Here is a 72,089-nt window from a genome sequence, read left to right as displayed (position 1 = left end):
GAGTATGTTAAGTGACTCAGAGAATCAGCAAACTTTTTTTACAGTAAGATCTTGAAGGCTAACAACATAATATTCTATTTTCCAATGATTTCATAGATTCAGAAATGTAATAAAAATGACAACTGTGTCTACAAATACAGGATGAAAACAGAGTATTAGTTGGCCAATGATGCTTCATGAAAGGAATAAATAAATAAGTATGAGAAAGAATTACTGTGAAATTATAGATAAGAGATAAACAGTCTGCTATGATTGTGTCATATGAGGTTGTGCAAGTTATTAGTTCTTGGTCTCAGATTTTGTCAAATAAATTTCCCGTCAAAATGCGACTTATAGTCCAGTGCGACTGATCTGTGTTTTTTTCTACTTTTTAATGCATTTTTGGGCTGGTGCGACTTATACTCCGGAGCGACTTATAGTCCGGAAAATACGGGTAAGTGGAGGAGAAAAAAGTAACCAGGATTCCTTCAGACGAGTGAAGGGGGAAGCGCCCAGCACCGAATCCCCGTCCGGCGGACGGATTTTGCACGTTTCAGGTTTTACTGGGACTAATTTGTTTGGTTAAAGAGGGATTTTAGTATCAACAACAAATAACTTTTTAAAAAAGGACATAAAAAACTTTAAGCAATGGTGCCACGAGCAAGTTTGTCAAAAGCTTTTGGATGATTCTTCAAGAGAAGAACCTGCAACATGTGTTCAAGAGCCTAAAAGTATTCGTGAAAAACAGGAGGAGCCAATGGGGTGGTTTTCAAACTGCTGTAATGTGAGATCACTCTCTGGTCCTCATTGGCACATTAGAGGTGGTTCAAAATTTGTAATGTGTGGTAAGACTCTGAGTCTTACAGGGTAACTTTGGAATGCTACTTTGGTGCCATAAAGTCAGAATAGCCCAACAAAAAGAGGCTCTAATGCCAGTTAATGGGCGATTGTGGGTTGGTCTGTTCCTCTGAGGGGTGGCTCCTGAGGGCTGCTGACTTATGGCCATTTGTGGTGAAAGAGCATTACCACGTTGAGGGGAAGCATTAGTGGGAACACTGCTGCGTATGCACCCCTCTTCCATTAACATGGCTGAATGCACTGAGATAAGTTATGAGGTTGATTTTGGAACAAGCTTTGGGCTGCTGGACATTAGAAGACGAGGCTAAAACCTAATGGGTGTGTGTGTGTCTTTGGTGTGGTTCTGTGGGGATAGCAGCATCCATTTAACAACACAGCAAAATGTTTTGTTCTAAACAAATAGCCCTTAATAGGAGTAAAATACCACATATTTATTGATGACCTGAAAGATAAAGTGACCGCAGATGATCAGGGTGTCCAGGATCAGTTTACTCCTCCATCTGCACTTTCTGCTGTTTATCCTGAAATAATCCAAGAAAAAGGAAGAATATCAATTTTAATTAGGTGAAACTGCTAACCTGCACATCTGTAAATCCACAAACGGATTCAGATTTAGAGAATTTAAAGCACAGCAGAAGTTCCTTGCCTTTTATGTATTAAAAGGCAGACAGCAGAACAGTTTCTGTTTCTTCCAAACTCAGATGTGATGATGAAAGAACACAAAGAGAAGAAGACGAAAAGAGCAGGAAATCTGTATGAAATCATTCACACAGATTATTTTGTGCAGTTGGGGTCTGCAAGCATTTTCTCTTCTTTGGTATTTTACCACTCATACACATATTTAAATTAAAACAAAACTAAAATATCTATAGAGTAAATATTTGCTTTGTGATGCTCATGAAATTCTAATCAATTCAGTTTAATTTTATTTGTAAAGCCCAAATTCACAACAACAGTCATCTCAATGGGCTTCGTACCGTTAATTGTAAAGTGAACATACAACCAAATGGGATCATAAATGCAAAAAAAAAAAAAAAAGTAAAAGGCATAGAATTCAATAGGATAATAATAAACTTTACCTAAACAGATTAAACTAAACTGGACATCCCTGCCCTTAGACCCCCCTTCACTTTAAGTGAAAAATTCTAAAAAAAAAAAAAAACAGATTCCGGAAAAAAACGAGAAAGCTCAGGGGTGTCCACATGAAGGAGGGATCCTCCCCCAGGACGGACAGGCCATGTACCAGAACTCATAGAGTACAGCAGAGGGGAGAGGGAAAGAGGGAGAGTACATAAATCACATGCACCAAACAGAGGCGTGGAGAACTAAATGATAAATAATAATCAAGAACAGAGAGAAGGAGGGTAGAAGTAGATGAGAAAAGAGGACAGAACCCCAGTGCACCATAGTTACCCCAGCTTCAACTTCTTCAAACTGTGTCTGTAAATGTAATATGTAAATTAATAATTCTAGTTCTTAGTAAGGTTTGAATACTGACTCCTTACTGATACACAAATGCTCCACGCACACGGAGTGCACGAGACACGTAAGTTCCTGTAGGACACCAGGATGTCCACACAAACTAAACTCCAATTGTCTAATTTCCCTATTTCTAAAAGTCAGACAGTATGCAAGGAGCACACATAGATGCAGCAGTGGCTCAGACAGTTGAGCAGGTCGACCAATGATCAAAGCGTTAGCGGTTCGATCCCCGCTCCCCCCAGCCAACTGTCGCTGTGTCCTTGGGCAAGACTCTTCACCCTCCCTGTCTCCAGTGTGTGTATGAATGTGTATGAAAGTCCCGGTGATGGACAGAGGCTGGCAGCCACGCTTCCTGCATAATGCACAGGGGATTTAAAAAATGAAAAATCTGTACAAGCCTGCAGCCAGAAAAGCCAAGAGGGCCCCAGATGGATTTGTTCGGCAGTTTCCATGGTGGCCCCACCTGTGTTTGCCCACATTGGCTTAACAGGGCACTTGGTGTAGTCCTCCAGACGGCTGGCTAGTGCTGCAGGGATGCTAGGCCCCCTGGCAGACAGCTCAGTTATCCACCGGGTGGGTGGCTAGCGTAGTGAGCCAGCCCACAGAGTTTCCACTCAGGCTGCCCTTGTGCATCAAGAACATTTTTGTCTACGGGCTCACCAGGTTGTCTAAGATCTTAACATTTTCTGGGAGCCACCTTCCCGCCTCATGCAAGTTTGCTCATGTTTCACCTGCAGACAGCCCGTGTCCACCCGTGAGGGTATTTGTGACGAAGGCTTCAGGAGTACTTTACTTAGTGCAAGAGTGGAAGTTTTTGCAGTGGAAAAACTATCCCATTTAATTCAGATCTTTATGAAATAAAAAATGAAAAAAGGTGGGATTCATTTCTTCTTCCTTTTGGGTTGATGGTTAGTTGAAGTGACCTCTCAGAGGTTTCTCAGTCACATTCACAGCTGCTCAGTGTCATGTCTCGTCAAGCTTCCTGTTGTCTCATGTGGGGTTTCCTGTTTTATTTTGAAAGTCTAACCTACCTCTCGTTCCAGACCTTCCCCTTCCTACCTTGTCTGTTCCTCACACCTGAGTCTGCCTCATCATCCCTGATCATTCCCACCTGTGCTTCCCCTCCTCATGTATTTATAGCCTGTGTTTCCCTTTGTCCTGTGCCTGTTTGTCATGTGCTTTCACCTGCCAAAGCAAGCTCATCTCTTGAATCTGAATCAAGCAATTAAATCCTTAAGCTCTGCATCTGAGTCCGGTCCTGTGTTCTGCCTTGTCACTCAGTTCCACCAGAGTTCCAGGAATGGCTGAAGTCCACGCTCTTCAGCGGCTCCAACTCTGCTGCGTGAAAAGTCTTTTAACTGGTGAAACTTTAAAATCATAACAACATTCTCATCAGATCATTAACAACCATTGCTCTCTTTACCGTCAGGATCAACATGTATGTTTTGATTTGATTTGAAATGGTTTATTTCAAGCAAATAGTAATAATACACAAAAAAATACAATCATCAGTTATACATTCATACAATAACTAATCAAACTTAGGATAATTAGACATATTAATAAATATTGCTTGAAAGGGAGTGGAAGGAAGCGAACTTATATAATCCCACCCCGTATGTGAGCCTGTGCAGGTTTTTGTGCTCAGGGATCCTTGCATATGGACACAAACATCCCATAATATGACGTAGTACTTAATACTATTTCAAATGCTATAAGTAGATTTAGTGTTTCTTGTTTGTTTTTAACGTTCTAAGCCCACAAAGAGGCGACTGTGGTGTTGCTCTGCCCTCTCACGAGTAAAAGCCTGTCTGGATGTGAGGGCCGGAGAGGGCCTGAGGCAGCGGAGCAGCATGAGGAAGAGAAGCAGGAAGAGGATAAAGAGGGAGATAAGTTGATCATCTGAGGCTGAGGGGAACGCAGATGAGGCAGAAAAAAGAAACGTGGATCTGGTGTGGATTCTGAGAGTGGGATGAGTGCTCTGTGAGTAGCAGATGAGATACACGCCCGGAGTTCTGGAAAATAAAGATCATGATAAGAAGAAGATGGACGGGGAGGAGCTGGGGGGAGGGGAGGGGGTTACAGAGACCAAATGACGGAGAAAGTCAGATCAGTACATTTCCCGGATTCAGCATCAGATTCAGACCATGTGACTGCACAGATGAAACAGAAATGCAGAAACAGGTAAAGTTTGAGGAAAAAAAGTGTCCAGGAGAGGTCTAAAGGTGCTGGGTTGGGAGGGTCCTCCATTTAAAAAAAAATGTTGGTTTCAATCCGGTCCATAAAAAGCCAACAGAGGCACTGAAGAGTTCACCACATTTGTTTGAGGCAAACCTATGGAAGGATTGGAGAAGCTGTACCAATGCATGTGCAAGGTCTGTAAGATAAAATGGACTCTCTGTTGTCACAAAAGGCTTGTGTAACATGTGTAGGGAAGTCCTCTCCTCATCCAATACTACAGTATGTTTAACCCTTGTGCTATCTTAAATGACCCACCCCCTTCCATTGACGTGTTCTCCCTACCATGACAAAGGTGGATAAAGGTGGAAAGATTTCATGTAATCCATGGACACCAGTGAAGATCACAAATCATTGAAGAAAAAAGGTTCTGAGCACTGTCTAGTGGGTCTAGATGACCCAACTCCCAATGTTAAAGTCCCTAGGATAGCACAAGGGTTAAAGGTTTTTGGGTGTCCCACCTCCTCTTGCTCTGATGGGGGTGCAAGGGAAAAAGAATGAGCAGAAAGCAGTCATGATCTCTGAAGCATGAAAACACACACAGAGGGTGCTGCTAAGAACCCTCAGGTGAACTCTGCTGAGGGGAGGAGAGCAGATGCAGGAGAATTGGAGAGATGTCATCTTCAAAAATTTATTTAGAAAACACATAAGTTTTAATACGTTTTTTACCCACAAAATCATCTTGTAGCCTGATGTTATAACGTTTGCAGTTCAACCTTTATTAAATGGAAACGAAATGCAAAACAAGAAAGGATGCTTCTTTTAATCATAAAGTGGATGCAGAAGTCCCACTTTTTCCTCCAATGACTAGAACCTTTACTGCATCGGCCTGCAGAAGATTCCTTATTTCTAAGCTTTTACTGCAAAAGCTTTATGGCAAACAAACAGTTTGAAATTTAAACAGAATATAAGTTATTAATATTTGGCAGCTGCTGCAGTTTCATGGTGGTGTGTGAGTTCACGCTGAAAGCGTCTCGTGGCACAGCGGCTTTCAGTACTGCCTGACCTACTTCTGAGATTTCGGGGTAACCACACAGAGAATCAGCATCTCATCACATTCTCAGAGAGGGCTGCATTGTGGGACGTTTGTCCAGAACAACCTCCGCAGCCTACACTCTGAATCTTTAACCGTGTGAGTAAGGAATTATTTCAGGATGATTTTTAATTCATTTATGAACACCACTATAATCACTGACATTAAAAAATAATTTCCCAGGTGTCTCTGGGTTGAAGTTTCTGTGTCTTCTGTGTGGGAGTCAGGGATGGATGTAATACGACAAAGAGGGATGAGTTGGTGTCTGCACTCACATCAACCACATCCACTTTTTCCCTCTCAGTCAAACAACAAGGCTCTAATGTCTACAAATCATAAAGAGAAGTCAATCAATTTAGACTTCATGCCCTGCAGGCCGGTCTAATACAACACCTAAAAAAGCTCATTCAGAACTCTGCTGCCAGAGTTTGGACCAGTTCCACATCCCGCCTGCTCTCAGGTCCTCACACAGAGTACCAGTTACATCCAGAATAGATGTTAAAGACTGCTGGTGGTTTATAAATCCCTTAGACACAAGTCTTGATGTTTTTGGCCTTAGACACAGTACGGGTGCAGCAGGTTTTTGGGTTGTCCGGGTCTGTGGAGGGTCATGGAGAGGAGCAGCTGCATCTGAAGGGGAGCACAGGTGTGCCTTACAGTTCCCTTGAGGCTCATGCTGCCATTTTAAGGGATATCATGAAAATTGAACGTACCATTGCTGTGCGTGTGGTAAGTGTATTGTGAAATTTTGTAAGGACAATATAAGTTACATGCACTTGTGTCATATGGGTGATGATGTCGTACTCCAGTCCATCACAGGGTAACAGAGACTGACAGCCATAAACATTCACACATTCATAATGGACATTTTACTGTCCTTAATAAACCCATGAAGCAAGTCTGGTCTGTTGGAGAACCCACAAATGCACGAGGAGAACTCCTTACAGACAGAACCCGGCTGGGATTTGAACCAGAGCCTTCTGATGTGAGGTGAAAGACAACCTTTATCAATCATTTCTTAATCTATAATAATGGTAATTACACCATAATTTTATTTTTTAATAATTTACTATGTTTCAACAATTTTATTCTGAGTCTATCTTCAGTATGTTGAACTTTGGCCTTTCTCTGAGGCTCTTTGGGTTATGGTGTGCTCATTTGAAAAGAGCAGACACTGATCTGTCAGACGTCAGTTCTGATAAAACGACAATAAGAACAGTTTCTCCTCTCCCTTTTTCCACTGCTCAGGACAATCTTTCAACAGATTTTGTAAACTTGTGAACAGCTTTGGTTGTTTGCATGTAGCAAAACAAAACTTCTCATGAAGCAGATCTGCCTCATGACTGTTTGTGGTTTTGGGATTGACATCCTAATGTGTTTGGTTGTTTAGCAGACCAGAGTGCATTAGCAGGGGGCCACAAAGGGCCCAGAGGGCACATGAAACCCCCTGCACTGTCAGGAAGCTAATCTCTATCTGAAGGAAAATAGACTTCCAACTGACGGCTGCATTTGTTTGTTTATGCTTCTGTTTTAGAGTTGATGGCTAAAGATAGATTTGAAGGAACCATCTCGTTTGAAAAAACCCTCCAATGATATTGAAGATATGACTTCTGCAGTAAATCTGCTGATTTCCTGCAGCAAATGAACAATTTGAAAACAAATATGGAGGAGAAAGGAAACGTTCTGCTCAGCATCTAATTAAAAAAAACAATGATTTGATCATCTGTCAGAACAGTTTTTAGAATTCTGTATGTCCCAAATGCATCACTCAGCTGAAGGTACAATGAAGGTGCAACCTTCCTCAGGAATATTCTTATTTCAAATATGCGCAGTGAGTCTGTTTAAACTAAGAACTAGCTGTCCAATTTGTAAAATAAACAAAAAGCCTCTTTGAAAAAGCACCAAAGAAAGAAATCAGACAGAAAAAGTAAATATGCCGGGCAGAAGGCAACAAATTGAGCCTCTACTAGTGAGCATGCATGATGTGATGGCAGGGAGAAGTGTCTCTCTCTCTCTACAACTATGAAAACTTCCAACAGAACCGGACTCAGGAAGTGTGTCAATGTACTTCAACCGAAGGTCTGCGTGGTTATAATAAAAACACACGGAGTCCAACAAACACAAGGGAAGAGCAGGGTTTGTGGTACCACTGTGGTGCAGAGGCTGTACAGTCGACCACTGGTTCTCTCTTTGCCTGGCCACGTGTGTCCAAGTCCAAGAGCGTACGTGAAAGTCCTGGTTGCTGCTGGTGGTCTGGCGGGCGCTGGTGCATCCTTTCTGCCTCCGTCAGTGGAGGACTGTGTGTGTGACTAGATAGATGACTGGGAATGATGATGGTCTATGGGGCTTGAAGAAAGGCCTCTACAAGTACAAATGTGTTATTACAAGCTGGGACAGGTTAGAATCACTTTGTACATTGTAAGAGTCATTAAGAGCTTGGCAAAAATCCAAATGTAGGAAAAAAAGTGTTATGGTGAAAACTAAAAAACTTTACTCAAATAACTCAAATATGTCTAACAAGAGTTTGTTTTAGTTGCCATTGTTTCAATATTTCTGATTGATCATCATATGGAGCAGCTGCTGTCTGTCTCCTATGTTCAGTGTTGAGGAAGGGTGTGTGTTCAGTGTGTCCTCTCCCTCTGTGATGCAGCCCACATTAAACTATGTGCCCCCCCCCCCCCCCCCCCCCCAAAAGAGCTTATTAACCCACATGTCCCTCTGAATGTGCACCTTTTCTTGTATTCAGTTCCTTTATAACTAAATATTCATTGTGCTCGGATTTTTAAGAGTGTTACTCTTGGTCAATAAAAAATTCACAGGTCTTGAAAGTTCTTTGGCCGTTAATATTTCCATGTCTTTTCTTTAGAGAGACGGTTATCTGAAGGAGGTCTGCCTGGGCCTGGCTGTTTGTTTTAGTGGGTGACATAAAGGAGGCGCATGAATCTTTGTGTCCCATCAGACCCGTCTTTGGACCACAAACAGCTTTGCTTTCCTCCTTCCATCAGGAAACCACAGCTTGACTGACAAGCAGTGCATTAACTGTCCATTACAAATCAATGTTCTTCCCTAATGCATTCTGGTCATAGGTACATTAAGAACTCGTGACATAACATCTGATAATGTCAGCCCAGTGACTGTGTGCCAAGCCTTTTAGCCAAAATGTGGAGCGGAGTCCAGCTGCAGGAGCCTGGCACCAAACTCAGGAAAAACACAAATACAGATTTGGAAACGAACAGCATCTGTGCCAATTTTTCTTGACATGTTTTATTGAAAGTGTTCTTGGAAACACATTTTCTTCTTCTTTGTGGATTCAATCAGGTGTCAGGTTGGGTGCAGTGAACATCCACAACCAGCTCACTGGAGTATCCACTCTGAGCCCAGTGCCTCCCTGCTTGATACTCAGCATCAGTCATTAAAGGGGTTGGACTGGGGGGGTCAAACCACCAAATGGTTACTGGAGGCCAGTGTGTCTGCAGCTCACTGCTCCCCCAGGGGATGATGGGTCAAATGCAGAGAACATTTTTACACACCTAGATGTGGGACAGCTAATGGAACTTCAGTAATCAGTAAATTTAAGACGATTGTGCTTTTATTAGCTGATCCTGATCAAAGGCTCCTGTGAAGGCACTACTGTAAAGAGGCTACTGACAAACCATACCATAGACTCACCCAAAGATACAGGTTTTACTTGTAAAGGAAGTCAATACATCTCTCCTTTTGGACTAAACTCTCTGTGACTTTAGTGTAAAAGTCCTCCTAATCTTCTTTTAGTTGTTTTGTAAGAGCTGTAAAAGTTTTGAATGGGGTTGTTGGTGCCAGACGGGCTGGTCTGGGTACTTCAGACACTGCTGATCTACTGCGATTTTCACCCACAACCATCTCTAGGGTTTACAGAGAATGGTTCTAAAAATAGTATATCTCCAGTGAGCAGCGGTTCTGTGGGCAGAAATGTCTTGTTGATGCCAGAGGTCAGACTGGTTCCAGCTGATAGAAAGACAACAGGAACTCAAAGAACCACTAGTTCCAACCGAGGTCTGCAGAAGAGCATCTCTGAATGCACAACACACAACATGTCCAACCTGGAGGCAGATGGACTACAGCAGCAGAAGACCACACCGGGTACCACTGCCATGTATCAACAGTTCAGGCTGGTGGTGTATGGAGAGAAATTAAACTCAGTCGGATTTTTGCGTGCGTAATTCTTGATACTTAATATCATATTAAGCTGGCTGCAAAGCATGCTGGGAAACGTGACGTACTGCTATTGTTGTTATGCTACGAGCTAAAGGTAAGTGCTTTAGGCGAATCAGCCAGCTTAATATGATATTTTTCAGATTTTCATCGAGACAATAACAGATCGACCATTCCTTTTTTTATTTTTACCCCTATTGAATGCTCACACAGACACGGAAGTAGCGGCAAGAAGCGGCTTTTGCAGCAAGATGACTGAGGGCGTTACAGATCATCATGTGAATGAACGTGAATACGATGGATGCTTTTGTGCTTTTTGAAATAAATAAATCTGTTCTCTAAACATCCTGCGTGTCTTCAATGCAATGTAATGAGACACACACAGACAGAAATGTGAAGGTATCTGCTGTAAATCTATGGCGTAAATTAATAACATGATATGATCGGCTAGTCAGTATTATGTAGCCTGATAGCCTTCGAATGTAAAGTAACTGACTGCTAAAGTTAATTAAAGACAAGTCCTGAATATTATTATTCCTATTCGACCCTAAACTACAATATCAGCTGTCTGTCAACCGACCAGCCAGTTGCCCAAATGCCGGCATACATCAAAGAGCTCTGCGGCGGAGCTAGTAGTAGCCTAGCAGGAGCTATCGTATGACAAAGCAGCCTAGTTATCATAAATCTTTTGATATTTTTCTTATATTCATTGAGACGGTAATAAAGTGATCATTTTTGTTTTTCATGTTCCTTTTTTGAACGAATATGGGTCACAGAGACACGGAAGTTACCGCTGAAAGCGGCTTAGTTTTGCCGGCGTACAGAGAGCATATCCGCGTGTATGACTTATGACGTCAATAATTATTGCGTTCGAACGGATTAATTATTGCGTTCAAACGACATAATTATTGCGTTCGCACGAGTTAATCATTTCGAGGGAACGGAATAGTATTATGAGGGAACGCAATAGTATCTTGTGGGAACGGAATAGTATCTTGTGGGAACGGAATAGTATCTTGTGGGAACGGAATAGTATCTTGTGGGAACGGAATAGTATTTCGTGCGAACGACATAATAACCTGTGGGAACAAGATATTAATCTGTGGGAAAAAGATATATTTTTATATCTTAATGTCACGACACGGGCTCAGTACAGTACAGAAGTTATTTGTTGAAAAAAAATTTCTATAGTACTTTTATTTGTGAAACAAATGTTTGAGCCTGTAAAATGGTTTGTTCTTTCTTTTCAATGTATAACAGAGTTTTTAATTGTATAATAATTGTAAAAAAAATACAGCTTTCTACTTCACGGATTTTGCCTATCGCGGGTTCTTTTTGGAACGTAACCCCCGCGAAAAACAAGGGCTTACTGTATATGAGTTAGGGTGAGTACACAAATAGTTTCTTAGATTGCTTTGAGCGAAGAAATATCCACCATTAACTTCTTCTTCTTCATGGCGAATCAGCTTTCTCCATCTAACCCTGTCTTCTGCATTATCTCCTTGAACACCAGCTACCTTCATGTCTTCTGTCTAATAATCAGAGAATATTTTATTTATTTACTATTAACAATGCCCCAACTGACATTGTGCTCAGTGAATGTCTCAGGCAATGGAGAGCAGAGGATGCAGTGCTGGAGGACAGATCCTCATGGGAGGACAAACCCCTGCATGGGATGTACCACCGGACCATAACTGAAGTGGCTGATATCAAGAAGTCCTACCAATGGCTAGAAAGGGCTGGCCTACAGGACAGCACTGAAGCTCTCATTCTGGTAGCTCAGGAACAAGCCCTGAGCACCAGAGCGATAGAGGCTCAGATCTACCACACCAGACAAGACCCAAGGTGTAGATCTACCACACCAGACAAGACCCAAGGTGTAGATCTACCACACCAGACAAGACCCAAGGTGTAGATCTACCACACCAGACAAGACCCAAGGTGTAGATCTACCACACCAGACAAGACCCAAGGTGTAGATCTACCACACCAGACAAGACCCAAGGTGTAGATCTACCACACCAGACAAGACCCACGGTGTAGATCTACCACACCAGACAAGACCCAAGGTGTAGGCTGTGCAAAAGGCACCTCAAACAATCCAGCACATAACTGCAGGGTGTAAGATGCTGGCAGGTAAAGCATACATGGAGCGCCACAATCAAGTGGCTGGAATAATATACAGGAACATGTGTGCAGAATATGAACTGGAAACCCCTAGGTCAAAATGGGAAACACCTCCGAAAAAGGTAAAGAATGAGAGAAGACCCATGGAGGGTGAGAGGGGTGTTTTTTTTTTGCAGTATATACATAAATTCTTGTATTTATGTGCTTAAAGACACATACTTAATATGAAAAGAAGATTTTTTAATTAATCAGATTATTTTTAATTAAAAGGATAAATTTAGATGAGTCTGTAAGGGCATTCCAAATTATTAGGCAAATTTTATTTAAGTGTGAAAAAGATAAAATTATTTTTTTTTTCGATTAAATCCATTGTCATGACAGCAGCTACGTTGCTGCTGCTAATCATATCAGATTTTATTCACCTGTACCTGCTCCTATAAATCTCTGCCTCTTCCCTTCACTCTCTGCCGGATCATTGCACTGCAAGCATTCAGTCAATTTACCTGTTATGTTCATGCTTTCAGCTCATCCACCTGTTCTGCTCGCCACTCAGCCCTTCTGCCAGCCTGCACTCTTTCTTGATACTACCAGCTGCTGCCATTGTCGGCTCCTGTTTTCCTGACATGTACTATTGTCACCCCAAAACTTGTAAATCCCGGCACCTCTTAAATTTTGAAATTCTTCCCAGAGACCCCTCTGGAGAGAATTATTTGGAATTATTAATTATTATTAATGGAATCAAATGTTTGTGACTGAGCCACATGATCCTGAGCTTCAGCACGCTCCAACAAGTGTCTTTTTCTTACTGACTTCCATGTCTGGATCCACACCTCCCTTCGCGGTACCAAGGACTTCACTCTGCCGCTCTCCCCTCCCTATAGACCACTCTCCTCATACCAGTAAGCCTTCCTCCTGTTTTATCCTCTCGCTGCTCCAAGTCGTTTCACCATCATTGACCCTCTCCTATCTTCATACCACGTGTGCATTGAGTGTATGCCTCCAGTGCCTGGGGTCCTCAAAGTTCAGGAATAAATAAATCTGGTTTCTTGCACTCCTGAGTTTGTCCTATTCTTGGGTCCCAGAAACAAAAGCTGATACCCATGGATGATATTGTGCCTCTGGGCTCTTTGGATAGCTGACATCCATCTCAGACACCTGTGGTCATTAGTTTTCCAGGTGAGTTCAATTAAAGGAAAAACTACTAAAGAAGGACGTTCCACATTATTAAGCAGACCAACATTTTCAAGCAGCATGGCAAGAAAAAGCATCTCTGCTGCTGAAAAGCATGAAATAGTTAAATACTTTGGACAATGTATGAAAACCTCAGATATTTCAGGAAAACTTGAGGTGATCATCGTAGCATGAAGAGAGCTGTGGCTGATTCAGAGACACGGGTTGGTGCAGATAAAGGCAGAATGAGGAAGGTTTCTGCCAGACAAATGCTTCAGATTAAGAGAGCAGCTGCTGAAAGAGCATTACAGAGCAGCAAGCACATGTTTGAAGCTGCTGGTGTCTCTGGAGTCCCACCAACATCAAGGTGTAGGATCCTCCTGAGCAGAGGGGCTCATTACGGTGATTGTGATCAACACATTGATTGCAAAGGATGTATGGGTAGATTGTTGGCCATTGAACTGAAAAACTAAAAATACATTAAAAAAAATTGTTATCGGTAAATTATCATCCTCGCCGTGAAGTCACTTGATTGACATACAGAACGGCCAATTTAACATCCCTGATCTATACATTTCTGCAAATGAGTGTTTAACTACACTGAGTGCAGTTTGCCTTCCATCTGAGAGCTTTTCCGAGTCGCGTTCCTGGCGGAGTACCAGTCTGGCCCGCAGGAGCGTTTATTGAAGACCAAGGCCCACGTACTTCCTCAATTGAAAGTGAGATTGAGGGTGTATTCAGACTGGAAAAATCGGGACTCAGTCCACTTAATTTGGTCTAGATCACGTCCTGACCCTTGCGTTTGGTCTGTGTTCAGACTGACATCAATGGGACTTCCCTCTTCCAGACTAAAGCTTGTAAACAAAACTATCTGACTAAAGATCTCTTGAATTACGAGGGCGGGGCAAAGAAAAAAGAGGCAGAAATTACGGAAGTCATGCACATTTAGTTCATTCAAACTTTATATTTTGCTCACAAATTTTGAACGTCAGTCTCAATAGTTTTTACTGGCTTTTTTTGGTCCAGTGGAGGCATGCTGTAGGGCAGTTACTGGCAAGAAGACAACTAAGACGGTACACTTATAAGAGTTTATGACATTCACGTTGTCGGGAGAATGGTGAATAGCAATTTTATCACGTCAAAAATTGTTTTGATGAGTCTGAATTTATCCAATCACACTCAAATGACTCACCGTGTCTCATCGTTGTGGTGTTATGGAATTGTTAAAAAAGAATTATATAGAGGAACGACAAGGTAGATTTTTGGATGACATCACAGCAGCGCCGGTCAGGCGCATGCCGTGTAACAAGACACAGAAAAGCATGTATGAGGCATTTTCAGCAGTGTTAAAATAAAGGTTATAAACAGTTGGACCCCTTTTTTTGTGTAATAACACAACAATCGCTGCTTTACATTTGTCCATGACTCATCTGTTCCTTCATTCCTACTCTGTTTACATCGGCTATGGTGGCCGTTTTGGTTCAGTTGCTCTGCTCCAGGAATGGATTGTATTCTGACTGAGGAATCTCAAAGTAAAGCAAAGCTCAGTCCAATTGGAAACAAATGGATACCACTTCCAAAGATGGGTCTGAAGGTCCTGGTCCCAGACCAGGGTCTGCTTGGGTGTATTCAGACTGAAAATTTGTGTCAGAGTAACGGCAAAAACTAAATCTGGTTCACCAGGCGAGCTAAATATGTCCAGTCTGAATACACCCGGAAACACACCAGCCGCTCATCACAGCACCTGCTGCTGGGTCTGCAGTCCCACCCACGAGTTTAAAGTGGAGGAAAAAGTATTTAGTCAGGCACCAATTGTGCAAGTTCTCCCACTTAAAAATATAAGACAGGCCTGTAATTTTCATCATAGGTAAACCTCAACGATGAAAAACAAAATGAGTAAAATACAGCTAGAAAATCAGGTTGTCAGATTTTACAAGAATTTACTGGTAAATTCTTTCAGATTTCATTCATCTTCTAATCTGTTTGTCCCTTTCGAGGTCACAGGCTGCTGGAGCCTATCCCAGGCACTTGTGGGCGAAGGCAGGGGACACCCTGGACAGGTCACCAGTTGTCACAGGGCCACAATCAAACCCTGGATTCACACCTTAGGACAATTTAGAGTCACCGCAGGGAACCTAAGAAGCATGTTTTTGGACGGTGGGAGGAAGCCGGAGAAAACTTACACATCCACAGGGAGAACATGCAAACTCCACACAGAAAGGTCCCCCATTGATGTAGTTCTTCACGTCCCCCAGCCGGGACTTGAACCAGGGGCCTACTTGCTGTGAGGCAAGAGCGCTGACCACTGCTTCACCGTGTAGCCCCCTGATTTGTAGCGGAAAATAAGTATTTGGTCACTAACAAAAGTTCAACTCAATAGGGGCGGGAGTGGCTCAGGTCGTCCAATGATTGAAGGGTCAGCGGTTCGCTCCCCGCTCCCCCAGCCAACCGTTGTTGTGTCCTTGTTGTGGCAACACAGTTCCCCCTCCCTGCCTCCAGTGTGGCTCCACTGGTGTGTGATTGTGTATGAATGTCCCAGTGATGGTCAGAGGGGCCCCAGGCGCGAACTGGCAGCCACGCCTCTGTCAGTCTGCCCCAGGGCAGCTGAGGCTACATCCGTAGTTACACCGCCTTCTGTGTCTAGGGGTACCTAGGGGGGGGGATAACATAAAAGTAAATTGTTTTGGCCACCAAATTTAAATGAACAAAAACACCAAAGAATTGACTCCGTAAATAAATAAATAAATATAACAAATGTATTTAAAAAGTAATTAATTACAAACACCAATAACTAAAAGTGAAGCAAAAAGACTTCAGGGTGAACCAAGTCCAAATTAACAAACAAAACCCCACCCAACTGCAATCTGTTTTCTTAGCTGAAACGTGTTATGGCAGGTGGGTGGAAGATGGAATCCAAATGCAGACACTACGTTCCAGGTAACAAGTTTTATTTTGACCAGAGTGAGGATGGCAGGCTGGCAGTTTTGCAGACAGGCAGACAGACAGGAAGGCAGGCAGGAGGGCAGGCAGATAGACAGATCAGCTGGCAGGCAGGATCTTGGGAGGGAGAAACAGGCGGATTAGGACACGTAAAAATCACTTAGCTCTGATTGTACTTGCCAACATTGTTACCAGAGGTGAACAATAGTCTGGCGTCTGCTGGAGGTCCATGAGAGGTTTAAGTAAAGTGGATGACGAGGAGCAGATGAGGAGCAGGTGCAGGTGTGGCTCAGGCACTGGATGAGAGCATGCCCACAGGATCACAACAAACCAAAAGAAAAGGGAAAACAAAGACAAACTCTAACCTCGCAGGGGGGGTATTCCAGAAAGCAGGTTATGCCAGTTACCACGGTAAGTTTGAGGCTAAAGGAGTGTACACCCACCGCTCTCGGTTCCAAAAATGGAGATATGTTTGAGGGTATGTCAAGTTGCCATAGCAACTCACGCTCTGAGCATAACCTGGTCTGGAGCAGGTTTAGTTGAAGGTTAGTTTGTTTTCAGAGAGGTGAAGCAGCATGGCGTGTCCATTTGAAGATGATTTGATGAAGAAGCTCAGATAATACTTTTTCCACCATGAGAGGGTGATAAGACCACATATGGATGTTGGAAAGATAAACTTTTTACTTTGATATAACTTAATTATTTGCTTTAGTTAAGATACATAAATTCTTTTTAGTTAAGTCAGCTTAAAAATAACACTTAGTTATCAGACATTTATTTTACTTTCATTCAAATTAATTAAATTAAGTTGGTGCAACTTTGGTGCTGCTGGATCGGCACCGCAAGGAATTGTGGGATACCATTCGCTTTGCCTGTCTGGACGGATTTGGATTTAAGTGTGGGTTTTTGTCTAAATGTGTTTAGTTGTTTAGCTGTTTTACTGTGTTTTACCGAGTTATGTTTAATTCTTTCTGCACCATGAGTGAGAGGGAAGGAGAGGTTGATGACGTTATTTAACACCACTACTGATTAGTAATGTAATGTTAAAGTCAGAGATGTGAAGTATGATGTTATATTTCATTTTGTGAATCCATTTTGTTTAATTCTTTTTATTGTTCTTGTTATAAAAACGAGTATATCTGCAGCCTCTAACTTAGACATAGAAGAGTTCAAGAAGAACAATCAATGAAGATGGAAAACATTTAATTGAATTGGAGTAAAATGACATTTAGTTAGATAAATATGGAAATTTTAGTTGTAAATTTTTTTTGAGTTGGATAGACGTTGGAAATTGAGTTAAATAAATTTACCGTAAATTCCGGACTACAAAGCGCACCCGATTACAAGCCGCACCCACCCATTTTCACGTGTTCAATTAGTTTTATACATACACAAGCCGCGTCAGACTACAAGCCGCGCATGTGTTAGGCCATATTGTCATCCTGACCGATCACGGCCAGCATCCCAGAGTGAGTGCAATTCATTAGCACATTGTGAGTGGTGCCAGCTTTGTCTCTGGCTCATGTATTTGAGTGTATCGACATCTGTCAAACAGACCTCTATTCTGTTCACAAGTTCCTCAGTTATGGTGTTTTTATTTCATTTTTTTTTACTTATTGACAATCTAGGTATCATACATAAAATTACAAACAGTAACCATATAATCAACATTACATCCCTCAGTTATGATGAGGAAATTTACATCCGCGATTCCACATTTCCCATGAGTCTTAGGGGCTAAAGGCGGGGCCAATGCCCGGCTCGCCATTCTGTTGTACGTGTTTAAGAATGAGCAAGTATCAGCAGTGCATGGAGGGGTGAACGGGTACAGCTCTCCTTCCGCTTGTGTCGCGGCAGCGTTGTGGGAGTAACAGGGCTGGTTAAAAAAACACACCGGTAAAATACAGCAGCGGCGACTGAAAAGCGCGCGCCTCAGTGCGGCGCGTGCGTCAGAATTCAGAAGCCTCTGCACTCCGCAGACGCCTCCGCGCTCCGCTCCCGCCCCGCGCGCTCCTTGTCTCCCCTTCCTATCTACTCCGACACCTCTGGCCAGGGCGGCTTCAGGGAGGAGCGCTTCGTCCCCGTTGCGCCGGTGGACGGAGCAAATCGTTTCTGTGCAAAGCAATCGGACTTAATACTGTACGTTTTGTGTATGAGGGGCGGGTGCGTTGTTACGTGTGGGAGCCATCAGACTGCCATCGGCCCCGCAGCTCAATCAGCAGGAGAAGATGTCTCCAGCTCACACGGAGGCTGTGAGTTTTTCAAAGCAAAATTCCGCTTTTACGGTTTCCTTAGAAACCGTAAATGGAGTGTAAATTCACTCCATGCGCTGTTCTCTCCGTCACGCAGCAAACCGGCTTTTCCAAACCCGTTGGTGACGGTGGACTTTTTTACGCTGCTTTTAACGATTGCTTTTAACTTGAAAGCTTCATCATATTGTAGCGGCGATCTGGTGCACGTTGGGTCTAATGGCACCAAAGGATTCTGGGATGCGGCCGGGCATGCGTGTTTCATTTTGTTGAACCATGACTGAAGTGTCTAAGACCTGAAGTCTCCATGCTGTTTGGCTGCTTAGAGGTGTGTTGAATATAAATGCCTTGTGCTTGGTGTTAGATAAAGAATTCAAACTTTTCACTGAGTTCGAAAGTACGTAAATGGCTGCCGCTAATTAAATCCATAAATTAGCCGCGTCACTGAATAAGCCGCACGGCTGTAAGCGCAGGAAAAAAGTAGCGGCTTATAGTCCGGAAATTACGGTAACTTAATTACTTGTTACCAATTGAAGTAATTAATTTGAGTTGGATAATATATATATATATATATATATATATATATATATATATATATATATATATATATATATATATATATATATATATATATATATATATATATATATATATATATATATATATATATATATATATATATATATGCGTCACAATGAAAATAGAAGTGAGATTTGACATGACAATGACATTTAACTCCATTACTCATTTAATTCATTTAAGTTGGCAAAGTTGGATAATTTATATATATATATATATATGCAGCATCACAATGAAAATAGAAATGAGATTGAAACTCGTGCGTTTACTTTGTCTGTTCTTTTTCTCCAAGCAGAAACTCTTTCTTTTGCTGATGATGCAGCCGTATTACTTTTTTGATGGACGTATAATCTTCATACGCCGTCATTAAAACCTCCGACTCCGTGTCACTGAAGTATAGCGCTCTCTTTTTTTCACCACGCGTTTCTATGGTGACTCTGGAAATCGGCGATCTGTTGAGAATGTCTTCATGTACCTTCTGTGCACGTGCATTAACCCAGGCTTACCAAGTCGAGCGTAATTACGCCAACTCATATCAAGGTCTTTTGGAACCGACATACCCAGAGTAAGCTAGTTCAGGCGGATTTTAGCCAGAGTTCAGGGTTAAAGTCAGGGTAGTTTAAACATGCTTCCTGGAATACCCCCTTGGACTGGCATAAACAGGAGAAAACACATACTAAAGAGAATGGCAGACAGTTTTGCTTAAACAAAATTAGACCAAAAAAAAACAAAGACTGTGGGCCTGAACACAAAACCACAAAATTACAGCGTGCAACACAAACTAAAACAAATGGAGAAGAGCAAAACAAAATGGAGAAGAGAGCCAAGCTGCAGTGGAGACTGGTTGCAGCCAATCTCCCTTTCTCGCAGGCTGGAGGTCCAAACGGTGCTTTTAAAGGCTGCCTCCATCAATTTGGGTCCAATGGGAACCACGCCTTCATGCACCACACCTGCAAATAATCAGACACAGACATAAACACACAAAGATCCACAAAAACACAGAAGGCCCACTCTGTAACAAATCCAAAAACACTAAACACAGAACAAACAGAACAAAACAAAACCAAATACGGCCACAGCCGTATTAATACATGAATCGCACTGCACCAAACAGAGGCATGGAGAACTAAATGATGAATAATGATCAAGAATGGAGAAGAGAAGGAGGGTAGAAGTAGATGAGAAAAGAGGACAGAACCCCGGAGCACCATAGTTACCCCAGCTTCAACTTCTAGCAGCCTTTTAAAACAAAAAGTTATTGTCATTAAGTTTAATTTAAACACATTAACATTAAGTTAAATAATCTCTGAATACTAACTAGTCTGACAATAAGCCTGTCCAAAGAGGAACGTTTTCAGTCTAACTTTGAATGTAGAAACTGAGTCGGCCTCTCTTACATGAGCTGGGAGTTTATTCCATAAGACAGGGGCTTGGTGCCTAAACGCTCTACCTCCAACCGTACTTTTACTAATTCTAGGAACCACAAGCAGTCCTGCATTTTGCGAGCGAAGTGTTATTATTGGATGGTAAGGGACAATGAGGTCCTTAATATAGGACGGGGCCATTCCATGTAAGGCCTTATAGGTTAACAGGAGGATCTTGAACTTGATTCTAGAATCAACTGGGATCCAGTGAAGTGAAACTAACACAGGAGTGATGTGATCTCTTCTGCTGGTTCCAGCTAACAATCTAGCTGCTGCGTTCTGAACAAGCTGGAGACTTCTTAAGGAACTCCTAGGACACGCTGCCAACAAAGAGTTACAGTAATCCAGCCTCGACGTAACAAATGCATGGATGAGTTTTTCAGCATCACTCTTAGAAAGTATATTTCTGATCTTAGCAATATTCCGCAGGTGAAAAAAGGCAGTTCTACACGTCTGAGATATGTGAGCATTAAATGATAAATCCTGGTCAAATAAAACCCCAAGGTTTCTAACTGTGGAATTGGGGGCTATACTTACACCATCCAGGGAGACTATCTGAGCAGACAGAGCATCTCTGAGGTTTTTAGGACCTAGTATAATGACCTCAGTTTTTTCTGGGTTCAATAGGAGGTAATTAATTGTCATCCAGGTCTTGATGTCACTGATGCAGGCGTTCAGTTTCTCTATCTGGTCATTCTGGTCAGGCTTCATGGATAAATACAACTGCGTATCGTCGGCATAACAATGAAAATTAATGCTGTGTTTCCTGATTATGTTTCCTAGGGGTAGCATATAAAGCGTAAACAGGATCGGTCCCAAGACTGAGCCTTGTGGGACTCCATAGTTGACTCGAGTGCACTGAGAGGAATGGCCATTTACATTAACGAACTGATACCTATCAGACAGATAGGATTTAAACCACTGGAGAGCAGATCCTCTGATCCCTATGTCCTGCTCTAATCTATGGAGTAAAATACTGTGGTCGATAGTGTCAAAGGCTGCACTGAGGTCCAACAGGACCAGAATAGAAAGTAGTCCCTTTTCTGAGGCCAATAACAAGTCATTAGAGACTCTAACTAGTGCAGTTTCCGTACTGTGGTGAGGTCTAAACCCCGACTGAAAGTCTTAAAAGTGGCTGTTGTCCTGTAGGTGGCAGTAAAGTTGCTTAACTACAACTCTTTCTAAGATTTTAGAAATAAAGGGCAGGTTTGATATCGGTCTATAGTTGGCCAAGATGCTAGGATCCAAACTGGGCTTTTTCAGAAGAGGTTTAACAACTGCATATTTAAAAGACTGTGGCACGTAACCCGTTTCCAGAGAGGCATTTATCATTGTTAATATGGAATCATTAATTAGGGGAAAAGTTTCTTTAAAAAGTCTAGTGGGAATTGGGTCTAACAGACACGTTGAGGATTTGGAGGACGTAATAATTGATGTTATTTCCGCTTGATCCACAATAGTCAAGCAGTCTAATGTTACAGAGGTTTCTATGGATGCCTCCATTTCTACCACTTCAGCCTGTTCTGGGCTGATAGTAGGAATAACTTGATTTAACTTATGTCTAATATTTGAGATTTTACTATCAAAAACTGTAAGAAAATCATCAGAGCTGAGAGAAACAGGAACATGTGGTTCTACTGATCTCTGACTGCAAGTTAATTTAGCAATAGTGCTAAAAAGAAATCTTGGATTGTTTCCATTCTCTGATATTAAGGTTGAATAGTACTGGCTTCTAGCTCTACGCAGAGCTTTTTTATAATTTAATAGGCTATGTTTCCAGGTATTCAGAAACTGCTCTGACCCGGAGCGGCGCCATTCTCTTTCCAACTTACGGGTTTCTTGTTTAAGAGAACGAGTTTCAGCGTTAAACCACGGTGCTACTCGGTTTTGTCTAACGAACTTAGGTTTCAAGGGGGCAACAACATCGAGTGTACTCCTGAGGGCTTGTAACGCATCATCAGATTTACCAGAAATCTCAGAGAAGAATTAACTTATCTAACACTACAACTTATCTAACTCTACAAAATGGACACACAATCTGGAAAAGCGCAGATAAATCTCATCCATTATTATTATAATACTGTCTTATATACCCTTTGTCAATAATAAAATAATAATGAATTAGATTTAAATGCGCTTTTCCAGACGCTTAAAGCTCTTGCAATGTGTCCATTATTCTTTCATACTTAGTGATGACAGAGGCGTGGCTGCCAGTTCGCCCCTTTGACCATCACCGGGACATTCATACACAATCACACACCAGTGGAGCCACACTGGAGGCAGGGAGGGGGGAAGTGTTTTGCCCAGGGACACAGCGACTGCTGACTGGGGGGAGCGAGGAATCGAACCGCTGACCTTTCAACCATCGGACGACCTGCTCAACCGCCTGAGCGACTGCACGCTCGGACAATCAAACGTTTTCTGTAAGTCTTCACAAGGTTTTCACAAACTGTTGCTGCTAATTTTGGCCCATTCTTCCATGCAGATCTCCACTACAGCAGTGATGTTTTGGCCCATTCCTCCATGCAGATCTCCACTACAGCAATGATGTTTTGGTCCATTCCTCCATGCAGATCTCCTCTACAGCAGTGATGTTTTGGTCCATTCCTCCATGCAGATCTCCTCTACAGCAGTGATGTTTTGGTCCATTCTTCCATGCAGATCTCCTCTGCAGCAGTGATGTTTTGGCCCCTTCCTCCATGCAGATCTCCTCTACAGCAGTGATGTTTTGGCCCATTTCTCCATGCATATCTCCTCTACAGCAGTGATGTTTGGTCCATTCCTCCATGCAGATCTCCTCTAGGGCAGTGATGTTTTGGTCCATTCCCTACATGCAGATCTCCTCTACAGCAGTGATGTTTGGTCCATTCTTCCATGCAGATCTCCTCTGCAGCAGTGATGTTTTGGCCCCTTCCTCCATGCATATCTCCTCTACAGCAGTGATGTTTGGTCCATTCCTCCAGGCAGATCTCCTCTAGGGCAGTGATGTTTTGGTCCATTCCCTACATGCAGATCTCCTATAGAGCAGTGATGTTTTGGTCCATTCCTCCATGCAGATCTCCTCTACAGCAGTGATGTTTTGGCCCATTCCTCCATGCAGATCTCCACTACAGCAATGATGTTTTGGTCCATTCCTCCATGCAGATCCCCTCTACAGTAGTGATGTTTGGGCCCATTTCTCCATGCATATCTCCTCTACAGCAGTGATGTTTTGGTCCATTCCTCCAGTCAGATCTCCTGTAGAGCAGTGATGTTTTGGCCCATTTCTCCATGCAGATCTCCTCTAGAGCAGCAATGTTTTGGACCATTTCTCCATGCAGATCTCCTCTACAGCAGTGATGTTTTGGGGCTGTTTCTGGGCAGCACAGACTTTCAACTCCCTCCAAAGATTTTCTATTGGGTTGAGATCTGTAGACTGGCTAGGCCTCTCCAGGACCTTGAAATGCTTCTTATGAAGCCACTCCTTTGTTACCCTGGCAACGTGTTTGGGATGGTTGTCATGCTGAAAGACCCAGCCATGTTTCATCTTCAGTGCTGATTGAAGGAGCTTTTCACTCGAAATTTGACCATACATGGCTCCATTCATTCTTTCTTTTACCCAGTCAGTCGCCCTGGTCCCTTTGCTGAAAAACAGCCCCAAAGCATGGTGCTTCCACCCCCATGCTTTACAGTAGCTATGGTGTTCTTTGGATGCAGCTCAGCATTCTTTCTCCCCTCCAAACATGACGAGTAGATTTCTTTCCAAAAAGTTCTATTTTGGTTTCATCTGACCATGGGACATTCTCCCAATCCTCTTCTGGATCCTCCAAATGCTCTCTAGCAGACTGTAGACGGGCCTGCACATGCACTGGCTTTAGCAGGGGGACACGTCTGGCCCTGCAGGGTTTGGGTCCCTGGTGGTGTAGTGTGTTACTCATGTTATGTATGTATGTATTTGGTCCCAGCTCTCTGGAGGTCATTCATTTCCTAATAATTGATTTCTTCACACCAAGCTGCTTACTTGTTGCAGATTAAGTCTTCCAGCCTTTCTGCAGGTCAATAATTTGGTTTCTGGTGTCCTTAGACAGCTCTTTGGTCTCCATAGTGGAGTTTGGACTGTGACTGTTTGAGGTTGTGGACAGGTGTCTTTCTATAGATAACCAGTTCAGACAGGAGCCATTAATACAGGTAACCAGTGGAGGACAGAGCATCCTCTACAGAAGAAGTTACAGGTCTGGGAGAGACAAAAATCCTGCTTGTTTGTAGATGACCTAATACTTATTTCCCACCATAATTTATAAACAAAGTCTTTAAAAATCAGACAATCTGATTTTCTGGATTTTTTTTCTCATTCTGTTTATCTTAGTTGAGATATACCTATGAGGAAAATTACAGGCCTCAAAAGTGTAAAAACACCCCTGCTCCAGAGGCTTCCGTTGGGTCCCTCTAATCAACACTCACAAGCAGAAATGGCTACAATGGGTATAGACATACCTAAAGACTATTTTTTTAAACAGTCTTGTTCAGTGCCGTGCAACCCTGGATGGTCCAGATTGATAGGGTAGTGGGTGGTTGGTGGATGGCCACCATGTCCCAACAAGGCTTTCCCGTCAATCAAAGTTGTGGCGGAGTCCTGTTTTGGGCCATAACAATGGGGACAGAGCTGATGGTGTAAAAATCACCTCTGAGAAGTAGGTGGAGTTTATGACAGAGCACGGTTCTTCCATGGTTCATAAAGAAGAACCGTGCTTTCCATAATAAAATCTTTTTCAAGCATGACAATGCACTATGTGATGCTGCAAGGAATACCTCTGCATCATTGGCTGATATGGACATAAAAGGAGATGAACTGATGCTGTGGCCCCCATCCTCCCCTGACCTCAACTCTATTGAGAACCCTTGGAGCATCTTCAAGCAAAATGAGGGTGGGGTCAGTTCCCATCCAAACAGCAGCTCTGGGAGAATATTCTGACATCCTAAAAGAAATTCAAGCAGAAACTCTCCAAAAACTCCCAAGTTCAATGGATGCAAGAAGCTGCTCCAAGATAAAGGCTCCTATGTTCAAATGGAACTTGACCCATTGAGATGTTTTTGATTGAAATAGCTTTAGATTTCTGTCAATATGACCTCCTAATGCAGCACATTCAACAAAGACCATTTTCACTGTTCTAGAATCTGTCAAATGTTGTGGAACTCTGTTGTAATAATGTGGAACAGTGACTTTGAAGGTTTTTATTGAAAGAAACTGTTGTATTTAGGAGGTTTGTTCAATGACATTTAATATTTATTCTAATGGTTAGAAACTTTAAAATGATGCTGACTGTCATTTGCATTGAGAATTCAAAAAAATCACAGAAAAATATTGTTTAAAACGTGCTATAAGTATACACCTTTTATCATAAACAGAAAAACACAAAAAATATCCAAAAGAAAGTGAAAGGAAGTAAAAGCTTCATAAATCCTCACCCCCATGATGTAGACCAATTGTATTACCATACCGATTGCACCCAATATCTGTTATAGTCCTGTTCCCTCTCTAATGAGTCCACATTCAGACATATATACACAATGGAAACATCCAACACAGAATTGTCATGTATAAACACTCGTTTGGTTTTTACTCCCCAACACTGAACATACCCAAGTGCATCCTCACGCCATTCATATTTATATTCATAAATAATCACAGATATAATACTGTTTATTTATGTGTTGTATATTTACATACCTCTCAACAATCATATTGCTTTATTTTTTCTTAAACTCCTTAAATGTTTGAACACTGTTTTAAGTTTAAACTGGTTCTGTTCCACAGCTTTGCTCCAAATATCGATACAAAAAAACATTATTTCTTTGTGCATACCTTGTGTTTAATAGATTCAGCTTTTTCCTTGAAATAATATTTTTTCCCTTTTGATTTATAGCATTTGCATAATTGTTGGTAAAATTTCTTTCTGCTTTTAATGTAATTTCAAGTCCCACTCTTATTATATGTGTATCCATTGTAAAATTGTTCCCAGACCCTCACAACCCCAAGCCAACATTAGAGTAGCAAAAATAATGAAAGTGAATACTTTGATTTATTTATTTTTTTAGGAATTAATAATGAATGTTGGGTTAATTTATAATTATTCAATAATCAGTAAATGCATGCAGCACTCTTGAATGTTTAAGATATTAGACCAAAGAACTATCAAATGTAAGAAAGGCTGAAACCCGACCACCTATGAACACAATCTACTTAGAAATGTCAAGAATGGGCCGAAAAAAATATCTGCAGACAGTTTTTTGTACTTTATTTATTAGGGACCATTGATGATCATCCAGTCAGAGTCATAGATGTAAATGTATCAGATTAAAGTAACAATGCTAATTTCCATCTGTAGTAATATTTTTATTCATAAATATTTACAGATATATTACTATTTATTTATGTGTTGTATATTTACATACCTATCAACAATCATATTATCCCTTGGCAGGTACACAGAAAAATAAAGACATTAAATCTCGCAAATACACAGTTCCATCCTGTGAATATTCTGGATTTATCATGTGAAAATGTTATGCAAAAATACAAACTTGTTTAATAATTGTACAAATGTGTATAAGTAGAAATAAGAAAAAGAAAAGTCAGTTTTTCTGAAGCCTTACAAACCAAGGATCATGACAGAAGCTCAAGGATCTACAGAGAAAAAGCTTTAACATCTGAGTGATACAACCCACCCTCCAAAAAAGAAAAAAAAAAGAAAAGGAGGGATGGATGGAAGAATGGACGGATGGATTGAAGAATGGATGGATGGATAGATGGACGGATGAATGGATGGAAGAAAGGATGGAGGGAGAGGTGGAGAGATGGATGGATGGATAAGAAATATATAGATTATATGTACATATGTATATATAAATGTATATACATAGAGAGAGAGAGAGAGATTTTATATAGATTTTATATATACATATATATTGGTAGATCTTCAAGACATTGTCGTTCTCGTGCCAAAAACTTGTAAGCACTCCTGCTCTAAAGTGTGTATGGCGTCTTCAAACCTGTGATCTCTCTATCAGGCGCGCGCAGACACAGACGGAGCGCTCGCGCGCTACTGAGCGTTTGGGCTGCAGACTCAGAAATGAGGAGAGGGCAGCAGTGATGCTCTGAGCAAACTTTCGCGGCTTGTTGTTTTTCTGTCCGTGTTTTAACGTTAAGAGTATAAAGGGACCCACGTCTTTTTTATGCGGGATGGACGTTCTGGGATCTATGTTTCCACTCTGGAAGGCTCTGATTCTGTTCCCGGTTCTCCTCCAGAGCGGCCGGGGCGACCTTCCGGACTGTCCGCCCTCCTGTTCCTGCTCCTCCACGGACATCATCTGCAACAGGCCGGACAGCAGCACGCTGTTCCCGATGCCGTCCTTCCACGGCCCCAGCGGCGCGGGGAACCTGAGCGGCGGCGTGGAGGACCTGCTGGAGAACATCACCACCATGTGAGTCCAGCGCCAAGACCCGGGCTTTGGGCTTTCTCTGTCATGCGATGCAACACATTTCACAAATAACCACCAAAAGTCAGGAGAACGAGGCAGTTGCACATACTTTATGAAAGAACACGTCTCCCGGCACCGCACGGACTTATTGAACCCAATCTGATTCTAGACTTTTGGAGAGGAAGAGTGCAGTATGTAAGACATTAAAGGAGAATCTAATTATCAATCAATAATCATTTGTCTCTGTTGCCGAAAAGTGTACAAGACAGCAGGTTCACTGTGATCCATTAACTCTTCAACATGCAACACTTCCATCACACTTACTGGATCAGAGTCTTCTTCATCTTCTCCAACCTTCATGCTCTCTCAGGATCCACCTGCATTTTCTGAAAGTTTAAAGTGTTTTAGCAGCTAAGGGGATATTCTCAAACCTGCACTTTTAATCTTTAATAGATTGTTTTCTACAAATAAACTCTAATTTTAAAGTGAAGCAGTGCTCAAGGCTGAACGATGAAGAACACCAGCTCCTTCCAAACCAACGGTTCCATCACAGATCCTAGCCCGACCCCACCGAGGCGGCCAACCATCAACCTATTTAAAGTCTACACGGACTGAAATGGAACATGATCTTAGAACAATAAAAACATAAAATAAAACACCCCCCCCCCCCACACACACACACTCACACAATAATGATAATAATAAAATAAAAAAGTAGAGTGATAATAAATCGGGACAAAACAAGGTCAATATGATTCACTAAACCTACATTTAAATGCATTTATAAACAAGAGAGTTTAACAAGTGCATTACAAAGACAAAAATGTAACTTTTATTCATAATTTATGCATAATATCTCAAAAGAGAAGCTGGTATGTGTGGGACACTATTCATAGATTGGTGAGGATCGGGCTTTTCCTTTTCCTGGTCAGTAAGGTTTTGAGTTTTTGCCTCAGTCACAGCAGCTTCCATTTGAAAGGGTGAACTCCTGCTGGGTTGCTTGTTTGTCCATCTTTTTCAGGTCTTCTCTTTTATGATGTACAGTATACCACATTCCACATTCCAGATGGAACCTGGGCATGTTGGTGTGTTCGGTTGCAAAAGGATGGAATAATCCATCAACACTAGAGAAAAGAAAAAGAAATGAAAATCATCTGACAGAGTTCATGAATCCAACCTTTTGCTTTATTTTGTAGTTTTGAGCTTCTTGAATTTTTTATCCTAACCCTTTTGGACATGAGCGTGTCCACTTTATGTTTTTACATATTGGGGGCAAATATGTTTAATTTATAAAGAAACTGCAAATAAAAACATCTTATATGAAGATTCTTGGTTGGGAAGAAAATGCTCACCTTTTTATTTAGATCCCGTTTTGTTTCAAATGGAAAAATAAAGTCAGGAAAAACACTTTTTAAAAAAGGCTTTTGGTTTGATGTTGTTCTCCGGAGCTGAATCGTACATACTAGATGTTACAAAAAACAACCTGAGTCTTATTCGGATTTTTTTCTTTTTCCAAAAAGACGCAACGACACATTCATCTGTGTTTTGTAAAATGTTTTTACATTCTTTTTACCCCCCCAAAAAAATCTAATTTTTAAACTGACGTGTATAAAAAGATTTCAAACTTTGATGAATCAAAGTGCTTTGTTTTTCCTCACCAGGGTCAGAATATACCCTGATGCCCAAATATGGGCACAAACAAGTGAAACCCTGCACAGGAGGGTAAAAACACCTCAGTAGTTTCAGAAGGATAGAAGAATAAGAGCAGGAGATAAACTGAATGCTCCACTGTTGGCAGCCCTGGCCCATGTTTTATTTTGTGAACTTAGTTTGTGTTTGTGTTTGCGCTTGATGAAGGAAGACGCCTGGACAGCAGCAGGGCGCCACCCACCATCTGACAATGGGCACGCTTTCCAGAGGCGCAATGGGATGGTGGCATACTAAGCTGCTGCTTTGTCATTAAACCAAAGAGATTCTGGATTTGTTTAATTTTTGTGGAGGGGGAGGGTTCTAAATGTTGTGTTTGAGGTTGTGTTTTCCTTGCATTTTAAAGGTCGCCAGAGTGTAGCAGGATACACAACCACTGCATCACATCCCCACACATGCACACTTGGCGTATCATTTATAGTCTTTTTTGTTGGAAAACCTTTTTTTGTTTTAAAATAATGGTTTGGTAAAATATAATTGGACTATGTCTGATGCACCAGTGAATGGTACACTTTCTCTTTCACTGGGAGATCCACAAGGGTCAATCTTAGGGCTGCCATTCTTCTGTTTATACGTAAACAACTTACCTTTTGTCTGTGAAGATGCTTATATTATAATGTATGCTGACGATACTGTTCTATACACTCATGGGAAAAGTGCAATAGAGGTTTCTAGAAAAAATCCAAAAGTCATGAACAAGGTTAGTGACTGGTCATATAAGTCACGTTGTACTGTAAATCTTGAGAAAACTTTAACCGCATTCTTCAATAATAGGTGTAAACATATACGGAGATTGTTAACAGTCAGAAAAATAAAATTAGAATTTAATAGAATAGAATTTAAATACTTTGAGGTCACTCTAGATCTGACACTTGGTTTCACAGCAGAGCGATTTGAGCGGCGTGCCACCGCGGGCAAGAATTAAAAAATCTAAACTCTGGGGCGTTTACCGCGAGGCATCAACCGATGAGGGATTCAAGTTTGGGCACGTGACGTATTCAGTGGTTAAAACACATCCAATACAGTGAACCGATACATAGTTTTCCTGAACTTCCATCCATTTTTTAACTCACCGTATCATTTTCGGAGCAACAGTGTTGCTGGAGCCCGTCCCGGCTACCGTTAAGTGAGGGCGGGTACACCAAAGACAGTTTGCAGGGTCCATGGGGCTGAAGCGATCACGATCACTATAGCAACTCCCAGGAGGCGAGCTGACGGCCTGACAGAGACTCGCTGTGGGATGGGGAGGCAGCCTGCTTTGGCCTCCTCAACTTTATAATATTTTCTTATTTTCATCCAGACAATAAAAAAAGTCCCCTGATTTTATTCTGGTTGTTATTTTCACCCTCTTGGGTTAACGTGGGACGGCAAGCCTTCAAACTCGGTCAGAGAGACACAGAGAAGATCACTGTACCGGGAGAATCTATGAATGATCTCATGACCCCAGACATGGAGGTGCGATCATTACTAATGATTTTTTAGAACTCTTCAAAATAAGTAAACCTGATCTTTCAACATCATCTGTGTCTTCCATGCATTGTAAATGAGATAAACACAGAGACCACTCCATGTAGCGATCAGGCTAAAAGCATAAGCTGATAGCTCCTCCCACACACTTCAAGCTTAAGGAACACATTGTTGGACAGGCGGTGAGCAGAAAATTCGCCGAGTGATGAAAGAGGGGCAGCCGACGCGAATCTGCAGCGCCAATCACATTCAGGGTGAATGCAGCTTTAGAAACTCTCAAGTACAAACCTAAATGCAATGATCATCTCCCATTTTTTCTACTGTATCACATCCAGGTCTCAAGCATGTAAAACAGTGACAGAACCACTCGACTCATTTGATAATAATTGCCTTTAGATCCAGGCCAAAAACCCACAGCACCATCATCACTGTCATTTACTCACTAATTATGGTATTCTAAATTTGAAAAACTTGACCGTATAATAAAACGTGTGTTTACTTCATAAAATTATTTATAACGCTTCTGCTCCCCCTCTGAAAAAGGTTTTTAAGACTCTGCTCTGAAAGCACTGTACATCAGGGTGAGTGTAGCATCTCTCAAACGTAAAACTTTGGAAGTTTTCCTTCTCATGTGTGGCCATGAGTTCGTAGAACACAGAACTGATCCTATGTTCAAACTCCCATACGTTCTCATGCTTATCAAAGCATGGTTGTTGAGTAAGCACGTTTGCACTAGGGTTGTGCCGATCGTCCATCGTGATGGGTGACTGACATCCCGATGGAGAGACTACCATCGTGATGCCACGCCCCCGCCACGTTGCGCGTCGACACCATAAGCCGCAGTTACATGTACAAAATATCTTGATGGGATCAATGGTCGGATTAGAATCCAACTGTGTAGATGGGCCCAGAAAAATGTTTTCAGAATATAAAAACGTTCACTAAAGTCACACTTTCCGTCGGAATAAATCATTCGCACATGCGCAGTAGGGTTTGAAAACCGGAAGAATATAAATTACGCCAGCGGCTTTTTTTCCCCAAACTTTATTGAATGTAACAATTCAATACAAAACAATGTTAAACAGCGCCGAGCGGCTATATACATTGACATGTCAGCTCGGTAAAATACGAGATGATCTTCTAAACGTGCTTTTAATAATGTTACGGTTATTATGAAACACCTGTTCGCTCATCATTTGAATTTTAATCCGTGTGGTCAGTGCTTTTTCTGAACGAAGCCAGGATTAGCAGTATGCTAACACGGGCTAACAACATTAGCTTTGGGTGGTGCTGCTTGCTGGCTGCACGTAAACATGTAAGAATAACATCAGCCTTTATTTAGTCGGGACACGACTGGAAACACAAATCTGCGTGATTGTTTGAATGTTTTCTAAGGACTGAGCGACATTTCTGCTTTGAAGCTCAAACCGCTGTGTGTGCTGACGATCCGAGCTGTGCTCAGACACACACTTTAGACCCGGTTCTGAGTTCGGTTGCTTGTTCCCCTAGAGCTGCGGGACGGATCGCAGTCTTAAATCTCCCACACATAGCGCTCATGTAACAAAGCACCCCCCCCCCCTTCCCCTCAAACACAAAGCTGTAAGTCCGCGCTCCGCCGGTCCACTTGACTAGTGAAGTGCGGGAGCGGACTACTTCTTTTCTATTTTGTTTGTTACTTTTTTGTTAAAGTCACTTCCCTCAGTTTATACTGGATCATCGCGGATTAGTTGGGAAATAAAATGAAGAAAGCAAAAAAACGAATAGCAGGAAAAATGTAAAAATACCCCCCCCCCCCCCCCCCCCCGACGATGTCATCGTCCATCCCGATGGTTGACAGCACATCATCCCACTCTGTTGAATTCTAGTGATTTTATTCTTCTTTTCCTGTTCTTACTTTCGTAGGGACTACAGGCGGAAATGAGCATTTTTCTATAACCTGGCACAACACATCTTTTCACACTTCTTATGATCAATGTTCTTCTGTGTTGTCCCCTGTTTTAAATAAAGACATTTTTAACTTTTAGTCTCACATGTGCCTTTGAAACTATATCATACAGCCGGTTTTTGAGCTTTTGACTGAGCAGGAATGTTGCTGAAATGTTTTGACTTTTTTCTGTGGTTGTGTACGATGTCTTTAAAAGCTTTTTATGTTGCTTTCCTAAAATTCCTAGCAAAAAAAAATTTCTTACCATAATAATGTTTGAAAACAAAACAAAAAAAAGACAGAAGAAAAACAGATGATTGGATGAAAGCCACAGATAAACTTGAGACAATCAGAGGAGCCATCAGAATGACAGAGAGGGAATTTTCCATCCGTCCGCCAAACTCTTGTTTTTGTCCTGGAGTGAGGAAGGGAAAATGGATGTGAAGAGTTTGGAGGAGGCAGAAACACAAAATGACCGACCTTCATGGAAACTACATAACACATGTCCTCCTTTTCATGTTTGCGTGAAACAGACTCTTTCATAAATGCATTATGACAAAAAGTTCCAGATCGATACGGTTCAGGCATCAATATCAGCATGCTGCCTAACATAAAAATGGTAAAGAAGTCAATATTTTCATCATTAATGCACCAATGTTGCCCCAAAAATCAATTAAATCTGCAGTCATTGTCACAGAAGGCTAATTTGTCTTGGCTTAATGTCATGTTTGTGATTAAAAAAAACCACAATCCTCATCTGTTATCTTTCCCACAGCCGATGTTTTATCTTCACAAACAGACTTTTTCTTCCGTTGCGAGTTTTTAAAAGGACAGATGTTTGAGTGGGTCACACTGAATGTTTGTCTGATTGTCTTTGATGCTGATAATATATTTACTGGTTTTGTTGATGCATGTGTATTTCTCTGCAGTCACATAGAGAACTGGACTGGTCTAGAGATGCTGAGAGACGTTGATATGGAGCTTTATCCAGGCTTACAGCGACTGTGAGTACCTGCTGCCTCTGTGAACACAAAGTTATGTCTCAACAACACAGACTTCTGAAGTGACAGCAGTTTTTTTCAGTTTGTACCTTTGATGGATAGAAAATGTGTTAAGTCCACCTGTAAAAGTACATTTGAACTACTCTAGTGTGTTCATTCATTTTTTCTAATCTGTTTTATTCCTTTCGGGGTCACTGGGCTGCTGGAGCCTATCCCGGCTACTTGTGGGTGAAGGCTGGGGAGATCCTGGACAGGTCACCAGTCTGTCACAGGGCCACAATCACACACTAATGCACCCTCACATTTAGAGACAATTTAGAGTAACCAATGAACTTATGTGAATGTTTTTGGATGGTGGGAGGGAGCCGGGGAAAATTCACACACACTGGGAGAACATGCAAACTCCACACAGAAAGGCCCCCCATTGATGTGCTGGTTCAAGTCCCCCAGTCGGGACTTGAACCAGAGGACTTCTTGCTGTGAGGCAAGAGCACTAACCACTGCGTGCAGCTTATCCAGTTTATTCTCAATATAAACGTGTGTTGGCATCATTCTAAATGAATCCATCATTCTGTTTACAGTCTCGGCTGCTATATTTAAAAAGCTTTCAGATCCATTTAGCAAAACAGAAAAGAAATCTCAGGGAATTATTAAAACTTTAAATGATTAACATTTTAATTTGAAATACACAATGCTTGATCTATTCTCACAACCAGCTGATGCTGCAGCCTGTAACTCAACCCCTCCCACAATGTTCTGCTTTTGCACTTACAGTTGCATGCATATAGAAAAGGAGCTTTGCTTCTTAAAATAAACTGGTATCAAGTATTTGCCTAATTACTTTGTCTGTTTTACTTTACTGTAATTTTAAAATGAGATGCGTTTACCAAAGGAGGTATATAAAACCAACAAGCTCACTGTTTTAGTAAACAGCTGCACAGTCTTTAAACAGTTTGCCCTTCTGTTTGCCAGCTCACTTTCAGCAGACTTTCTTGGTGTTTATGGGGGGAAACGGAGCTTCAGCGGCTGTCATGTTTTGTGTCTTCTCTCTGCATAAACATGCATTTGTGTGTGTTTTTAAGGACAATTACACGGAGTGGATTGAAATCCATCCAGACTCGAGTTTTCTCCAGAAATCCTTACCTGCAGTACATGTGAGTACACCTGAAACTTACACAGGTTTTGGTACAAATTCTGTATGGCATCAAAATAAAAAACTAGCATTAAAAAAGGTATCACTTAAAAATAACAAGTACACAAGATGAAGCAACAGAGAATTGCAAACATTTAATGCAGAGCCAAAAGACAAAAAAAGGCTTTGAGATGAGACCTGCAAATTTGAGAACTGTTCATGAAACCACAGTTGTTCATCCTCATCACAAGTAAACTGATTTCAACAAGAATCGTCTGTTAGTACAGCAGTCCTGCTTAGGTCTGCTGAAAGGATATCCTGAGGTAATCCACTACTGTGTTTTTATGTAAATGAAGTTAGTTATAGTTTTTAAATAATAAAAAATTCTTTTTAGACAGTCAGGGTGGGTCCAGACTGAGGAAACAGCCTTCCTCATGTTTCTTAAATCATCCTTATGTCAGTCAAAGCTTTGATGCTAAAGCTTTGTTACTGCATAAAGATGAAAAACACCAACATACTTTGCTAACAGCATTTGGAAACACCTCACACCTGTCTGCGGGGGGAGTCATGTGAAAACCTGTATGGGGCACACAGGCTGCCCACATGAAATAGAAGATCTTAGACCACTTGGTTAGCTCAGATCTCAAGGTTCCTGCTCTGCTCCATTCTGATGCATCCACTTGCAGACAAATAGATCCAAATACGTCTTGTTTTCCTAGGATGAGCTGGAATCTAGATCAAACTTTACAACGGGAAAGCTGCAATATTTCTCGCCATTTTTATTGCATTGGTAATGTTAGTTGAGGGTTCGAGGGGCTGTATGCTGGCAGGAGTATAAACAGAGGGATGATGGGAAATGTAGCTTACTCCTCACCAACAGTCCCGCCCACAACTCAGAGGGGAATTTCTGATGAACTCCTGCTGCTCTGCAGAAACCATCTCCTAGAAAACGACACAGGTTTTTTGATTTTGGCACAAAAAAAAACGGTGTAGTCTTAATTGAAAGACCAACGGGAACAGTTTGAAAATAGATCTAAAGATGATCGGGGTGGGCCTTTGAGTGACTCCCAGGACATCTAGTAGCTACTGTCCCTCCTTAGGAGTTGGTAAATGTAGTCCACAGAATTGAGACTCACAGAGAAGATTAACAAAAACTGGCATTAAGTGAAACCTAATCACAAAAAAATTCTCTTTTATTACTCCTTTTCATGACAGGAGCATTACTCTCTTCTTAAGTCTTCTCTCTTTTTTTTGTCTTTTACAGTATGAGTTGGAAGCAAACGTGGTGCTAATTAGCTTTAAGCAAACTGCGCAAATAAAGGAAATATAAAATAATAAAATAACGTATGAATACATAAAGAATAGCCCTGAAAAGAGGTTTAACTTGTGGCCTTTTTGTTGTGTCCCTCAGAGACTTCTCCAGGAACCCCAGGCTGAAGACGCTGTCGTGGCAAAGCTTTGAATATCTCCAGCTTGTAGAACTGTGAGTCCGCCTGTGATCGGTTGACTTTTTGTTCATGTTTGAATTTTTCACGAATCAATCAGTTAACATTATGGGTGTAACGATGAAACGATTTCCAGTCCTGCAAACCAATCTGATTGATCTGTCTGAGGCAGAATCGAATCAGATTAACCTATGACATTAAAAGGTTTTTTAAAAATGAGATTAGTTGAAAAATGAATTAATCTTGGAAAATACCATGTGGATTGAGACACAGTAGATTTATTTTACTATAGTGTAAAAACAACCAAGAGCATCACAGCGGACAACTCATACTTTACATGATGTTAGCAAAAAGTGATCAGTCCATCATTCCACTCCAATGTGTGAAAACACTTTGAATTAGCAAAGACGTATGACCAGAGAGTTCGGTTGATGTTCACAGATGGACATTTTAAGTAAGTGTGGATACATGGTTCTCAAGAATCCACAAAACAAGTTGTGGGGTTCCCCAAGGGTCAATTCTGGGTCCAATACTAAATCGGCGACCTTCCTCTCGGCGATCACTGACACCGAAGCTAGCCTAGCCAGGCTAACCGCAAAACAAGGTCCACATCCAGCAGCAGAAAACAGCACCAGCCGCAGCAGACAATCGGTAACAAGTTACCGTTCCACCCACAAAAGGCAAGCAAAGCAGCACAATGACTGAGGAAGAACAGGACTTTAAAAAATCGTTTAGCTGCATGTTTGAAGAAATAACTTTCTCAAAGAATCAGGAACGAATTGTAGACTTAATTGAAGAGGTAAAAAAAACTAAATGGAGCGGCAATGGAGTTAAAAAAACATATCGCAGAAAAAGATTCAGAGATTGCAAAGCTCAAAGGTCAAGTGTCGGACCTGGAACAGTATTCACGCATGAATGATGTTGTTATTAGTGGTCTTGCTATCAAACCGTCTTCCTGTGCCAGGGCAGTTAAACCAGCAGATGATGGGGTAGAAAGACAGGCAGAGCAAGAATCAGTGGAACAACAAGTCGTAGCATTCCTAAATAAAAAAGGCATTGCCATCAACAGCAACGACATCGAAGGCTGTCATCCCCCACCGAGGAAAATGAAAACAACCCCCCAGCGATAATAAAGCGATTTCCAAATAGAAAGCATAAAAATGCCCTCCTAAAGCAAGGAAGAAAACTAAAAGGAACGAACGTCTACATGATTGAACATCTAACCAAGAAAAATGCTGACATCACACGGAAAGCACGGTTTCTCAGAAAAGAAAAAAAAATACAACCGACGTGTACAAAAAACTACAAAGTTTTCATTAAACTAAACGGCCCACCTGAACAGGCAAAAGTCATCGCAATCAGAGAAATGGAAGAATTGGATCAATTGTGATAGAAAACGGCAAAAGTACATTCCTCTCTAACAAGAATCAAAAAAATAATACACAACTATGGACTTAGACATTGACCCAGATACCAATTTCTTTGACTTTGTGAAGAACCACTGCAGTTATTACACAGAAGAAGAATACAATAGAAACACAAATCCTAATCACGAACTCTCAATCATTCATTTGAACAGCAGAAGCTTATACGCGAACCATCAAACCATTGAAGAATACTTGCAACAATTTAACAAACCTTTCAAAATAATTGCAATACCAGAGACCTGGCTAAAGGCAGAAAAGGGTTTCCAGCTGGAGAGCTATGACTTTCACTACGTGAACAGGAAAAATAAGTAAGGGCTCTTTATATACACAACAGTCTTAAACACAAAGTTGTGGAGACAATGTCGGGCTGCATTGATGATGTCATGGAATATATATCTGTAGAGATTAGTATGGAGAAACAAAGTAACATCATAGTCAGCTTCGTATATCGAGTCCCTGCATCGGACATGGAAACCTTCACAAGTGCTATTGAAAACATGTTTGCTAATATTTCCAATAAGGTCACATTTCTTTTTGGCGATTTTAACGTAGATTTGTTGAACCCAAACAATCACACCAAAACAGAAGATTTCACGCATACAATGTACAGTTTAAGCTTTTATCCATTAATCAACAAACCCAGCAGAATAACAACAAACATTTTCACAAACTGTTTAAAAAACAGAATAAAGAGGGGATTACTAATGACAGACATCAGCGACCACCTCCCAGTATTTTCTAACTATGAATGCGTTTGCAGAGAAATGAAAGAAAAAAAACAAATAGTTTACAGAAGAAAACTAACAGAGGATTCAATAAATGCATTTAAATCAGAACTACAAGCACAAACCTGGAAAACTCTGTATGAAAGCAATGATGTCAGCGCAGATTATGACACATTTTTGCAGGAGTTTACATCCATATACGACAAAAACTGCCCACTTACAAAATCCTGTAATAGAAAACAACATAATAAAAACCCATGGATGACCACTGGACTGAGAAACGCATGGAAAAATAAAGAAAAGTTTATACAATTAATTCTTAAAAAAAAGAAACTGTTGAAGCGGAGCAGTGATACAAAAAAAAAAAAAAAAAAAAAACTACACAGAAATATTAGAAAGAAAGAAATCAAACACTAAAGAAATTTGGAAAGTACTGAACAGTGTCATCAGGAAACACAAAAGGAAAACAAATTACCCAGACTATCTAGTTGGTAAAAATGAGATTTGCAACAATATTCAGGATATGACAAAGGAGTTTAATGAATAATTTTGTAAAAATAGGGGCAAAGTTAACCGACGAAATAAACTTTTCAAAAATATCAGAAAAAGAAACACATGAACACTGCATAAAAAGAAATCCAAACTCGATCTATTTGGGACCTGTGGAAGCAAAAGAAGTTCTAAAAAGCGTCAACCAATTCAAAAACAAAACGGTAACGCTTTTTTTTACAGTACAGTACTTACAGTGTACTTAAGTGGTATTTACATGGTACTCATTGTGTAACTACTGGGTACTTTCAGGGTATTTACATGGTACTTTTAATAGAACTTACTTGGTACTTACGTGGTACTTTTTTGTGTCACTTGCTGTGTATTTATGTGGTACTATTGGACTCATACTTATATGGTACACACAGGGTATTTATAATATACTTACTGGGTATCTACATGTTGTGCAAAGGTGTTTTTGTGGTACTGACCACATGTAAGAACAAGGTAAGTACAAATAAAGTACCTTGACCTTTAGGTCTCCACTCGCTGTATGTTTCATTGTATTTACCATGAATTTACCACAGAAACTACCCCTTAAGTACAATGAAACTGGACTGTAAAAGAAAGTCAGCCTTATTTCCATTCAACTACATGGTACTTTCAGTACTAAATGCTGGTTATGTTGGGGGTATGCACATATTACCTTCCCGTACAGTGTACATACACACTTGGTCTTCTGACTTTAACCAAGGAGACAATGCTAACTTGTTGGTAAGGGTAAAGTAACTGCATTGTAAAAACATATTCTGGCCTGATTACTTCTTGTAACATGTGGCAAATTTACAGAAAAACAAGACAGCAGTGAAAACAAAAATCTTTAATATGATACACTTCTGCAGCATACGAAGTGTCAGCACAATGAAATTTGTTTTAAGTTCTCAACAAAACAGTAGAAATGAGTATTCCAAAGAACAGATTTTTTCATATTATTTATCTTTTTTCCAGAGTTTTGTGTTGTTCCAGGAATGATTTGCTCTCCTTTGCATAGCTCATGAGTTTGTCACCCACTGTGAAAACAGGAAATGGCCTCAGATCCTCACCTTTTCCAGCCAAAGTCATTTCTGCAATAGTTGCAGTCAAATCTATTGTATTTTTGTCTATACTACACTGGCGACATGTGAGGCCGTGCTTTCCTTCAGTAGAGTTTGCTAATAATGCAGGACTTCTTCAGGGTTTGTAACTGCAAGAGAAAACACAATACAAGCTCAAATGAACATAAAAAGCAAAAAGACCTTGATGAAGTACAAAGTATATTTTAGTTATTTAATCATTTCTGTATTGAGTTTGATAAATCTCTGTGAATTCTTTATTGCTTTGACTGCAATGCTTGAAATTAATCAATTATCCTTATTGTACTATACTGTAAAAGAAAGCGTTACCAACAAAACATCTACTGACTGAAACGGAATAAATATAATCGATCTGAAAAAGGCTTTTGACACTATTGATCATAGCATTCTAGTAAACAAACTGGAAAGATACGGAATACGAGGACCAGCATTAAAATGGTTAAACAGTTACATTAATAACAGGCAGCAGTTTGCCCTGCCAAATTTAAGCTGTGGAGTTCCGCAAGGGTCAATATTAGGTCCCACACTGTTCATCCTTTACAATAGTAACACACACTTGGTATCAAATACACTCAAATACTTTTTATATGCAGACGACACAAGTATAGTCTGTACAGGGGAGAATCTCATGGAAATTGTAAAAACAGTAAATACCGAATTAGGGAACCTAAAACAATGGATGACAAAAATAAACTGTCACTCAGTGTTAACAAAACTAAATTCATGATTTTTGGAAATCGCCACATTCCTGCAGATTTAGAAATAAGAGTTCCCATTGATAACCATGTTCTGGAAAGAGTGTCTGAAATCAAGATCATTGGACTAATTTTGGACGACAAAATAAGCTGGAAACCACAAATAAAGCAGGTCAGAGCTAAACATGCTAAAAGCATAGCAGTGTTTGGAAAAACACACCATACTCACGCTCACAAAGCAAGTTTACTAATATATTCATCCATAATACTACCATATTTACACAGCATAGAAGTTTGGGGAAATACTTATAAAACAAACCTACAGTGATTATATATCTTACAAAAAAAAGCTACTGGAATTGTTCATGGAGTAGACCATGGGTCACATCCAAACACTCTAATTTTAAAGTCGGGTTTATTGAAATGATGGGATCCAGTGAAACTGAAGACGGCTCTCATCATGTACAAAGCCAGAAACAACTTACATACAGCAAATGTTCAGAGACGGGAGTTAGAATCTAAGAAAACAACTGAATTTCAAAAAACAGGCATTCGCACTACAAAAAAGAAAATGTGTTCATCAAATTGTGGTGTGGATTTATGGAACAGATTGGATGAATACGGTGGCCCTGAAGTGCAAACCATTCAACAAATCACTCGATACAAAAACATTTTTAAGATCACAGCAACTATTTAAAAAGCAGTATTACATTTTAGAAAAACAAAACAAAATTTCAAAAACCAAAACATAAAAAAGAAAAAAGAAAAAAAAAAAAAAACATTTCAGAAAACAAAATTCATTTCCAGAAAAAAAAAAAGAAATATTAAAAAATGAAAACATTTCAGAAAAAAATGAAATATTAAAAAATGAAAAACATTTCAGAACACAGAATGAATTTCCAGAAAACAAAACGAAATCTTCAAAAATGAAAAACATTTCCAAACCGGAAGAAGCAGGTACTATGGGACAACGCTGATTGGATGATGATGTTTGTCAATCATTTGAACTAAAAATCGTCCAAACAACAATGTACCATAATAATCCACGTATTTCCCATTTATATATTGAATCAAAAATTCAGCAAACAGATAATGAAGGTTTAAATTATTTTTTGAATATTTCGTATGAAGCAGAACGGTCACCCGGAAGTAGTTTGTGTGGATGACGTCCGTTCCGCAGGTAAACAATATAAGGGAAGGACGATAAAACGTTAACTTAAACGTTAATCTTTGAATATTTAGTGGATGTGATGACAGAACGCACGCAGAAATATCAACACCAACCAGGTTTACAAATGTTTCGAAATTTCTGTGGGAGGATTCTGTCTGAAGCAGCAGTTGCGAAGAAACGGGTGTTAAAGACGGCGCACATCAGGAAATGCAGTCCCGCCATCCACAGATAAGGTATGGAGGCACATTTGTTTGATCTAATAAATGTAGCGTTAAACGTGATTTCTAGGTGGGTGTTTACAGACAGATCCTTCAGTCATACGTTAATGACAGGTTACCTCATCAGCTGGAGAGGGGGGGGGGGTCACGTGGGCAGGATTCTCAGACAGGTGTACCAGCAGCATAAATCAGCAAAGCTGTCAGGTAAACTGCAGCAGTTTGTGTCTCAGAATAACATTTATGAATGCTTCTTATTCACACTATTAAGATCTGTGACTTTAGAGTGTGTCAGTGCACAGAAACATGACAGTAAATGACTGGATGTGCACATCATCAGACACGTCCAGGTGTGTAACTAACGGTGGCAAAGTCTGTATGGTAAAAAAGAAATCTTTAAAAAAAAACATTTTAGTCTTTCAGGCAGAGGAGGAATACCAAATTGTTTTAGAATGTATTTTTTATAAGACTGAAATAATGTATTTTATTCTGAGTTTGGTGTTTTGACCCCTCCCTAATGAATTTCTGGTTTAACCCATTTTCTCCTCATTTTGATGAACTCAACTTTTTCCTGAATGAAAGATGAACGGCAGCCGATGTTTTTCTGTCAGGGATTTTTAATTTATTTCTGTCAGGGATTTCAATGGAGCTGGAGTCCAGTGCAGAGGAAGCTGCAAGCATGTACGAGCAGGAACTGGGGTCCCTTACCTGTGCATCTTCCTCTGGATGTGATGCTGAGCAGCAATGTGGACAAACCTTCCCTGACATGACTCTTTTTGATATAGTTGTTAAGCACAAACAGACTTTTCCCAGATGCATTTTTTCCTCTAATAAATGTGACTGACAGGTACGCTGAGTAAATGCTGATTGTAAACGGAACATTTGATTGAATGCATGAAGAAGCCCATAAAGGAAAATCCACAACTGTTTCTTTGTTTCGGTTACTGAATAACGTATTCATGTTAAGTTTTCAATAAATATACTGCATTGCTATGAAACAAATTTGTTTATTTTCATATCCATTATTACAATCCTCACATCAGCATTCAGTTTTTTCATTGACAAAAAAACATTTCTAAACAACAGCTTTGAAAATCAAACATCATCTTTGTTAATAAAGCTTTAAAAACCTAAAATGGTAAACATGGAAAAACTCCTAAATGAAGCAAGCCTAATATGAACATTTTAAACTGGAGTTTTGCTTAAAGGAACATTAAGTTGTTTGGAGTTGTACAAGTGTTTGATGCGATTCCTCATAGATGCGATTTCCAGATCATCAGCCCGACGCTAAAGCCAGGAATTGTGCTTCGTTTTTCACTCCCCACTGCATCATTTACAACTAATCAGGCTTATGCAGCAGGTTAAAGACTTTTTTTAAAGGACCTGCAATTTAAAAAAAAAAAAAATTTAGATATTAAGGTTAAATAATATTTATTGATTACATTGCACATAAATCATGGTGACTTGCCTGTACACTGCACAATGATATGAATGACTTTAGTCTTCTTGTATTCCCATGTAGAGCTGCCATCTGTTCTTCTGCAGCACAAACCTTTCTGGAACTTCGCTTTGAGTAACTTCACCTGCAGAAATATCACATGTTAATTCAATTAAGTATTTTATAAACTTTTAAAATTTATTTTTATGTGTCAGTATATGTATATCCATGGTTCAAAAATATACAATGCACTTTAATATTATTTCCCATAAGAACTTGTTTACTGATTTCATACTTAAAGTCGATTTTTAGCAACACTGATGCCATATAATTACTGTAATTACTGTATAAATCACAGAATCAGGCTGGCTCGGAGCTTTTTCTCTCATGTTGTCACCGAAAACGGGAACGGCTATCATGTGAAGACGGTTCGTCTCCATCGGGTTCCTTTTGTGCATGCGCAAGATAAAAAGAAATTATCTTTTCAAAGCAGCACTTTAACATCCTAAAATTAACATCCTTAGAGACATGTGACTGACAAAAGAAAAGATCACAGAATTGATTCTTACCTAAAGATGATTGACAGCGTGAACCTCGCAGCCGTAGAAATTAGCGCACAGCGTTCAAAGTAAAAGTGCTCACAAACTACTTCCGGGTGACCGTGTGTCAGGCGAAATGTTAAAAAAATAATTTAAAAGTTCATTAACAGTTTGCTGCAATTTTTATTTGATATATAAATGGGAAATACGTGGATTATTATAGTACATTGTTGTTTGGACGATAAAATCCGGCATCGCTTCATTTAAAATAATTTTCAGTTCAACTGATTGACAAAAATCATCATCCAATCAGCGTTGTCCTGTAGTACCTGCCTCTTCCGGTTTGGAAATGTTTTTCATTTTTGAAGATTTCGTTTTGTTTTCTGGAAATTCATTCTGTGTTCTGAAATGTTTTTCATTTTTTAATATTTCATTTTTTTTCTGAAATGTTTTCATTTTTTGATATTTCCTTTTTTTCCTGTAAATTAATTTTGTTTTCTGAAATATTTTCATTTTTTAATGTTTCTTTTTTTTTCCTGGAAATTAATTTTGTTTTCTGAATTTTATTTTTTTTTAATTTTTTTTTCAAGTTTTGGTTTCTGAAATTTTGTTTTGTTTTCTAAATGTAATGCTGCTTTTTAACTTTTTTTTTTTTTATAATTGTTGTTGGGATCTTAAAAATGTTTTTGTATCGGGTGATTTGTTGAATGCTTTGCACTTCAGGGCCACCGTAGATGAATGTTTAAAATAAACCAAAAGTTAACATGTATTCAAAAAAACTACAAGAAGTCACTAATAGTACTGCATAAGGCCAGAAACGATGAATTAAACAAAAAATGTCACTTTTGCACAGTTGACATGCAGACTTGTACCGTGAATGTTTTGTACCTATCTGTAAATAGCAATACGCTTATTGAATACGCACACCATCAGGTTTTGTAAAAAGGGGTGAGAGCAGACAAGATTTCTCTTCAACCCACTCCATTTCAAGCACACTGTATTGTTTTATGTCTTTTTAAACCACTGTGTTGATTTTTCATTTGTGTTTGAAATTAACTGAAACTGAAACTATACAGTAAGATATGCACTTTAAAACAGGCCAAGAATGTCAAGTAATGGGGGGAAATATGCAAGTTGGAAAAGGTGGGTTTTTAGTTTCTTGGAGAGTTGTGAGAGAGAGCTGTTTAGGAGGTCAGGGTGTAATGAATTCCAGAGTCGGGGGGCAGAATAGCTGATTGCTCTGCTCCCCATAGTGACGAGGCGAGCAGTTAAAGGGAGGAGGAGGATCTGAGGGTACGGGTGGGTGTGGCGACGTGAACAAGCTCCGACAGGTATGGAGGGGCAAGGTTGTGGATGGCTTATGTACTAAAAAGTAAGTATTTGTGTGTAATTGGGTGTGTGATTGGCAGCCTATAGAGCTGCTGAAGGACAGGTGTGACGTGTTGGATGGAGTGATAATTCCAGCAGCAGATTTTTGAACAAATTGTAGTTTATGTAGAGTTTTTGTGGTAAACCAAAAGGGAGGGAGTTACAGTAATCCAGGCGGGAAGTGACATTTTCCCTATTTAATTATTTTTTTATACAAGGACTTTTATTGTAAAATATTACCCATTATGTTATTATTATTATATTATTGATATTAAGGTTATGCTTTGATCATTTCTAATGCTTTTTAAAAATAATAATAATTGTTATATATAATTCTTTTTTTTTTCAATAGTTATTATTTATATTCTGTTGTTTCTTACTCCAGTGGTTCCTCGTGGGGATCCATTCTTCTGGGGCACTAGCAGCTTTGCCTTTAGGGGGTGCTGTTGCGCAGCACTCTTTCTAATCAGGCCGGCTGGGGTCCCGCTGTGGTCTAATAGCCGTAGAGAGGGCCGTGAGCTGCTGTGTTGGGCGGGCACTGTGGCAAGGACCCTCATGGTCGAGGTGGGCCTTGGAAGAAATGGATCCCCATGATACCGTTTCCCCACAGCAGAACCAAGCCAGACCTTTTCTTTATACTGCAGTTCTTCAGTTTTGTTCAGTTTCAATATAAGCTTTATCTTCTTTTACTTTTTTCAAACACATTGTTTAATCAACTCATCAGCCAATGCTGCAGCTGAAAGGCATCTTAATCTGGATTACTAGATTTATGCACCTATTTACATCATTCAGCTCCACATTTCTGCCACTCTGTGCTCAGACATCTACAAACACCACACAGCTTATGTGTATGCGTACCTACCGTCCCTCCACAGCTGTCAGAAAGTGAACGTTTATTAACATGATCTCAGAGCTTGTATCATTATTTTAGTACCCAAGCATATTTCTCAACATTGTGAGTTTTGTTAAATATCACAGAGCACCAGGGGAGAACATTTTGATTGACCCTTGTTTTTGTCATCACATGATTCCTTCTGATTTGATTATTAATCTATTTCCAAAAAATATCACACTTTTTGTTGGTCTGACTCAGCAGAGGAAACTGCAAACTACATCCTGCTTGTGTGCTGTTACTCCATCACTACACAGTCAGACAAATAATGAAAAAAGGTGATGCTTTTTCCTTTCTACAAACAGTGAAAGATACTAATAGAGGAATGCCAACAACACATAAAAGTTTAAAGGGTAAACACAAGGCATCAACAAAATCAGAAAAATTCAAATTCTACATTTACGCAAAAAAGTGTCATGTTTTTCAAACCAGCAGACTCTGTACCACATTCATTGGTGTTTTTTGGTCTTTCAAAATGAGGCAGGTGGGGGTTAGACAGAAATATTGAAAAACAAATGCTTCTCGTGAACTGAGAGGAGCAGATAGTTTAGAAATGGAGATGCTGCTTGAAGAAAAAAAAGCCTGCAGTTCTGGAAAATGGTCTGTTATATATGCACACAGTTTTCCCTCAAATGAGGAACTTGCTGCGGCCTTAGTGCCAACTAAGCAAGGATTACCATTGCAACAACACATCATCAGTAGGGTAAAACTAACCTGTCTCACGACGGTCTAATCCCAGCTCACGTTCACTATTAGTGGGTGAACAATCCAGAGTGAATTTACGCTGATGATGATGTTTGGTCAGGAGCTGGGACAAAACTACCCTCACTCTGTCTGCCTACCATTGGTGACAGACAAAAACATCGTACCTACTTGTGGAGACTAAAGAATTACCCTTGTATCCGTTCAAACTTTAATGATTTGTATAACGCCTTTCATTTTGGTTAAAAACACAAAGTGCTAACATAAAAGCAGATAAAATATTCATAAAATATGAAAATTATTAAAAACAGAAAACACAGGACAATCACGCACAGATGGGACCCCTCCCTCACCAGATTCCTCCCTCCACCCACCCAGTTCCCCCAGTAGAACCCTGGCTTGGTTCTGCTGTGAGGAAACAATATCATGGGGATCCTTTCAAGCCATATTGCTGTACCTGAAATCCATCATTTTTCGTACAAGTCAACTATTTGAATAAAAGAATAGAATGATAATGAGTATATGACAAAGATCTTGTTGTTAATGATGTGACAACCTGTGATGGAGCATGGTGGAGAGGCCATACCAGAACCCGTCTTTAAAATGTTCCTCTCATGTTTTTAGGAGTTTAGCATTTCAAGCTAAGATGAAAAAAATGGGTTTCTAACAGATGTGTTGTCAGTATAGAGGAAGGGACTGTGAGTGTGTTCCAGTTGTATTGAGGTCTTTCTTTACTATCTTAAGCATTTTCAAGATTTGCTGATAAATGATCTAAAACAACAGTGATGTGTAAGTTTTGTTTACTGCTGAAGTTAACCAGGAAGTTGACAGAAAAACTCTTGAGTGTGACATTTTTTAAAGTGATGAATATCATTTCTTTGTTTTGAAATCTTTGTGCTTTTATCTGTTATGTTTTGTTGATTCTGATCTCCTGCTTTAAACAAAGATGTGAATGATGTTCTTTAATAAAAGTTCTAAGTATAGGAACCATCTAAGCATAATATATTACAATGGAAGAATCATGGTTTGATCGGTGATTTGTTGGTCTTGATTCTACGGTGGCTGAGAGGTGCCAGACATGTTTACATTTAAGATATAACAATAACAAATCCCAGTACAAATGGACAAATACTGAAACACAACAGCAAATCACGAAACACTTCACCAAATACCGAATCATAACAACAAAAGCGGAGAAACGGCTTCTAACCGAGAGGGACGTGATATAAAACCAACCGTGTATGATTGTTTAAAGTTATTTATCACTGTTTCCTTAATGTGGAAATTATAAAAACATGAAACAGTCCAAGAGCATTTTTTTAATTGTGTTACGACAATAAAAATTACAACGTTTAGAAGCTAAAGGTTTTGCGTCACGTCCGGTATTAAAGGTATTCTCTTTCCGTAAAGCAGCCGGCTGGCAGGTGCAAAACAGCAGAAGATGGAGAAAAAATGAACGAAAGCGAGCAGCTGTGAACGGAAAGGGAAAACTCTTAATACTGGACGTAAAAACAATACCTTTCTAAATGTTGTTTTATTTTTTTTATTTTTTTTTGTAGTAATACACTTTAAAAAAAGCTTTTGGACTGTTTCATGTATTTAAAAAGTGTCCACATTAAGGAAACAGTGATAAATAACTTTAAAGAATCATACACAATTGGTTTTATTGGACGTCCCTTTCGGTTAGAAGCGGTGTCTCCGCTTTGCGTTGTTGTGTTTCTGGATTTGGTCATTTGTAACGGGGTTGTTTTTTGTGATTTAGTATTTGGTCATTTGTTCCGTGATTTGCTCTTGTGGTTCAGGATTTGTTCATTTGTACTTTGTTTTATCTTAAATGTAAATGTGTCTTACTTTGAATCGGATCGCCACTTAAGTACAGGTTCACAGCCCTAATCCTGGTCTCAGATCAGGATCTCAGTCAGTCATCCCTCAAAGTTCCACTTCTGTCCTCCAGCAAGAGTTCCTAAAAATGTGTTGTTTTTTTCTTAGACGTTTGGAGGAGGTGATGTTTTCCTGTGGCTGTGGCATCCGCTGGCTGCAGCTATGGCAACAAAGAGGAGAGGCGGAGCTTAGCAGCCAACAGTTGTACTGTACCTTTAACGACACAAGAATGTTGCTTCAGGACATGAATGTCAGTGACTGTGGTAAGTTTACGTCTGTGCTTGAGGCTAAAAGATAGGTTAAAAGTAGAAAAGTAAAAGTTTCACCTCTTTTTATTTCTACTGAAAACAGAATGACAGTCAAATTCTCAAAGGTTCATTAAATGCATATCTACAGATATGTTCAGATAACAATGTTCTATCTAATGTTTTATTGATGATAGAACGAACTGGCCACTCCTCTCTATGACCCTCTACAGACCCGAACAGCCCCATCAGTGCACGGGTGCATGTGACTAGTGCTTAAAGAACTCTATCCAAGTGATGCCAACAGAAGATTTCTGCTTCCCAAGGAAGCTCAGTAAAGCCAAAAGAAATATGAAGCAGAGTGCTTTACACTCAGAATGTCAGATTTTTGAAAAAACATCTGATTCTAAAGAGAATAAACTGAGTGATGAAGATTTAAACATGTTCAGATTTATCACAGCTCTCAACCTGGAGTGTGAGATCACTGCTTTAGGGCTGGTGTCACTTCACAACAGCAGCGTAGCGAGTAGACACGGAAACACAACAGACTTTGGGATTGAAGATGCTTATTCTTTTGTATTGCGTGGTTTTCTGCCAAAAAGGAAATATAACATCAAACCACATAATTAGGATGAACCCCCAAATTACGAGAAAAACTAAATAAGATGAAGGTTTTAAAGAATCTATATCAGGGGTTTTCCCCTCCTGCTGGTTTTCCGGAAATAAAATATACAGAAATAAAATATACAGAAATAAAAGAGCAAAAACATAACCAATAAAATGCACAATTACCAATGAAACTTCACCACATAAAAGCAGAAGAATTCAGTCTTTTGTGCACTGAGGGATCTTTTTTCTATAAATTAGACCTATTAATTCTGCTAGAAAAATGTAAAATAATCAACCAATGCTGTGTGAAATGTGAATGTGAAACATTTTCCACATACATAAAATAACCAGTTCTCTGAAATATTGTTCACAAATCTGTGATAGTGAGCACTTCTCCTTTGCCAAGACAATCCATCCCACCTCGCAGGTGTACCATATCAAGATGCTGATTAGACAGCATGATTATGGCACAGGTGTGCCTTAGACTGGCCACAAGAAAAGGCCACTCTGAAATCTTCAGTTGTATCACACAGCACAATGCCGCAGATGTCGCAAGTTCTGAGGGAGCGTGCAATTGGTTATGCTGATAGCAGGAATGTCCACCAGAGCTGTTGCTAGGGAATTGAATGTCCATTTCTCCACCATAAGCTGTCTCCAAAGGCGTTTCCGAGAATTTGGCAGCACATCCAACCGGCCTCACAACCGCAGACCGCGTGTAACCACACCAGCCCAAGACCTCCACATCCAGCATGTCCACCTCCAAGATCTTCTGAGACCAGCCACTCAGACAGCTGCTGAAACAATCGGTTTGCATAACCACAGAATTTTTGCACAAACTGTCAGAAACCGTCTCAGGGAAGCTCATCTGCATGCTCGTCATCGAGGTCTTGACCTCACTCCAGTTTGTCGTCGTAACCGACTTGAGTGGGCAAATGCTCACATGCAACGGCGTCTGGCACGTTGGAGAGGTGTTCTCTTCACGGATGAATCCTGGTTTACACTGTTCAAGGCAGATGGCAGACAGCGTGTGGCGTCGTGTGGGTGAGCGGTTTTCTGATGTCAATGTTGTGGATCGAGTAGCCCATGGTGGTGGTGGGGTTATGGGCGAAGAACACAGGTCCATTTCATTGATGGCATTTTGAATGCACAGAGATACCGTGAAGAGATCCTGGGGCCCATTGTTGTGCCGTACATCCAACAACATCACCTCATGTTGCAGCATGATAATGCACGGCCCCATGTTGCAAGGATCTGTACACAATTCTTGGAAGCTGAAAACTTCCCAGAACTTCCCGGGGCCCCCGGTCGCTCTGGGTGTCACCCGCTTCGGCTGCGGGGTCTGGGGTGGGGTGGGGGGCTTGTCGGCCCTGTCCTGTGGGGGGGCGTTCTGGGGGGGAGGGGGGGCCCATTATTAGTACGGGTCGGGGGGGCTAGCGGGTCGGGGTCTCCGCTGAGGCAATCAGTGGTTGCCTCGGCCGGTTGGCCTCCTCGGTCCCGTGGAGGGCTGACCAGAGCTCTCCTAGGGCCGGCGTCTGGGGGTGGGGGCCTGGGCTTGCTCCGGGGGGGGGCGACGCTTTCTGGCTCCTCTCTCTCTGTGTGGGGTGGGTGGTGCCGGGCCTGGGGTGTCGGCGCCTCCGGGGGTGGGCCCCTGGGCTGGGTGGCCCTGGCCCCTTTGCTGGGGGTGGGCTGGGGGACGGCTGTTTGACCACCGGGGGACAGTCTACCAGCTGTCCCCAACTTACCCCCTTCCTTATATAACCTCATATTAGGGTGAGGGGGTGGGGGGTCTAGCCTGCGATGCGCCTTGGGGGGGGGGCTACTTGGGAGTGGCCCCCCTCCTATGGTTGCCGTATGGAGTGGGCCCCCCCTCTTTCGGTTTTATTTGCACCTTAGACATGTAGGGTCCTTGGTAGGGGGGATGCTTGGACATCACTGCTAGCAAGCAGCAGATGTCCTCCTGGCACCCTACCCGCCAATTTTAACCGCACCTTAGACATTTAGGGCCCCTTGGTGTGGAGGGTGAGGGGACATCACTGTGAGTAATCAGGAGATGTCCCCTTAGTGCCCTACTCGCCAATTTTAACTGCACCCCCCTTAGTACACAAACCCCTCCCCCTTCAATATATACATTCAAACATAAACACACACACATGCACACAAACACCCTCTCAAGCACCCATACACGCACACACATTTTGCAAGGAAGGTGGGACCTGGGTCCATCTGTCCCCTACCCCTTCCATGGTGGGGGGTGTGGGCCCCTTGGCGATGGCGGCCGTGTCCCTTGGGTGCCGGCTCCCTGGGCCCGGCGGTGCTCTCTCCGCGCGGTGGGGGGGTTCATATTACACCTGAGCCGGGGGTGTTCGTGTCCCTGGGGGGTGGGTCCTGGTCCTTGCCCCTGGGCGCTGGGCCCCGCCAAACTTCCAACATGGCCGAGCCTGGTCGGGCCATATTTATAACACCCCTTGTGGGCCGCCCTTTTTTCCCCGGGGTTCCCCCCTCCTGGGCGGGGGCGGCGGGCCCCTGCCTTGCTCCTACCTGGACCAACCGTGGGCCGGGTGGGTGGCTGCCTGGAGTGCGGAGCGGGTCTCCCTTGGGGGGTCCTGGCTCGTACCTGGGGTCGGGGCGGGGGGATGCCCGGAACTCCTGGGTGGTGGTGGGGTGCTCGTCTGGGGCTGTGGGCGTCCCTCTCCGGTGGGGCCCTGCGTTGGGCTCTTCCGGCGCGGCGGGGGGCTGCTTTCCTGGCTGGGCTGGGGCGGCGCTCTCTTTCCCTCTGCGCCTCCCTGCTCTATGGCTCGGGGGGCCTCGCGGCGGTCCTGCTGGTCCTGGCCTGGGTGGCGGTCTTGGTCGCCCGGGGGGCGGTTGTTCCCTGCCTGTTCCCGTGTGGCGTTGGGGGAATTCCGGCTGCCGCTGCTGCTGCGGCGGGGGTATGGGTGTGGGGGTGGCTGGGCGCTCCTCCTCCTTCTTTTCACATTCCACCATCCATTTTAGAAGAACATAAACACTCACCTGAGCACAGGTGTTAGCTCACCTTTGCACTAATAGTTTGCATGATTGAATGAATGAAAGATTTCACACTAGTTGGTTTAAAGGCATAGGTATGCGTTCGTGAACACTATCTGTTTTGTGTGCATGTTGACATGTGGACATTTTTGCGGCTAGCAGGTGTGTTGATAATAGTTCTTGCATGGCCAGCATATTCACCGGACATGTCACCTATTGAGCATGTTTGGGATGCTCTGGATCAGCGTATACGACAGCGTGTTCCAGTTCCTTCTGCACAGCCATTGAAGAAGAGTGGACCAACATTCCACAGGCCACCATAGACAACCTGATCAACTCTATGCAAAGGAGATGTGTCGCACTTCATGAGGCAAATTGTGGTCACACCAGATACTGACTGGTTGTCTGAGTCCCCTGACCCCCTCCATAAAACAAAACTGAAGATTTCAAAGTGGCCTTTTCTTGTGGCCAGTCTAAGGCACACCTGTGCAATAATCATGCTGTCTAATCAGCATTTTGATATGGCACACCTGTGAGGTGGGATGGATTGTCTTGGCAAAGGAGAAGTGCTCACTATCACAGATTTAGACAGATTTGTGAACAATATTTCAGAGAACTGGTTATTTTGTGTATGTGGAAAATGTTTCACATCTTTGAGTTCATACCATAAAAAAGTGTTGCGTTTATATTTTTGGTCTGTGTATTTCATTATCATTTTGTTGTGTATTTAGGTCATATTCTCCTTGCGGGTTCATATGAGTGCATGACTAGATTGCACTGGTAACTAGCCATTATTTATTCACCAACAGCAACAATAAAGAAATAAGAAAAAAAGACGACGATGCTGACACTCCCTGTGTGTAAAAAGAGTTAACTTTGGGAAATGAGTCATGGCTAATCTCTTCAAGCTCCTTAAAGCTCCTTGAATTTCCTCTATTGTGTGAACTGAATGGATACCCATTTTTCTTAGGGCCATCCTCTATGTGTTGACACTTGGACACTAGGATCTCTGAAAGATCAACAGCTTTTTCTCTGTTTCAGAGCTGCCAGTGGTCAGAGTCAGCCACAGCAACATAACAGTGGTTGAAGGAGCTCAGGTGACTGTGATCTGTAATGGTTCTGGATCCCCGCTGCCTAAAATGGACTGGCCTGTCAACGGTTTGCACTCCATCAATACACAGGAGGTACAACAACCTCAGCTTCGTTCAGAGCAGAGATGAACTCCACACCTAATACTTGGACACTGCTGGAAATACCTTTATGAATAATTCAAGCATCTTCTAGCATCACTCACAATGTAGTTGCAAAAGATATCAAGTTTTATATTCCCGAGAGAAACAGTGGAATGTTTTATTTGATTAATTGGATAGAGAGGCACCATAGGTTGTCTATATCGACATTGTGTTATAAATTGCTGTTTAAATGTATCTCATGTTCACATTTGTAAAATTGTATGGATGCACAATGAATTTAGCTGAAAGCTGCAGATATTTTCAACTGTGTTTGCTAAAACTAATTGTATAGGCGACCATTGTCAACTATACAAACCTTTACCTTCATTTACTGAAGACGAGTCAACAACTTAGATCGCTGAAAGATCCACTTGTCCTTCCAGGACAAGGTCTACAAAAATGGCATCCAATCCATCATCATAAAACTGGTCAACATGAGCAGAGACGACAACAACTTCATGCTGAACTGCACTGCCACCAATGAAGTGGGCATGAGCAACGCAACAATTCAGCTAACTGTTCACTGTAAGTTGTACAACACAAGACCCACACTCACAAACTCCACTTACACCTGTTCAATCTACCGATGAGAAGGACATTTAGTCTGAGTTTTAACTCACTGTCATTGCCATTCATGGTGCATGGTCAGAACTTTTTAGGTCAAGGGGCATCTGTACTTGACAAATAGGGTAGTTTTAGAAGGGCCAAAATGGCTTTGGGAGCCTCAGGATCCTTTGTCTGACATTTCTAGATGTGGTTATTTCGGCTTCCTCAAAATATGACTTCAAATTGGAAGAATGGCTGGAGTGTAAGACTGACTGACAGATTGCCATGGCGTCTAAAGTAATGCAGACTTTGTAAGTGATCCCGTATGGTGAAGAGGGTCAAGTCAGAAACCAAACTTTTAGTTAAGCATTTGTTCTGTTTTTACCTTCAGCTATTGCAGTAAAATGTGGATTATGAAAACAGATAAAAATACTGATAAGTTTCCTTCACAGATTGGATGAGATCTGTCTTAGAGCATGTGGATCTCAGCTTTTCAAGAGAAACTCAAAGTTAAGATGGTCTGTGTCTCCCGAAAATGTGCCTGACAATGGATGGTTAAATGGTTGGATGGACGGAGGGACAGAAGGAGGGAGTACAGGCTGAATGAACCGAAAGATGGCTGGGGTAATGGAAAGGATGGATGGATAAAATTAGGGTTCAGAAGAACTGGTGGCAGGCAGATACAAAACTTTAAATAATTTATAATTAATCTGGATGAGGACTCTCAAGAACAGAACAACAATGTGACATACCTGGAAAAACAACAATTGACCTTAACGATCTGATCATGAACAACACAAACAACTTTAATAATATTCTGACAATAAGTTGCTGACTGAAAACAGCTAATATAGGTAACTAAAACTTGATATAGACATATTTTTTTATCAACATAACACTAAACCGAAACATTTAAAAAGAACTCTTTAAACAGAACAAACCATGTAACATGAAGGAAAGGTTGGACACCTAAAGCTTTATTTTATAGCTACTGTAGCCACCGTCCTCACAGAATACATCGTTGACATCACATCCTTAGGTAGGTTCATGTTTGCGATCCGTTTTAGGTTTGGCCCAGAAGCTGTACATAAAGTAGGTGTTGGAGTTCTTCAGGTTTTTTTTCCCCCAGCAACTATGTTTCTTTTTTTTGTTGATGGAATTTAGGCAGAACAGGCTGGAGGTCTTCATTGACTTTAAGGAGTCTGTTTTTCCATTCCATCCTTACCTCAAATTCTGTCTGAAGTGGTTTGGAAGCAAGTATTAAACTGCCTCAGATCCATCAAACCCCAAGGCTGCAGTTGTTATTGAGAAATTATGTCTGTGTTTGTATATTAGCCTTTAACATCGTAGATGTCACCATTGACATGCTCTTAGACATACCCTAATTCTCAGACTGTTTGCGTGATTGACGTGAATCAGCTGATTCTGATGTGGAGAAAAGCAAAAGTAAGTAAAGTATTGCATGATGGCACAAAAGTGCTTTTCTCCTCTTCAGAATCCACTGGAATCCGGTTGAAGAGTTACAGTAGCCAAAAAAATGTTAACGCTGGAGCTAAACCTTTGTTAAAGGGTTAAGAACAGAAAACAATGCAAGCACAAGGTTAATAGTAAGACCAGGTGAGAGTATGTTTTTGTTAACCACGCCCACATTCCTAATATATTCATATTGTGTGTCTTATCGTTTTATTCCGCTTGAGTTAACGATTCATAAATTAATTGTTCACAATATTCCAGTAAGCAGCAGGAAAACACCAAATTTGTCAGCTCCCCACGCTAACGCTCTTTGTCATCTACAAACTTTAAAAACCAACATATTCTCCCCAAGTACCTTCCCGATGAGACTCCAGGAGTTAGGAGGTGATGGATCAAAATCCTTAGGAGGAGGTTTTTTATTTTTATTCAAGATGGCTTTTTCCCAATGTTTAAGGTCAACCAATCTTCGATTGTGGTTATAGACTTAACTTGGTGGCATTTCTGTAAAGTTTTGTAAAGATCGCTCAAACAATTGTTTTTTTCCCCATATTGTGGGAAAATTAGAATATTGCCAAATTTTACACTTTGCTACAGCAAAGTGTAGCAAAGTGTACGGGCCATCCCATAATAATTTTAAAACTTCCTTTGGATATTCCTGATGTGCTTTGGTTTCGTTAGTCGATTTAGATTTTTTTTGAGCCACATAAAAGATTTTGTACCAATTTGTTTTTTTGACAGTTTCCTCCAGAATCACTAAGCAACTTAGTTCTGTATCCAATACCTGGAGAAAATGCAGAGGGAGAGCAACCAAAATACAGAACCCAAAGAATCAGAGAAAAAACATGAACAAGACAGGACTGTGAACAGGGCGAACAAGACAAGAACAAGATAACCTGAGATGCTTAAATAGAACAGGCTCCAGCTGCACCATAGGAGTGTAATAATGAGACAGTCAGGAGAAGAGGGGCAGGATGGGAGCAAAGACTAAGTAAAGGTGCAGATTAAGACACCAAACTCTTCTGTGGAGAGGTTTTCACTGCCCTAAAGACCAAAGTTTTTAGGTTTGTCAGGACTAGTCAGCTTACATGGTTAGCACTTTCGTTTAGATCATCCTAGATGCCTATTAGTTTAGTGGTCATGTCCAACCAGAGGAGGAGCTTTAGTCATTTACATATTCACAAAGAGTTTTCTACCTTTCAGACTCTCAGGAGAGAACTACAAACAGAAGTGGACCAAACTGGCTGGAAAATATTGAAACAAAGGAGAGAAGTAGTGGCTTTAGTAAGGGGTAATGGCCTTCGAAGCGTGCATCATCACTTTTTAACGCACGCCACGGAAGCCTGGACGGTTGCTTCCGTGAGGCCCGTTATGAACTGATAATGCACGCTTCGAAGGCCATTAACCCACTTATACCACGGTCACTTACAAAAGAAATAAAATAGTAACCAGTTTTTAGTCCTTAATTCTTGCTTGGACTATTTATTCTTTGGAGTGGTGCGTTGTCACGGTAACGTGACCAGGCACCGCAGCACAGCTGCAGTCAAGATTTTGCGATAAAGCTAAAAGGTTGTTTTAAAGAAGCCGGCGCAGTGATACAGAAGATTTGAGACAGATGACCGGAACTTCTTTTTGGGGCGGTTATCACTTTTTAATGCACACCCAGCAGCCAATCAGAATTGAGGATAAACCTGGACCATGGTATAAAAGGTGTATTTGAACTTCAAAACCAGTGAACTTTATTGTAGCAAAGAAATAACCTGAAGCTCCTTGTAAAATTTCTGATCTCTGTCCAAATATTTTGGACTCTTACACACCAATATTTAAAAAAAAAAATTGTTTTTCAGTCCGAATCAATTAGATGTTTGTCATTCAAATAAGAAAACTTCTAGTCTGAGTCATCTGAATGAGTCCTTTGTCTTTTCTAACAGATTTTAGTCTAAGAACATAGACTTTACCGTAATGTTCTTTACTATGACACCAGAAGTCTGCGAGGTAAACACTCACAAAAGGAAGGAGAAAATAGGCAAAGCTATTGAATATTCACATTATTCACTTATCTTCTCTGCACTTACCTTTAATAAGCTTGAACTGCCAGAGAAAACTTGAGGATGGCTCTGTACTAAGCTTGTTTGACCTTACCGACTTGTTTGGAATAAACCAAATCTCTCTTCTTCTCAGTTCCACCTTCTGTTGTGAACCTGATGAAGCCAGAGCGTCGCCATGACACTTGCATCGAGTTCACTGTGCGAGGTTTCCCCCACCCAACTCTAAAATGGTTCCACAACAATCAGGTGCCGTTCCCTTCATTCTGATATCCTACTGTGTATTCATACTTTTTCCTCAGAATGAAAACCTCAGCCCTTAAATGACCTCAGGATGATGCTGGAGGAGTTAGGAGGCAGCAGATCAAAATCCTTAAGAGTTTCACTTTGTAGATGCTTTTAAATGTGATTTTTTTTGGGGGGAAAACTCCCAACGTCGAAGGTCTACTGAACTTTGGTTATGGTTTTCGATTTCACCCTGGTGCCATTTTTTGTGAATTTTGTGAGGATCACTCAAACAAATGTCCCTCCTGTTATGTCGATTTTTTCCCATATTGTGGGAAAATGTGAAAATGGTCAAATTTCACACATAGTCACAAAATGGCTCCCAAACCGTAGCTCCATTGGCCATCCCATAATATTTTTAAAACTTGGGATATTCCAACACGTGTTTTGGGTTTGTTAATGGATTTAGATTTTTTTTTTCGAGCCCTGGTTTCACCCACTGTGACATAATCAGTTTTTGTTTTTTTCTGGGTCGGGGTGGGGTGGGGGTGTCGTTCACTTTGTCCCAAATTCATTTTCACCGGGTACAAGGTGTGTCCAAATTGTAGTGAGTTTTTGAGTCTGTGGCGAGGGTTAAATTTTTGCTCAAAGCGCACAAAGAAAAGATTCTGGTCTTTCGGTCCAGAATGTTATTACTGATTAAAAGTCAAACTCATGTCAAAGATGGTAAGTATTAGTAAAAGAGATATATGAAGCACTGCAATAACTGTATTGATATGAATAAAACGTAAATTAGAAGTCTAACGTAGTTCTAATGTAGTAGTTAAACTCTAAAGAACTTTTGTTATTCTTTTGTTGTCTTGGACAGAATCTGCTCATTAAGCGACTTATGTTAACATTTCAAAAATGGGAAAATCTTGAAAAATGTCAGCTGTCGTGAAGAGACTGGTTTCTTCTGATTGTCTTCCTTCAGGAAATTTACCACACAGAATATGTTCGCCCTGACATGGAAACTTACCTTGATTATATAGAAGGATGCCTCAATTTTAAGAACCCAACTCACCACAATAATGGCAACTACACTTTGATGGCAACCAACGAGCTCGGGGTGGCCAACAGGACCGTGTACGGCTTCTTCATGGAAGGTAAGCCTCTGCGCTTGTAGTCCTTTCTGGATCCAACATAAAATATTTTTTTTAAACAGATATAAATCTAATTTAAAAAAAAGTTGCATGTTTTGTGTACATTAATTTGATTGGTTCCATAAAATTCCCAATTTTGAGGAATTATTTCTTGATACGTTTTTAGGGATTGAGATGTAGAGTGTACAGATTCGACTGTGTTTGCGTTCACTTCCTGTTTGAGGTGAGCTTGTTGTCTAAAAGAAGTCTTGAAAAAGTGCAGATGTGATGTTAAAGATAAAAAGCTGTGGTTAGTCTTCATGGATGTGAATTCTTCCAACCAAAACACAACGCCATTAGGGGTCCATTTCCATTAAAACGTACAAATAAATATTTTAATTTCTTCAGAATTTCTCTAAAAGGGCCTACACCATGCTATTCTTCAGCCCTTCAGAGTATGCAATATATATATATATGATTATATATACATACCCATGGCACACTAAAGATGACATTTTTTATGAAATTGAAGTTATTTTCGCAGCTCATTTTCCTTCCTTGTCTAAAACGAGGACTCGATTTTAGAAAAATCTTCAGATTCAGAGGACTCTGTTTCTGAGGCTCCGCCTTTCGCTCTTTGTGGGTGCCGCCCATTTAATGACATCATCATAGAACCGGCCTCAGCACAGTGTCTGCATCTCACCCACGAAAACAAGCATTCAAACTTTTGTAAAGATGGATCTGCATATTGTGCACACGAAGGAAAGTGTTTTGCCGATCACCGGAGAAAGTGGGCGTATGCGTTAGCCCGTGGGCGGTGCTGGCAGCGCAGACTCTTCCTGGAAGGGGCTGTCCCTCACATTGTGATGTCACATTGTGAGAACCTGCTTGTTTTGGTGGGTTGGGAGGGGATGGTACTCAGAGAGCAGCTTTTTAGAGGAATGCTGGAGATGTGTAAATAGATCAAAATACAGCTTTGAGGTTTATTCTTTGAGGAATTAACATTTTAATACACTTTAAAAATTGCATTTTTAATGAGATAGGCCTTTTAAATATTGTTGAACACTGAATTTCTTTTTCCAATTTTATGAAAAACGTTTTAAAATGCAAAGTCGGCCTGTTTTGATGTTAGTAGTTGTCAGTTTTACTGTTTTTTTCTCTTCTGTTCCTCCCACAGATCCGCCCACGGACTCTCCTTTTTGTAAGTTCCTCTTTCGATTGATATTGTGGCAGATTTACAGTTTTAGATCTGACATGCTTGCATGTAAGAAAAAAAAACAAAAAACTAAATACTGTATGAAGTTGGCAAAAGCAGAAAGCTGTTCTTCCCCCACGCCGTCTGTGTGCTGTAGGAACAGATGAAACATAAATAAATGATGGAGGTTAGTAACAGTGCAATGAACGCTAACCTGCCTGCTGTAACCTACTTCAGAGGTGCTCGTCTGGGAATTTGTGGTGAAGAAATTCTCTATAGTTCTGAATCGTATTATTGACAAACAAAACTGATTTAAACATTCACGTTCTGAAGAATGTGGATAAAAAGTACATCATATTTTTTACATTGAACTTCTCTTCTGAAGAAATGTGTTTCCTCTTCTTTATCTTTTGTCAGCATCAAGGGATTTTGTTAAATCTACACACATTTAGTGTATCTGTTTAACCCCCCACCATCACCACCACACATTAACATCAAATGCACAAAACGAGATAAAAAAAATGGAAAGATTCTGATCAAAAGTTACCTTCATTGGTTCTTGTGTAAAAACCATTTTTTATTGTTAAAGACTAAACTCAAGAAAGCTGCTCACAGTTTGAAATCAGTCTGATAGCAGATGTCATGTAAGGCTCTGTGATCACACAACGCCTTAAAGTCTGTGTGAAACCTGCAGGTAAGTGTCTCCAAGCTGCAGCTGGTTCCCGCATTTTCCTCTTTTAATCAACAACATTTTAAAAAGGCGAAATGTGAGTTTTTTTTCCCTCCATGGTCTCATTTCAGAACAGAAAAGGTGTGAATGTTTGTTGATGACAGTCTGTTTTCACATCCGGGTGTCTAATGCTAAACTCTTGTGTTTTCCAGTTACAGTTTCCAGCTCCCCAGTTCCTCCAATTTCTGAGACCAAAGAACCCCAAGAAGATTCTATGAGGGTCAGTTGCTCTAACAACAGTTCCCGTCTCCGCCATCTCTAAAGGGAAGACGTTGTTTTTACAGCTTTAGCATTGTCAATATTTAGCTCTATGCAGTACACCAGTCAGAAGAAATCCCATAGCTGTCAGAACCACTGTTCCGAACCCGAGACTGTTGCTTTAGAAGGTTCTGTGGTAGCTAAAACCTCAAAGACACTCAGTGATGTGGGAAAAAGTCATTACTTTGAATTTCCTTTTGACTTCAATTCAGAACATAGTTGTGTTTGGATTTTAGTCAGTCTGTAGCTTTTCCTGTTGTTTTTACTGATCAAGAGCATTGATATTCAATTAGTCCACAAAACAGAAGTTTCTGTTTGTCAACCTTTACATACCACGGAGTCTTACCAAGTTACATGTTTGCTGAAGGTGCAGCAAGGTGACATACTGTAAAACAAAACATTGTCATAAAGAATAAAGTTGATCATTAGCCATCAGATCAAAGCTCTTTCAGAGGAGACGTTATCATGCTGTCCAGTCCTGAGCGTGTTTCTGACCTGCAGGTTTCTGTGGCCGTCGGGGTGGCAGGGTTTGCCTGTGCGGTGCTGACGGTCTTCTTTCTCCTCATCAAGTATAGAAGACGATCAAAGTTGACCATGAAAGGTAAACCACTTCTTTCCTCTGGGAAGAATGATCAGAACGGGTTAGGAGCACAGCTCCAAAATGGAAAAGCACAAAACAAAGATCACTTTCCCTCTGTACATTTCCTAAAACCAACAGGTGGTTAAAGTTGGAAGCAGCTGGATTTGTGTGGTGACTGAAAGAGCTCCAACTCCATCAATGTAGTGCAGAGTGGGCTGCAGCCATCTGAAACAACATCCTTATTGTTGCATCTTGTGTTTGTCAAAGTGATGGAGTTCCTCTGTTAAACTCTGTTGACCATCAAACATTGGAGTTTTTCCAAAAAACGTTACTTATAGCATTGATTGTGTTGGCCTGTTACAGACTCACAACAGTGTTGCGGTTGTTGCTGTTCTCCAGCAGCAGAGAAAATGTCCTCCAGCACCACATCAAGCTCTCACCCTGACTGACGCTCACAGATGGATGCGTGCAGCTGTCCATGCATTCATGGGGGCGAGGAGACATCTCGGGCTCAGGGGAGGCAGTTTCAGAAAATGTAGATATGAAAGGAGTTATCTTAGATCAGTCCAGGCTGAGGTCAGTCCAGCAGTTTGCATTAAAGTCCCACTCCAACATGGGACTTTATCATTATGATTATGCAGATTTTAGCCAAAATTAAAAAAAAACATATTTTCTGCAGCGCAACAGGAGTTCATCAGAAATTCCCCTCCAGGCAGAAGTAACCCCACGCCAATCATTCCTTTTGTTTACACTCTTCTGCTAGCTTAAAGTCCCTCACAACCCCAGGCTAACATTTCACGTATAGTAAAAAAAAGGGTGAGCAATATCAAAGCTATCCAGCTGTACAGTTTTGAGTCAGATACCAGCTCAGACAAGGAAAATGAAGATGTTAATGGATGTCTGCAAGTGGATGAATCAGAATTGAAGCACAGCAGGAAAACTTTGGCCCATCACAAACCCTGGTCCTCATGAAGTACTACCCAGCCTGTTTTCCAGTTCTCCCAAAGCAGCTTGCTGCTGACACCCTGTGGACTCAAGTGATTCCACATCCTGATTGACTGAACACACCTGGTTTAGGTTTTCAGCATTAAGCAGTTCAGGAAGACTTTGAAAACCTGTAGGGTTGGGGCTCCTGAGGACCAGGGTTGGCCAGCCCTGGACCCGACCATTTAGCTGAAATGTCAGGCAGAGAAGACTGAAAGAAGAAAATATTAATAAATCTTTGAAAGTTGGAAAATAGTCTATCCCAGTTTGTTTGATGCCATCCCAGACCACCTGGCTGCCTGATCCACACAACAGTAAACTAAAACGTGAACTGTTGCACTTAAAACTTAACCTAATGTTGATCTGCTTGTGAGTAATCTGTGACAGTATATCGTTTGTGTTTGTAGGTCCAACAGCTGGGATGAGTGGTGAAGACTCTGCCAGCCCATTTCATCATATCAATCATGGGGTCGTCAGCCCCTGCATGGTGGACCTTAGTTCAGATGCTGTGGCGATCGGAATGAACAGAATCCCTGTTATAGAAAACCCACAGTACTTCAAACATGGACACAACTGCAGCAAACCAACCACATGTAAGTACGTGCAGAGCTGCTCATCATGATCTCAGCTCTGACAGCCTGGGTAGAAAAATGATGTGTTCACAGGATTTCAAAAACCTAGAACACTGCGGAGAAATCTGCCCACATTTTTCAGGGAATGAATGTTTTAAACCAGGGGTGTCAGAATCCAGGTCTGTGGGTGTCCAACCAACATGCTGTTGAACGTTTTTTATTGGATAAACACACCGATCCAGGTAACCAGCAGCAGATAAGGCAGGGTTTCTGGAAAACAAGCAGGAGGCGGCCCTCGAGGCCTGGATTTGAACACTCCTGATTTAAACTGAGTGTCACCAACTAATCATCTACTAAACTCAAAGCATCTGCACAGGTTACCCAGATGTCATTAAATCCGTTTATTAGGTTCAAATGTCTATTATTTTCTGAACTCTTGTTTTTGTAGAGTTTAAGAGCTGGAACTCCAGTTTATGTAAAAATAAATACTTGAAAGAAATTATTCAGTGGGCCCTGAATCTGTATTCCATGAGGATCAGATAAGTTTAATGTTTTGAATGGAATTATGGAAATTAATACACTTTTCCATGACATTCAAAATCTTTGAAAAGCAGTTCAATAAATCTGGTCAGTCAGATGCAGTCTCCTCCTCATTCTTTCATTTTCATGTTTGCTACAATAATATTCATTGTCAATCACCAGAAGTCTGGTGAAGAGACCATCAGATGCCTCCAGCAACTATTTTGATAGACAAGTCTCATGACCTTCTCTGGTGATCGGAGGCTTTTTCAGAGCAAATTAAGAAACGAGGTTCAAACCGAGCAAACGCTGAATCTGTCCCACATCATAAAAAAAAAAAAAAAAAAAGTCTCAGACACGAGACCGAGTAAAAATTGATCTGCGATGCCAAAAAACGTGCAGCTTTTCACATCTGTTTCAGCTGATACAGTTTTCTTGCAGAAGAGTGTAACACCTGCTTTTGCTAAATGACAAACCGAAGGTCAACTGCAGGCCAACAACTACTGCTGCCTGAAGAGTTAAGTCAGCTGTCATGGTGGGACAGTTTACTGAAACTAAGTTGTATGGAGGGAAGGGCATGAAGGAAAATTCCCCCTGAGGTTAAAGTCAGTAGAATTTTAGGTTTTGTTTCTTTTTCAGGTCTCCCGTCTTTGTGTTTCAGATGTTCAGCATATCAAACAGAGGGACATCATTTTGAAGAGGGAGCTTGGAGAAGGAGCCTTTGGAAAGGTCTTCTTAGCCGAATGTTACAACCTCACTAAGGACAAGATGCTGGTGGCTGTGAAGGTAAGACAACTGTGTTTTCATTGAAATAAAAGGTTCTGCACTTCTTTGTTTCCTCACAAGGCAAATAGGATAGTTTCTGCTTCTTTATGTATGTAATTATTGTTCATATTACTGTCACAAAAAAAACCCAGATCATCCAAAAGGATGGGGCTGTTTTCTTGACTGCAGTCAACTGGCAAGGCACTTCTGGTGTCTCAAAGGGTTTTTGCCCTTCATGCATTGATGCTGCAGTTTCTGAGCACTTTGTCACTTAGCATCTGTCCTTTCAGACTCTGAAAGACCCCACACTTGCAGCAAGGAAGGATTTCCAACGTGAGGCTGAGCTGCTGACCAACCTCCAGCATGAACATATTGTGAAGTTCTATGGAGTATGTGTGGATGGAGACCCCCTCATCATGGTGTTTGAGTACATGAAGCACGGGGATCTCAATAAGTTTCTCAGGTGAGTGCCGCCACTATATTTGCATAATACACTGCATAAAACCTTCAGAAACGCATGAAAGAAAGAAACACCCTGGTGCATTTCACATCGTCACATACTGGACGTGGATTAAAAGACGGGTTGAAGCAGAACTCTGCTTTGGACAGCTGAAAGATTTGACCTTGCTGGTTAAGAGCATTGATTATTTGCTGGTCATCTCTTCTGAGGGTCACGGTTGGATCTTCCATCTCGTTCTCACATTCAGAATTTTGTGTCATCAAATTCGTATCCCGACCAAATTTGTTGGTGCTGGTGCTGGAGAACCCTAAGGGGAAGGGAGACTTTGTAGATGGAAACTCAAAACATTTAATAAATAATGTGTTGCTGGACTCAAGAAAAGAAAAACCATTCAACTGTTTGTGCTTTTTAATGAAGGTAGTAAAGTTCTAAAGAAGTATGTGTCATTTACTAAGCATTTGGTTGACACTTGGTCAGCATCCACCTCCATCCTCCACGCTCTGATCACTTCTAATGGCTAAAACATTTGAAGGCTCCTGACAGTGTTTGTGTCCTAGAGCACACGGGCCAGACGCCATGATCCTGGTGGACGACGAGTCTCTGCAGACCAAAGGGGAGCTAGGCGTGTCCCAGATGCTCCACATTGGAAGTCAGATTGCAAGTGGGATGATCTACTTGGCGTCCCAACACTTCGTACACCGGGATCTGGCAACCAGGAACTGCTTGGTGGGGAATGGTCTTCTGGTGAAAATTGGAGACTTTGGGATGTCCAGAGACATTTACAGCACTGACTATTACAGGGTAAGAACACACTTGGCAACTTCTCTCATAGACATGAATGGCAAATTTAGTAATCTCACGGCAATTGAGTGAATTTTACTTTAAATCATTTTGCTTTAGGGTCTGATTTAATTACAGAAAAATCACATGAATTAAGAAATTGCAAAACTGTATCATGTGTCTTTTATTTCTGTTGTCATAGTCATAAGGCAGGTTGGGATTTGCCCCTCTCATTTCACTTGGATGCTTCCAAAGAACCAGTTTTCCATGTGGAACCAAGCATAAGAAAACAGAGAGGAGTTGATTGAGCTCTTTGAAGTTCTTTTCTTCTAAACGTGTTCTTCCACAGAAAAGCAATCTTATGTTTATCGTCTGCCTTTTATTATGAAGCAAAGATAATTATTTCTGGTAGAACCAAGATAAAGTAGTTATTTACTCTGGCCTGTACACCAAAGTTCTGGTTTGAAGGCCTGAACCGATTCTGCAACCAGCTTAGTGGAAAAAGATGAGAGAGACTTAAACCGAGGAGTTTTCACACTGAGGACTACACTGAAATAAAGGAAAAAGCACTGCAGCCCTGGTAAGACCAAAGAAAGGGTAGAACCTCATTATCTGCCTTGATTCTCATGGTGCAGACGCATGTTTTCCAAGAGCTCCAAGGCCTTAAAAAAAATCTGTTTTTCTGGGGCAGCAGTTCCTTCTATGACCAGTAAAAATAAATGTATTTATGACTCACAAATATGTCATTCCTCCTCACATACCAATGAATCTCGTCCTAACTCTCTAACATGTCTAAATCACCTCTCTGGATGGAGAAGAGAAACAGGGCCCTTCAACATTAGGCCAGAGTTGCTCACATTTACTGTTTGTCACACAACACTTGGGACAGTTCAAAATTCGGTGCACACTAAAGCCCTGAATTGTGTACGCCTGTGGAGTGAGGGGGTGTCCTCTGGGGGAGCACTGAGTCTGTGTTGTCATTGGAGGTTCAGTGAGCGGGGGCTCCATCAGATAAGACTGTTGTCACAGCCGTGCTCCTCACAGGGGGGAGTCACGTTAGAAAGGAGAAATAATCAATTGAAGCAGCTTTCCCGTTTGAGGCACACCGGTTTATTGTTGCAGAATGCATACGATACCACCTGAAATATTCATGTTATATCATTTGGTCCACACTGAATCACTCTGAAGGCTTATGGCTATTATTTTCTTATCTGTGTTTCTGTCTCTGGTTGGTTGTTTCTGGGTCGCCTGAAACAAATAAATTTAAAACTGGATAACGTGGCTGTGTCTGATTCCCGCCCTAACTACTAAAAAACTGTCTAGTGCGGCACTATGTAGTGCCCTGAATTTCAAAAACAATTCAGTCACCATGCTTACTATTTTTATTTTTTTTTTAACGGCAGATATGACGTCATCGATTTCATGAATCTAAAATCTAATTGATATGAGCGTTAGGCGATGATTATCTATGAGTCTTCTGAAGATAAAAACATTGATGGTTTATTAAAAAATACATTTAAATACATTTAAATACATTTTTTGGTATAAAAATAAAAATGTTTCGATGCAGTGCATTGTGGTCTATATTCGCCGATCTAGTGAGCATCAATGCACACTGGTTTTTTGCAGAGACTGCTGGGTAACTTCTAGGGCACTGGATTTTGGAATTGTAGATTCAGACAGCATTAGAAAATGGTGAACGCACTTTATAGTGAGTAGTGAAGGAATTCGGACTCAACCTGTGTCTTTACGATGACCCATGTGTGAGGATGGTGCACTCTAGTTTGTTTTTTTGTGATAGTTCGTGGTTTTAGTCAAGTTGGGTTTTGAGTTGTCCCCCTGTCAGAGTCGCATCAGGTTGAGGTTGATCATCCATAGCTGTCTGGTTGTCTGTTCTTCTTTGTCATGTAAGGTTTTGAATAAGCTGGACCCAAAAGCAGACAGGGATTAGGTCAGAAGTTGAGCAGTTTATTGAACGTAGAGAAGAGTATGGCTTATCCGGTGAAGAGGCAACTAGCAGCAGGGCAGGAGGTCCGGAGCTGTTTGTTGATGGCGTAGAGGGGAGGAATCCAGAAGGATTTGACGTGGCTTGGCAAATCTTGAAGGGACTTGAGTTGATTTGGCTTGAGAAGAGGTGACTTGGCGCAAAGAGACTTGGCCCGGCTTGGCTTGGCTTAGTTTGACTTAATGTGGCTTAGCTCGGCTTAGCTTCAGCAGAGATCGGTGTATTTCTGCTGAAGATCCTTCCATATGAAACAGACGAAAGGACAATGGCAGGAGGGCGTGATGAACTAATAAAGGTTGTCTAATTGGATGCAGAAAAGGTTTGAGTGACTAGATCATGAAGCAGGTGTCCGAGGGCGACCCCGACACCTGACATGTCACCTGTTTTGTCATCTTTTTGTTTTTCCTTTAGTTGTGGTTTTTGTTGTTTTCAAGTTTATTTATTAAATTTTCTCCCATCAAGCTTTGTCTCCTGCATTTTTGGCTCCTACACCACCACTTCCTGACACCATGTGACCACTTGGTTTCTAATGAGCTCATTTGAAGCCTACCCTCATCAAAGCCCCTCCTTCCCAAAAATGAAACATGGTTTTGACCTTTGCCAGTTGTTGAAACACGCTCAGTAAGGCCGTTTTCTCCTCCTAAGGAATCATCTGTCAGTCAAAAGACCACACCTCCATGTTGGAGCAACTTTTAGCATTTAGAATCCTACGAAAGAGAGGTCAGAGATTATCGTTCCAATGAGTCCAGCAGTGTACCTTCGGCCTCTCATCTACACAGTTCTGTTCCTGCAGCTGTTCAACAGTCCAGTCCCCTGATTTCTACAGGGTGAAACCGTACAACTAATGTGTGCATGCACAGTTTCCTGTGTCAGTGCATGGTAGATGCATTGTGTTGTGAAGTTGTTCACACAGTTTTCTACTCTGTTTGTCCAAACTCATGATTTCTGCCTTTGAGCTCACGTTTGGCTGTGAATGACGTCCACAATGAGAATGGAGGAGTGGCCGTGTCTCTGCTGTCAAAAGATTGAGCATGTCTGAACTGTTTGATAGTCACAAATGTGATCTGTGTGAGTGTTTGACGTGCTCCTGTTTTACTCTCAAAAATGACAAGCTCATCTCCTGCCTCAGAGGAAAATGTAACTGCAGTAGACTACCCAGCTGTATCTAAAGACTTAACCTTCATGTTTGGTGTGTGTGTGTGTGTGTGTAAGCAGGTAGGAGGCCACACAATGCTACCAATCCGCTGGATGCCGCCGGAGAGCATCATGTACAGAAAGTTCACCACAGAGAGCGACGTGTGGAGCTTTGGAGTCATCCTGTGGGAAATCTTCACCTACGGAAAACAGCCGTGGTTTCATCTTTCCAACAACGAGGTACCAACAGAAGTCCTGCACACGTTTTGAAAAGTCTGAGCAAATCAGAGAAAGCTTCAAAGCCTGTTCACTGATCAGGCCTGCACAGCTTTAGTATCACATTGGTATGGTGTTTGCTCTCTCCAACACTCCCTGACACTCTGCAAAATTTTCATTTTCAGTTTAGAGCCTTCTAGCCTTCCCTTTTAAAGCCACATTGGAAGAAAAAATACAACTTTTTCATTTAAGAAAAGCTAAACTGATAATTCAACCATTTTCTAAACCACTGGGTCCCATTTGTGATCTCAGGGTTTTGCAGCAGCCTATTCAAAGACAGGGTTCACCCTGAATGGCTGAAAACACAGAACCACACACATATTCACACCTAGGGAATAATTTAGAACCACCAAATGAACCTGTGAACCATGTGGGAGGAAGCCGGAGAACATGGGGAGAACATGCAGACTCCACACATACGCCAGCCTGGTTCACACAGTGAACAGTTTTGAAATCACTTTGCGGTTTGCTTTAGATTTCACAAACGTGTTCTCTGAAATGAGCAGAACAGAGCTGTTGTTGTACCATGTTCTCAGCCCAAACCAGGAACACAATGGAGGAAAGGGACCACCAGCTGCTTTTACACAGAGTGTCTCTTCCCTCTGCAGGTGATTGAGTGCATCACTCAGGGCAGGGTTCTGGAGCGGCCCAGGCTTTGTCCGAAGGAGATCTATGACATGATGCTGGGCTGCTGGCAGAGGGAGCCACAGCAGCGGCTCAACATTAAAGACATCCAGAAGACGCTGTTTTCTCTGATGAAAGCCACGCCGGTCTACCTGGATATACTAGGATGACAGCAGCTGACGAGGCGTTTGGATTCCAACCAGTCGAACTGATCCTTGAGTGAGAAGAAGACTCTTTTCAACTGAACTCGACCACACAGAATGGCAGTTATTTAATTTATGAAACAATACGTATGGATATTTACATGGATTCCTGTTTTTCTCTTTGTCTGTTTTCTGTGCAGACAAACACACAAGTAAGCACTCTCAAGCATTTTCAGATTCCTGCAGTGCCACTCTACTTTAAATTTTGTTTCAATTATTTTTCCACCGAAGCATGAATTCCTTGTTTTCTCTCATCCATTCATGAACTACTAGTCCAAATGCAGCAAAAACAATGAAAATGTTAAAGAAAAACTGTGATTACTGTAAAAAATTATTTTCTGTCAAAAGGCGAGAGTGAATGCTGACAGCTGAAGATGCTGATGTGTGATTCAGCTCTAAAAGAAGCTTGGAGGCTGAAATTCTTGGTAAAACCTTAAAGTGAATGGGCTAAATGTAAATTTGACAAAGAAGTAAAACAGCAAACAATTTCAAGACAGATAATCAAAGAAAAACACACTGATCATGGAAAATGACCAAGTTGGCCAAAAAAAGCTTAAATTGTTGGAAAAAGCAGCATAATGGTAATAATACCAAAGACTGTGGGAATTTTGAAAAGCTGAGGACAGTTGGAAGAGGCTGGTGTTGTGGATTTGTGTTCAGTGTTGTTGTTGCTTCAGTGCAGTTAAATCTGTCCACAAAGAGCCTGAGTGTTCCAGTTGCTTCCTGGTTTCATGGAGTCCTTCACCTAAAGAGCATTCTCTCCATGCTAGTGGCAAACATCATTCAGGTAGAATCATGAAAAAATCCTCAGAGCAGAGCTGAAAACTGGCAGTCTAACGGCGTCCTATTAGTTCTTGTTGTCAGTCTTTTGGGTTCTTCACCTGTCTGGCTCTGCCTCGACCCTCTGGGCCTTAGGACTTCCTGACAAGTGGAGTGTCTGGATGCTGGATTGAGGTTTTCTTTCCTAAACCTGCCTAAAGCCTCAGTCCCAGCTGCCGTTACGGGTGGATACGGGCTGTCTGCAGGGGAAGAAGGGGCAAATCTGTACAGGGCACACAGCTGGCCCACACAAACAATGAAGGCGTAGAGTACTCAGTGACCCTGTAGAGAGCAACTCTTCATGTGCATTTTTTCTACAGGCGTGCTGCGGGCAACAGGTTGTAGTGAAGACTTGAACTATACATGAGGGGAGGAGGACAGAAGTTGGTGGAATGTAGACACGTATGAATTTATGATTTTTTCAACCCTCCAAATTGTGTTAAAATGAGGCAATTAGACAATCAGTGTAGTTTGTGTGGACATCCTACACCCACTTACTCACCTTACTAATGACCACAGTGTGGCGTGAGGACGCCGTACGACAGCATTACCTGTACATCACAGGTGTGTGTAACTTGCGTTAGCCTTACAAATATTTCACGATACACTT

General features: G+C 41.2%; 1 protein-coding gene and 2 long non-coding RNA genes across 5 annotated transcripts; 2 read left to right on the top strand and 1 right to left on the bottom strand.

Annotated features, from left to right (window-relative positions):
* The first annotated feature begins 27,338 nt into the window (after positions 1 to 27,338).
* On the top strand, positions 27,339 to 71,412 carry LOC101168685 (NT-3 growth factor receptor). Of its 2 annotated transcripts, none has more exons than XM_011472849.4 (18): positions 27,339 to 27,731; positions 33,756 to 33,830; positions 34,910 to 34,981; positions 36,371 to 36,442; positions 49,188 to 49,342; positions 53,978 to 54,120; positions 54,552 to 54,693; positions 58,366 to 58,478; positions 59,428 to 59,599; positions 60,753 to 60,776; positions 61,653 to 61,720; positions 62,260 to 62,359; positions 63,730 to 63,915; positions 65,075 to 65,199; positions 65,469 to 65,641; positions 66,196 to 66,439; positions 69,639 to 69,797; positions 70,442 to 71,412. In XM_011472849.4, the coding sequence occupies exons 1-18, from the start codon at positions 27,490 to 27,492 to the stop codon at positions 70,625 to 70,627; spliced, it is 2,451 nt and encodes an 816-aa protein (XP_011471151.1). In that variant the 5' UTR covers positions 27,339 to 27,489; the 3' UTR covers positions 70,628 to 71,412. The 2 variants fall into 2 exon arrangements, with proteins under 2 accessions (XP_011471151.1, XP_078804440.1); XM_078948314.1 differs by having other exon boundaries at positions 69,636 to 69,797.
* On the top strand, positions 42,078 to 43,109 carry LOC144992395 (uncharacterized). Its single transcript, XR_013656299.1, has 2 exons — positions 42,078 to 42,277; positions 42,895 to 43,109. It is a non-coding gene; the product is annotated as an uncharacterized LOC144992395 (long non-coding RNA).
* LOC144992396 (uncharacterized) lies at positions 43,247 to 44,355 on the bottom strand. Of its 2 annotated transcripts, XR_013656300.1 has the most exons (4): positions 44,267 to 44,304; positions 44,042 to 44,144; positions 43,728 to 43,842; positions 43,507 to 43,642 (listed from the first exon to the last, which is right to left on the bottom strand). It is a non-coding gene; the product is annotated as an uncharacterized LOC144992396 (long non-coding RNA). The 2 variants fall into 2 exon arrangements; XR_013656301.1 differs by lacking the exon at positions 44,042 to 44,144 and having other exon boundaries at positions 43,247 to 43,642; positions 44,267 to 44,355.
* Positions 71,413 to 72,089: the final 677 nt, after the last annotated feature.

This window comes from Oryzias latipes, chromosome 6 (genome assembly GCF_053564925.1).
Source record: "Oryzias latipes strain Hd-rR chromosome 6, Olatipes_Hd-rR_3.1".
Lineage (NCBI taxonomy): Eukaryota > Metazoa > Chordata > Actinopteri > Beloniformes > Adrianichthyidae > Oryzias > Oryzias latipes.
This window is presented reverse-complemented; position numbering and strand designations above follow the sequence as displayed.

Coding starts and splice junctions, on each gene's coding strand:
- LOC101168685 (XM_078948314.1), top strand. CDS start 27,490: ATGGACGTTCTGGGATCTATGTTTCCACTCTGGAAGGCTCTGATTCTG. Junction 36,443..49,187: donor TATCTCCAGCTTGTAGAACT/GTGAGTCCGCCT, acceptor TTTTTTTCTTAG/ACGTTTGGAGGAGGTGATGT. Junction 58,479..59,427: donor AATGGTTCCACAACAATCAG/GTGCCGTTCCCT, acceptor GTCTTCCTTCAG/GAAATTTACCACACAGAATA.